Source organism: Ciconia boyciana, chromosome 2, assembly GCF_034638445.1.
Source record: "Ciconia boyciana chromosome 2, ASM3463844v1, whole genome shotgun sequence".
Classification (NCBI taxonomy): domain Eukaryota; kingdom Metazoa; phylum Chordata; class Aves; order Ciconiiformes; family Ciconiidae; genus Ciconia; species Ciconia boyciana.
This window is the reverse complement of record NC_132935.1, coordinates 23,421,627-23,482,574: the sequence shown is the minus strand read 5'-3', so window position 1 is coordinate 23,482,574 and position 60,948 is coordinate 23,421,627. Positions and strand designations below refer to the sequence as shown.

The following is a 60,948-nucleotide window of genomic DNA, read 5'->3' as shown; positions in this document are numbered from 1 at the left end:
GGAACATCCACTGCTGTGAACTCTCAGGGCTTCAAATAATGTTGAAACATAGATCTTTCTTCAGGCCCCCTCAAACTGTAAGTGCTCACAAAAACACATGCATGCTGGTTTTACAAGGGTTGTGTTCCCTTTTCGCTTCCCAAAGCACCCTAAACCAAAGACAGGCTGCTGCAGATCACACAAGCCGTAGTCCTCACTTCACACCTTCTGGCCCAGAGTTTGGCAAGCTAATTCGGAATGCCGGATAAATGGGACTGGCATTTTCCATGGATTCAGTCTACATGCGGGATGCACTCATTAATTCATTTGGACAACACATGAGTGAAGGTTACTTCTTTCACACGCAACTAATACTGGAGAATGCATCTACAAAATTGAGAGGTGATGTGAAATAGTATGTGCTGTCTGCCATCCTTCCTGTATGGAACTATTGCTAATTGATCGCTTGAAAGTGTCTGACTTGCTGTGCTATTTGATACCGGATAGGTCATTTTGTCTTCAAAAGGTTGATGAAGGCAGTTATGATTGCACACGCGAATGGCAGCAAAGCAGAAAATTCCAACCCGAGGCGCAGCACACCACTGCTGTCCTGCTGATCTGAGGTCTGTGGATGCTCCTATCGCAACTCCAGCTATGGATCACTTTTAAAGTACATGCAGAGGCAGAGAAAGAGAGGGATGGTTAATAATTTAAAACAATACCAATCATCAGTGGTAGTCAGGTAAAAGAATAACCTTAGTTCACTCTGTAAATGTTTATACAATAGTCTTATCTCCAGATACGTCCTCTGCAGCTGTAGGCCAGTTCTTATTCTTCCAGATTTTGTGAACTGTGGGAAGAATTACATCTCCGCTGGCCTGGGGTCATATTGCAGGTTGTGTTTTCAAACACGTGTTGTACAGTATTAACACGTGAAACGAGCCTGGCCTCAAAGCCCCAAAACTACTGAGCAAAAACAAACTGAGAGATTAGGTTCTGGGCCAAAAATATCTTATAAAACTAAAAAGAGAGTTTCAGCCACTTGCAACTGCTTGCGCAACATTAAGAAGATGGAACTGTAGAAGGTATCCAAGTTCACCTTCAGTAAGTGCCAGCTTCTGTAGGTCCGGGCTGCTTTGGGTCTGGGTGCCTGCACTGAGGCGGTAGGTTGGAAGTTCAGCAGGGTTCCTCTAGCGTCACCCGGTCCTGCCCGCGCAGAGGTGGTGGTGGAGCACCCCGGGAGCGGCTGGGGCAGCGGGAATGGTCGTTCCCGTCTGACAGAGTTGATTAGTGGATTAGTGCATGAGTTGATTTGTTGATCGGTGCATGTCCACTGACCTTCCTGCAGCAGTCCCCAGCAGTCTGGCCAGGCTTGTCCTGCTGAAAAATAACCCTCAAAGCACTCAAGATGGAACATGGCTTTCAATATAGATGAGGTGGTGGATATGGGAGAGAGGGCCAGAACCTCTCCAGGTAAAGCAGAAAATTATCTCGAAGAAGGTAGGCACAGGCTCTCCTTTGAAGGGTGAGACTTGTGCACAGGACGTCTAATGAAGATTAGGGAGAAAGAGACAGGGAGCATTTCCATCAACTGGAAGAATTGGTGCAAAATTTGCCAGTGATGCTTATGACAGCTAAAAGCACTAGGTATTGAAATCTGTTTGTGTCTGTGGCTGGGCCTCTTTTGCTTTCTCATTTTCCCACACACATCTGTGCTCGGTATTTTGATTAATATAATGGGAATATATCATCAACTGGATTTCTGTGATCATTTGAGACAAAGGTGTGTGCCTGAAGACATTTATTGAGTGTAATTAGCCACTCATAATAATTTTAGTACAACTGATTAGCAATGTTATTTTCAATTTATTTTTATTTTATTTTAATATGCTCTGCACTTCACACCTGGCAAAGCAAATGGAAAAATTAAGTCTAGGATTTTTTCTCTCAGTTATTGTACATGCTAGCTAGTGTTCAACAAAAAATTATTCATACTCAGATACTTATTCATGACTTCTAATTAGTACTTAGCTAATCATCATCTGCAAAGCAGACTTATTTTACTCAGTTTATTTTAAATTAAGGCTACTGGGGATTAGCATCTACAAGGTCACTTGACAAAACGCCAACCTTGCCTGTCAGGCAAAGGTGACTCTAACGAGCTCACAAATTCCCAGCGCTGTGCACTGCCTACATGGGTACCTCTCCAACAGGATCACAGGGCAGACTTTAGCTAAAGACAGATTAATGCCAATTTAGTCAGCGTAATGCCTCCTGTTGCTAAAGCTTTTCTGTTGCAGCACCGCTTGTAAAGTCCCTAAGAAATCCCACGTATGTGTACTAGCTTTGCATACAGCAACTTTGACCAAGGGATATAGTTTTGCAGCAGCAAATTTCAGAACTCCTGCATCTAGGCGAAAAGATAAACATTCAACATTTCTCTCAAGAGCTGATCTTTTTTTTGTTTTAATTTTTATATATATAAATATACCATAAAGCGTACCATTTCCTCATTTCAGTACAGATTTTTTGAACTTTACTAAAATAAATGAAATATAAATGCTACAATTTTATGTTTAAAACAAGTTTTGATGACAGCCTTCCCCTAAGGGCAGGCCCAGAAACTCCGTTAGCTACGTGGAGAGAGACAAAAACACCCCCAAAACTTCATACTACGCAAGAGCATTCAGAACAGTGGATGTGTCTCAGCTGGAGCTGCGTGTCTGTGAGTTCCTCACATGAATGCCCACTCTCCTTAGTAGAAACTGCTGTATTACTAGCCTGAAAATTTCACATTCAACATGTATCTCCCTTAAAATCATTGTCAAGACCCAGTTTTCCATATCTGTGTCTGCCTTTGCTGATCCCAAACGGCAAGAGTTATCGTCAGTTGTGGATTTGGGGATCAGGATTGCAAATTGCTGAATTTTCAGATAAAGCCATGTGAAATCAACCACTGTAAACCTAGGAAAAACTGTCCGTCTTTGTTTTTTCCCTTCTCCTTCACAACCTGGAAAATGTTCACAGCATTGAAACAATGAGGCGTAGGAGCAGGGGTGCGGACGACACACCCCGCACCCGTTTTGCACTTTCGTACTTCTTCCTGATCCTGTCTTCGACCTTAACTGGTGCCTCCTGGACAGGAGAGGAGGCTCCAGGTGAATCCTACCCCACCCATCACAACCCCTTTGGTTCAACCTCTACTACACTTTCAGGTCCTGCGGGTGAATACTCAGCTACTGAAGCAGCAATCTAAAAATCTGTCGGGTGTCTTGCTGCCAAGGGTTTTGTTGTTGGTTTCCTCCTTCTCAAAGCATACTTTCCAAAACAGACACATTAAAACAAAAAACAAAACAAAATCTTTAAAACAATGGTAACACCACAATATCTGTTTAAAACAGTACTGCCCGTGCTCTGGACAAATTGTTAAGAGCAATTCAGCATTCTTATAATTAATCCACAACAAAAGAAGCTATAAGATGCCACAAAAGAAGGCATAATTGGCCATACAGAGGCAACACTACCATGAATGTTGTTTGGCAAGGAAAAAAAAAAAAGCAGATACATAATTCATCCAAAGAATGGGTTCAGAACTGCCCGGCGCTGCTGGGATCACACTGCAGGAGACGGACTATGGATGGATCGCTCTTGGCGCCTCGGATGAACTCTTCCAGAGAGAGCTTTCCTAGAAAAGAAACATGTTTGCTTAGTGCACATGGTGGGTTGCAGCACACCTGCCAAACCTCTGGACAAGCGCGGTGGAAGGAAGATAGGGGAGCCCACAGAAAATCCCTGGGAAAGCAACCCTGCAAGGCAAAGCCCTGCCTGCCCGCACCCCGCTGGCTGTGGATGGTGGTGGCTTTGCCTGGGCGGCCAAAGGAGAAGTGGTGGGTTTGAGGGGTCGCCCCGTGTGGGCAGGACACCCCAGCCACCCAGCACGGGTGCAGAGGTGGCTGCCCTGGCGTCTGGAGGGTGCCTACCATCACGGTTGGTGTCCATCTGGCGGAAGATCTTCTCTGTCCTCTTCTCTGGTGTCGACTCGTCTTCCGGCATCTTCATTACAGAAGAAACCATCTTATAGATTGCCTGTGTGATATGACAGGAGCAAAGAGCTGGTAAGAAACACGTTGTCTTAATGCAGGGGTATGATTATCTCCTGGTGACAGAAATAGGCAGAAAATATCCCGGGAACATTGGCTGGGACCTGCTCTCTGGATACTGAAGGGAGTTGGGTGGCACCAGTACATGCAGCTGTCCTCTTCAGTGGGATGCTCATTTATGAAATACTGTGTTTCTTTATTTAGTCACAGTCGAACACAATCTAGGTTTGGACCGAGGTTACATTTTTCCTTATTAAAACAGTCTTCAGATTAATTTAGCACTTACACAGCATGTTAGGCACTGGCAGCTCCCAGTGCCTGGGGGAACGGTAAGACCACGGAGGTCTTGTCCCGCGCTGTGGTGTGTCTCTGTGCTTCGGCCACCCAGGCTCCGTCCTCACCACCTCCGTCCCCTCACCCTGCCTTTGCTTCCTCCCCATCTCCTTTCTCTCCCCTCTTGGTCAGCATCCTGCCCATGGGGCGGGCAGTGACTCACTCCCTGCGTTTCTGTGTCTCACAGATAATGAAGATTTGACCAGCAAGGAGGTGGCCTTTTCCTTGGGGATTGGTGTGCGTACACAGCTAAAAAACCCCATTCACAATTCGTTCCACAGAGAGCAGATGTTCTGGTCCCACACGGCCCTGGTGCCACCCGTAGCTATTCTCTGCACAGATGAATCCATTAGTCACGTATGGCATTAGCTGCCCCTAAAAGAGAGGTAATGTTAATTTTAAAACAAGGATGAGCACTCATCTCTGAACTGGTTATCCAAACGTTGCCTGCAAATGTGGGCATGCAGTACCAGTAAGCAAGTGCTTTGTGTGTCAGATACCTCTACGGTGCCACGCAGCTGGGAGAGCCGCAGCAGCGATGGCTGCAGGGTGGTGGCTGCGGGGAGCCCCCCAGCCGCTGGAGAGGCAGCCCAGCCCAGCCCAGGGCAGCGTTGCCCTGCTCTGACCAGCTCCTTCTGCTTCCCGCTGCAGCTCGTTGGCCTCTGGCTGACACTGGGCAGTCACTTTGCCCGCCAGCCCTGCTCTGTAGATGTGGATCGCTTTCTTCCACAGATTCAAATTCTTGTTTCCTCCCCAACACGGTGTCTGCAGCAGTCAGTCGATAACATAGTGCAGACGTGATTGCTTTAGCTATTTGTTCTCCGCTTCCTCCTGCTCTGGGAGGGGAGTCATTGGCACAAGCCCAAGATCGCTCACTGGATCTCCCCTCTCCCCTTTTCCCATTCATGAAGGCGCTCTGCCTAGCACGCTCCCATCATCTGGCCCAGGGTCCCCAAGGGACGGCTCCAGGAACGTGACAGCACAGATTCACCAGCTGGAGGATGCTGCTAAGCAGCACGGACATTTTACACTCAGACTGGGGAGCGCCAGCTTCCTCAGACATCTTGCTGACTTCTCTGTCAGCAGCTCACCTTTCACATCTCCTGGGCTTTAAATAACTGAAAGAGTTACACCCTGAGAAAGGCATTTGTCTGTTTAATTAATTATCCATCGCCTATGCTCTGTGCAGTCAAACATCTGCTCCCTCCGTTATGTCACCCACACCGTGGCCGCAGATTTCCTGGTCTGCCCTCCGGTAAGTCTGTAACGCTGGTTACGGACCCGAGCAGGGGAACAGAGGAGAACATTTCAGCATGAACAGCTGCTGGCTGAATGGAAAAGTGGTGGGCACCCTTTTAATCATCATCATCATCATCATGATTTGCATTGCAGGATTGCCCAAAGGCTCCCAAGAGAATGTGGGTGCCAGAGTATGGGCAGAGCCTCAGTACAGGCAGGGATGCTGTCCACACAACCATGATCATCTGATAACCAGGAGAACAGAAGAAGGGATAAACATGCAAGCACATGAACATAGCGATGAGGGAGCTGGCAGAAAGAGGGAACAGGGGAAGAAAAAAAAGGAGAGGGTGGACAGTAAGAATTTACACCTTCCTCATCCTCATCAGCATGCAAGACTCGCAGGGGTCGGAGAAGAGATGAGGCTTACAAATCTGCCAGTGTTTAAGCATCTTAAGCTGTCTGGCTTTTGTCTGGGGTAGGAAGAGAGGTGGAGGGGTCATTCCCTCGCTCTGGGTGAGAGGATGGCAAAGCAGAGAATCTATATTGAAAGTGTGGGAGGAATGCCCCGGATCGGGAGTGCAGGCGTGTTTACTCTGATCAAAGTAACCATAGTAAGAATATGCAGAGTTTTAGGACAAAAAAAAGCGCACTTCAAGATGACTTCATCCTACAGGGTCCTTTTCACAGCAGCGTGTGAAGGGAATAACTGATGAGATATTCTAGGAAAGCCAGATGGGAATAACATAGTAAACGTTCCTTTCATGCTGAAAATGGTTACTCTGGACAAATTCTTATGTCCTTACTCAGAAGTTCAGTGGGAAGTTTTCCCAAAGTAAAAGCCAGCTAAAGCTGATTAAGGATCTTGAGACTTGTCCCATATTAATTCAGCGCAGCTACACAGAGCTCTTTATTGCGTGTTTGAAAGAGCAGGCTTTCAAAGGAAGCTGGTTTCATGCGATAATTACGTGGAGCTGGGCTGTACTAACCCTGGGCTATAACCTGGGACTGAAAGGCTGCAGGGGCTCCACGCCACGTGGAGTACGACTCCTTGGCCTCACAACACTTGGGCTGAAAGCCATCGGTGGCACTCAGCAAGAGAAGGTTTGGAGGTGGTTATCTATCAGCAGCCACCTGAGTCCAGCCTCCGCAGATGGACTTCTGTCGGGAGGGCTCCTTACAGCTTCCTCATGCCCCTGAATGCCACCAAGAAATTGTGCCTCCAGAGCCCTGTGTGCATCACTGGAGCAAGCACAGGCTCCAGCTTCATCTGAACTGGCTGGTTCCCTGCAGAGCTCCCCGTCGATCTTTCACCTTCATGTGGATGAGCGACGATGGGTGATTTAGGGCAAATCTCACCCCTTGGCCCATTCGCACAGGTTTTTGCTCCCAGCTGCTGGCTGCCACTGTCACACTCGGCCAGAAACCTTGAAGGGGGCTGCACTTTCCTGCTATACTTGGCAAAGTGGCAAAGAGCTCCGTATGGTGATGGCAGCAATGACAGCACAAATTTTGAGGCAATCCTTTTTACTCTGTTGAAATAAATTTTGACAACTAAAAATCTCATGAAGTGAATAATCAGCCTGAAAAAATTGCTTTCCTCTCAGTCCCATGGGGATTTTTGACACTGTCTTTACTGAGAGCTATATCAGCTTCTGCTTCTTCCCATATCAGCTTCTGTTTCTTCCTGGCTTACAAGGGAGCTAGCCCAGCACGTGAAACACAAGCGCTCTGTTTGTATTAAACTGGAGGTGTTATTCTCATCTCTCGGCTCAGTATTCTTAAGATGCCTTATGACTCCACATGGTTAAAAAATGTACCCTTAGAACAAGGTTTCCATCTCATATTTGAACTCTTATTTTAAGAGACTCGCCAAATATGTCCCATTTCAGCAAGGGGAACAAGCACCAATCTTCTAGCTGGTTCGCAGCTATTTTTGAGTGGACTGTGCTATTTAGATTATAGGTAAACATATGGGAGACATGAAAAGCATTTCTAGAGCAGGAGAATCTGAGAGGACCTGTGGTGAGATCTGTAAGAGGGCAGGCTATGAAGCACGTTCTCACAGTACTTTGGAGATGTCCTATGCTGGTCGGTATAGCAGTATCCTGTGGACCTTCTTTCATTAGGCTCTGCAATTGTCAGCCCACCACTGAAGTCCTTCAAGCTCCGTGATCCTCCAAACTGTGCAGGAAGCTCCACGTGGATGGCTTATGTGTGTCTCTAAGCAGGGCTTTTTGGAGACTTGTCTAGGGGGAGGTCATGGGCAGGCATGGTGAGTCTGTGATAGGCTATGCATACATGGGTAACAGCGCTATGGTAAACAGTGCTTAAAGGAATGCAGGTGCTTTGCCCTCTAGTCCATCACTTAGCAGAGAAAACGGGCTTCAAAAAGCTGTTATGGACCCTTCACGTTCATCTCCTTGGCAGCTGGCCACTTACTAGGGCTCTGGTGGGACATGAGCCATCTTAACCAGTAGCTCTGCTGTTTCAGTGCTGCTGCTACCACTGTTACCACAAGCACCTTCTTGCAGTGTTGAGCAAGAGTGCAATGCCTGCATTGCCTGCAGCGGTGTTAGACTAGGCCAGAGCATGAGAAAGGAAATGCAAGTAACCATCAGCATAACAGTGAGAATCACTGCGGAGAGGGGACTTTCAAAGCACAAAGAAAAACAGACTGAAAAAGAAGAAAAGCATGCCTTGCCCCTTTGTTATTTAAGATATAGTAATCCCACAGTAATAGGGGCAGTATTTTTCTGTGAAACTCAGACTTTTAGATTGATGGTGTTTCTTTTAGCGTTCATTTTGATGTATTGTCTCATGCAAAAATCCCGATGAAAACATAATAGATCTTGCTATATCAATATGCAAATATATGCTAGATAAGGGCCTTGTAATAGGTTCCTCTGAGACATATATCAGAGATATAACAGAGTTCTGTTTTTCACTGTCAGAAAGATTGTGACGGCTGTGGGCCTCGAGGAAGACATTTGATACAGAATCCTGTCTTTCCATATTAAAAAATAATAATCTTTTGTAAATGAAAGTGATAGTTGTTAGCTGTTTTTTTGCAAGTCTAATCACTCTACATCAAAGGAACCTCTCAATAAAGCAAGAAAATGTGCCCGTCTACTTCAGTTTCACATATCAGCCAAACACGCTTCCAGAGACTACGCAACAAATCCTGCCCCACCGGGAGGAGCTACGGGTGACCAGTGCAATACAGGGAGATAGCTACGACCATAAAAAACTGGAAGAAGATCTAGGGTGGGACCTACAAGCACATTGCCTCATGGGAAGCTCCATCACAGAACGGGCAGCTTTCCTGACTGTAAAACCACTGACGGTCCATGGTACAGAAACGACTGTTGCTCAGGTTTATTAGGCTGTTTACTTCCATAATCGATTTTTGTGTGGTCCCTCAAAACGTGGGGTGAGAGCTAATGAGAGAAAGCATGGCTCAGCTGAGTTTCAGGTGTGATCTGAAAGGGGGAGAGAGCCAAACCTCCCAAGAAGTGCAGTGGGAGGGCTGGAGCACCAGGCTGAGGGCTGTAGGCAGTCAAAGTGTTGCTCTGGGCTGAATGTAGAAATTAACCAAATGTCGCCCTACACTGATCCCTAAGCTGCAGTTTCATTTGCGGTAGCGTCAAAGGACAATGCTGCGATTTGGTACCAAGACGACTGTGAAGAGGAGGGAGAGCATTTCAGCCTCTAATCATGCTGGTGAGCAGATCTGGGGCGACTGGAAAAAGCTGCCAGTTTTGCTGGTCCTCACTTGGCCCGCTACAGAGCATCCAGCCATGGATGTTTTCATTAAATTTGACATGAACACATTTGTGGCATTGTAGATCTTCTGGTCCGGGGGGTTTGCACTGCCATCCAGCGCTGAGGCCTTCCCGGGCTACCTGAGAGCAGTAAGGGGTCCTGCGGTCCCTGGGACGTCTCCTCCTCCTGAGGAGCAGGCGCTTGCTCGGGTCTGGCTCCTTGTGCTTTGTACTTTGTTAGCTCTTTTGGGATTCTCTTTGTTTTCTCATGAGGAGAAATACAGCTAGGAAAACAATAATCGATAGCCTGTTTACCCTACCCGGGGGAGAGGAAGATTTGTAAGGAACAGAGTATCTTCTAATGCAAATATTCCACAGGGTTTGTCATGGCACGGAGACAGGGAGGTCTCTGTGTCTGAATGCAATCCTGCTCTTTAACTCAGAGACAGGAACACAAAACAGAATAAGTGAAAGACAACACAGCAACCCTACATTTGCAGCTGAGCTGTATCTGGTCTTGCTGAAGCAGTGCAAGTGCTGGTGTTAGTTACTCTTCAGAGGACATGAGAAGAGCCCTGGTAGAAGGACAAGGGCACCATGCGTTCGGCTGACTCCATACACGCAGTTTGCCATCACAGACTGTAATCTGTGTGCATTCCTTTCCCTTGATTTCCAGCACAAATATAAATCTGAACAGTACAGTACATAGTTAGCATTTCAAAATTTCCAGGGAAAGAAAGGATCTTGATAATAGGCTTTTTTTTTTTTTCCTTTTAAACAGTGCTGCATTATACAGGCTCAAGCTGTGTAAATATACCATCATATCAAAAATGCTTTAAAGCTTTCCATAGAGTGATGTGCCTCAAGGCTAAAAACATGTTAGAGGAAGCCAAAGTGAGGTGGGACTCCTACTAACACCACAAGAAAATGCATCCAAAGAAGTTGTGTATGGAATCATTGTCTATCCAGATAAGGTTTATCTATACTGGCAACTTAATATGAAGACAGGTAGTATGATACTAAGTACGCCTACCTTGCTGGATTTAGGCAGACAGACTTCTTTTAAAATATGTGAGCTGGTTCTCCATAACAACATGATTTCAAAGTAGATTTGTTTCTTTTTGTGGAGGGAGCCTGCCTTCCTTAAAAGCATGCTACCTGGTTGATCTAAGTTACCTACTTGGTCCAACTGTTATTAATTGTAATTAATTGACAGTGATTTCCCAGAGGACAGAATCACATTTATCAGAAGGCTGGTTGCTGTGCTCCTGCCCAACAGAACTCCCAAAGGAGAACTTCCCATGCAGCGTGTTGCTCAGGAAAAACTTGCAATGGATATCAAATGCTGTAGTTTGAATTGTGACACGATCTTTGCCAAATCAAATAACATTTTATATTCAAGCAGTTATACAGAGAACCAAGAACACAAACCCCCAAATGCTGCCAGAGTTTTTAATTCAGCGTCTCATTGCAACATTGCTTCATAATTTGCTTGGAAGGAGGGAGGCCAAGGGGTGCCTCTGAGCAGCACGTACCTGCACAATTTCCAGCATCTCTGACTTACTGATGTAGCCGTTCCCGTCGAGGTCGTACATGCTGAATGCCCACTTCAGCTTTTGCTCCAGTTTACCTCTCGATGTTACGCTCAAGGCTATGATGAATTCTCTGAAATCTATTGTTCCGTCTCCATTGGCGTCAAAAGTGCGGAATACATGTTCCGCAAACTTAGAAGCGTCCCCATAAGGGAAAAAGTTCCCATATATTTTTTTAAACTCCTCCATAGATAAATGTCCGCTTGGACAGTCTCTCAAGAAGCCTTTGTACCACTCCTGGATCTCGTGTTCTGTAAAGTCTGTACTTTCTAGCAAATCTTGCATGACTTCAGGGCGTAGTTTGCTGTTTTGCTTTCCCATAGTGGTGTCAAAATATTAACTGCAGAGGAAAACCAAACACATATGAATTATTATTATTATTATTATTATTATTATTATTATTATTAAAAATAACTATTAGCTTGGAGGCTGTAGAAGAACAGTGTGCTGGATTCTGAGTTTTCTGATGATAGTTCACTTTTGGCAATCAATTGAAACTTTGGGCAGTGTGCACTACTACAAGTATACTCTGAAAAAATTAACAAGCCTAATCTACATGTTGATTACATTGCCTTTTCACAGTCTGGAGAACTGTAATTACATTGAATTCATTGCCATCCTACTTTGCCTTTGAAATCACGAGGTAAGCAATGGATGTTGCAAGGTGTAGTTGACCGGTAGCTGTGTGTTGCAGCACACCCTTCATCCTGGTCACCCAACTGTCTCAAGGACCTGACCTGTATGAGATGATACATCTTTTTGTACCTCTGGTGGAAACCAGGTTGCTACAAAGGGCTGTGTTCACTTGGTCTTGCTCCAAAATGGGATCAAGGTGCATCTGCAGTGTATGCTGAAACCAGGAGCTCCAAAGCCCTTCTAGATATAACTTTATAGCCAGAATCAAACAGAGCAACCCAGAAGTTGCCTCTCTTGTTTGGCATGGACCAATTCCCATTTTAGTTCAAAATCTGAAAAGATTTTATCAATGGTGGATTCCCCCACCCCAGACTATTACTGTGTTTTTCAATTCTCCTTGTAGCCTGAAATTGGATGTATTACTAATTATAGTAATCTGGGTGGTCACAGCTCTTTGGAAAAAACCTCTTTAAAAAAAAAGGAGGAGAAAAAAAAGTGCCCAGAAAACAAAATTGGAAATCTGTTTCCCTTAAATTAACCATTAAGAAATATTATTGGATATAGCTTCTGTTAAATCACCTTACTTATATTTTATTTAAGGCAAGTTGCTACATATCACATTGTGCAGCAGATTTACTAACGACTGACACCCTTTGGGTTTTACGTTTTGGAGCCTGAGTGTGTTGGTTCCAAAAGGCAACATCATCAGTTTTACTGGAAGCTTAGCATTATACCTGAATTGTGGGAAGCTATTCTCTATCGACAGAAACTTGACTGAGAATTGGTCATGTGAATGACAGTCACAACTAAAATCTGATGTATGGATAACTTAAGTAGAATTGCAAAATAATTTATACAAGACTCCCACACTGTTGTCAGAATGGAGTCTCTGGGCCATAGAGATGGATTTATGAAAGATGTCTGGAGTGGCTAATGAGCATTCAATAAAACGTCCTTTCTAGACCAAGGTAATACTTTTTAAAAATGAAGAATAATACAGTATTGTTACATGTCAGAAGCAGCTAGTGAGAAATGTACCACCATTTGAAGCTAATTTACTGTCTCTTCTATTTGGCACTGGGAAGAAGAAAATGAGGCTCCCCCGGGTTGATGCTAATTGTTTCCTGTGGTAAGAAGCTCCCCTTCTCCCCAAGGTGAATTTGAACTCCCCAAGGCAGCTAGAGGACTGACTCCTTAATCTCCTGTGTTCTTGGACCAAAATGACCAAAAAGCTTTATTTCTCAAGGGTAAAATGGTGGGATCCATCCTAGATCTATCTGTGTCTCCACAGGACCCACTGGTGGCTGTCTGGTACCTAGGTGTCTAGTCTAAGCTCGTTGCCTACACAGCCGATGGGGAATAGGCTCCCCTGTTCACAGAGAGGAGGCTGAAAGGGGTGAGCAGTCCTGCCCGATGGGAGCCTCTCCATCTCCTGACCATTTCACGGGCCTGGGTGACTACCTTGATCCAAAGGATGTCTTTTCCCCCAAAGTGTCTCCAAAACACTTGGAAAGTGGAAGATGCCACCTCTGTTGCCTTTCCTCCTTCCATCCTGATCAAAACACACTGTACAGTTTTTAAGTAATCCAAGCTCTTAATACCCTGAAAATAGCAAAAAAGTCCCTGCTTTATAGGTCCGGTCCAACAGCTGCCGAGGCAGCTGAAGGTTGCTTTGCCTTCAGTGGGTGTTGGACGGGGTCCATGATAAACAACCTGGGAATTAGCTGAGTGAACGCATTACATTAGGGCAGCCAGATGGGCTTATGTCAGGCAAAACAACATGAGCAGGGTCTGTCAGCAGGATGGAAAAGCAACTGGACAAGTGAAGCGGCCAGGCTTAGTTTAGAGCGGCACCCGTTTAATAAAAACCAAACCAGTAAAATCCCCAGAGTAGGTAGCAGCTACCAACACCCATGGTCAGCAGCTATTCCGCAGCCCCAGGGGCTGCACGCTTTTCAGACCATTAGCGTAGAAAGGGAAGATCTCTGACTAATGTGCAAGCCAGCTGTGATAGGAGTGAGCTGGCATTAGCCATGTAATCCCTTGCTGCTTTTTAATATCTCAAACATTTGAAAACACAAAACTCCGCTTGCACACTTCAAGTCCGGAGTCTTTTGAAAAATAAAATAGTGAGGTAACATGCAGGCAGTGGCCTTCGAGAGGCAGCCGATAAGAACGCGCTTCAGTCCAAAAAATGAAGCCTTTATAGCTGCACATGGCTGCAGGTGCAACATATTTTTACCGAATAATAAAAAATACAGAATAGCAGAACGCACTGCATTGCACTGGTAGGGGCAAAACATGACAATCAGAAAAATCTATGTTCTCCAGGCACAGAGGGAGAGCTAACCATATGTGACTTGGAGTAAGGGGTTGAAATTCACAGCTGCTGTGATGCCAGGCAACGCAGCCAAAACCGGTAGGATTATTTCTGAGTCCACTTGTGATGAATTTGTATCATGTTCTTTGCCCTCCAGATTGTTCCTTATTAATAGGTGGTGTTCTAGGAACTGTAACGATGGGATTTATTGTGCCTATTCTATCAACAACAGAGCAAAATGCTTTTGTAGTCCAAGTACAGAAAATCCTTGAAGACACTTGAAGATCCTTATAATCACTTCATACACTGCTGCCTGCCTCTTCAGGATAGATTAGATTATGGACAGAGTACAGTGAGCTAAGAGAATGCCAGCTAACAATGACAGCAATAGATGCACAGAATTAAGTAAAATTGGATCTGATTTTAGGCATTCTTTCACACTTTAAGACCTCTGTAGATCTTTCAAATTTCTAATAAATGATTAAATGCTAAAAATACAGCAAGTACATAGTGAATGGCAATCACAGTGGCAAAGTAAAATATTGACAATACTGCAAAATGGATGTTGTAGCTATACAAAAAAAGACAAATTAAGTGTTTAATGATTATGTTTAATTACATTTCTACAATTTCTTCCTCTGATACAATGGTGTAGAGATAGTATATATGAATGACTTCCTATATGGGACAACATGACATACAAAAATATTAAGGTCTTAATTCTGAAGACAATATTGTTTGGTAGAAGAATGTGATGTGTTTATGGCTTGAAGGGTTGATACCATCTCAGCCAACAACTACAGAAGATCAGAAAGGAAAGCATCACTGCTGTGTGGTTGCTATGGAAAGAATCTCTGTTCACTGATTATTGTAGGAAATGTCATAGGCGCTGCTCCATAAAGTAAATACTTAGAGCTTGCTCTAATCAGGTCTCGGTGCGGAGTTTTTAAGACGAGACTGAAGACAGAGCTTTTTGATAGACAACAGGCTGTGACAATTCAGCATCTAAGAGAATAAATAAGTGAAGTAATGACTGACACCATGCCAGCTGACTTTCCCTGCAGTGCAGTATATTGTGTGCAAACAGGACACCGATGCTGTCGTTATGAAGTACCTATACAGAAGTACCTATGAAGTACCTATACAGAAGGCTGTATAGCCTTCTCCTCAAACAGGGAGAACTGACTGGACAAGAAAGGCAATGACCATTTACTCTATCACATGTCTCTTGTCAGCAGATTGCTGCTGCTCATGTACAGTTGTTACCTCGATCTGGAACCTCAGGGTAAGGCAAACATACTGCCTGCTGAAGCAACAGCCTTGCAGGAGCTGGGAAGCTGCAGCAGCCAGGAGCATGCAGCTAACCCATTGCTGTGTGAATGCAATGGACGCATCTAAACACATTTCCTTAAAAGAAGTGAAATTTATTTTTTCTGTCGGGGGTTTGCTATAATAAGCAAGTGCTAGCAACACATTTCGAACAATGCTCTTGTTCTTCAAACTTGACAACCATCATATAAAGACAACCCTTTTTTTTTTTTTTTTTGGTTGAGCTCAAAGACAGCAAGACATAATAATTTTGATTTAGGTTTAAACCTGGAGGAAAGACCACTGCTGAGAAAAAGTAAAATGAGAAAGGGGCACTTGTCCAGGGGGAAGTGTTGCTCTAAAAATGGAGAATTTAGAATATTGGGTACTTCATAGCTAACAGGGTACAAAGCACCTGAAAGGTGTAAAGAATCAGTTTGGAGGCAAGTCCTGCCTGATATATTTCCAGTGGGGATAGCAAGACAAATCACATCATAGGCTTGGCTACAGAGACCAACTGTGTAAAAATGAAGGCAGAAAACTTTTCAGAAAGAAGCAATGAAGGCTCCATTTTGTGATTTCAGAGCTATCCCCCAATTTAAAATTAGAAAGCACTAGATAACAAAACATGAGCTTTAGGGAGCAATCTTTCAGTGGCAGAGAGATAACACTGGACAATGCAGGAAGCCTTTTACACAGCCGGTTTATACAGTCCTAAAGCCACAGGATGCACGCAGAGGTAATTCTGGGGCATGGATGGAGAAAGTTTTGGTGACACACCACTAAAGTGAGCAGGACACTTCTCCAGCATAGCTGAGAGACAGCTGGATGATGGATATACCAGTACCAGCTTACTTGACTAGTAATACAGCTCTGTAATATTACAGAAAACAGGGATGAACCACCTCATTATTGTTTGTCTTCAGAAACTGTTTCTTGGTTTCTTACACACATGGTCTGACCTGTTTCCAAGAAATAATCCACTTACTTATGGGGGCAATGCTGTCTTTAACATTTCTAACACATAATTTGATAATTTCCCTGAGAATAGCGATCATGGGATTTCAATCTCTGCTGAGCAGCTGAAGAAGTTCCTGACTACTGCTGGAATGAGCCAAAGGCTGAGCAGGGCAACAGCATTGCTCTGAACCAGCGCTGCTACCTGACAGTCGTGAGAAAGCAGCACTCCAGGATGAGTCAGTCCCCTGTGGCAATGCCTAATGGCTTGCCTGCAGTATGAGTGCTTTCTGCAGCCCCTGTGGTTCTCCACTCACCGTCACCGCTGTCGTTTTTCCTCCAGAGTACCTGCTGATCGTTACAAAAACCTGGACATGTGACAAGTGGACTCATATACACCATCTACCTCTTAAGCTGTCTACACATCTGGATGTGGCAGGGATCTTACCTTCTTTCATGTCCTACCCACCAACAGTCATCAGCTGTCACTTCATACAAGCCTCCATGGTACAGCGTCTAGGGCTCCTGCAAGCTAAATTCTCCTGCCATCACTTTCTGCCCCTCCTTCCAGTTGAATTTCTGCCTGTCACTGTACAAGTCCACTCCATCGCAAGCTCAAAGAAGGGGTGCTGCTCTGTTCTGGTTGACCAAACCTTGCAGCATGGCATCCCTGTACCCTGCAATAAGGGGGGGATGTCAGGAGGAGACTACAGTGCATCTTGGGGCATGGGACTTGGCTGGGGATGTGTCCCCAGGGCTTCCAGGCCACAGTTTTGCCCTGTTCTCAACAGTCTTCACAGTAAGAGCTACTCTCTTCCTTCTCCGCCAGCTGCTATCATTGCTTGGTAGAGCTTCAGATACCAAAAGCCAGTTCACCAATTACAGCACGTGGCAGTCTCTGCAAATCCTGCTGTAATTTGTGATCCAAAGTACACGTTTCCAGGTGCATCTCTGGTTCCTCTTTGTCTGTGCCCTTGCAGAATGGGGGAAGGTATGTGCATTTACAAAAGTCAAGGCCTTGGTGAACACTTTCTGGTATAAAAGCCAAGTTTCCTTCATAAGGTCAGTTATTCCTTCAGGCTGTAATACTGCTAACTGCTGTACAAGCTATGTAATGAAATGGTTCAAAGCAGCAGCTATGTCAAATGACACATTTTCTTCCCATCTGTGTATACTGTTTCCCTGTGGCTGGAACACCAGCGTTGCCATGGCCCGATCACGAACGCAAACCCAACAGTAAACGTGGGCAACGCACTTTTTGTCATCGTGTAGCTCTCCAGTGGGACTCAGGTGAGCAAGGCAGGAACATGTGCTGGGTGAGCTCTGCCGTGCCCCAGCACAGGGAAACCCTGCAATCGTTCCCTGAGCTCCCGACGAGCAGGTGGGGCAGAGCGCTCGTCTTTCGCACTGCTCTCATTTTGCCTTCTGATGGTCACAACCTCAGAGCCACCTCCAGCCCTGCTCTCCACCTTCCAGTTGGAAATTTCAGTGCCAGTGCAGGATCCCACTCGTGGGACATAGTGCTTTTTGTTAGAGCTGCAGCAGCGCTGGAACGAATAACTTTCTCGGGTTTTAGTCTCTTGCCATGAAGCGCAAGCACTACCTGGTCAGAAGATTTTTCTTCTTCGTTCTACAGAAAACTACCCTGCAGGCTCTTGGAAGCAGCCACTTTGTTTCCTTCTGGCCATTTCTAGTTTGTTTTCACACGTTCATTTGAGTAACCAGTGTGACAATGCTTGCCAAGAAAGGTTTTTGTTTAATTTTTTTAAAAACAGGATCTTGGAACATATTTTTGAAAGAAAACCAAACTTATTAAAAATCACAGAGGGACTTAGCAAAAAAATAAATACATGCAGAGTAAAATTCTGAGCCTTGCCATTCTCAATTTATGTGCTTATATTGGCAAACAGCAAAAAAATGGATAAAATTCATAAGCAAGATTCATTTAAAAAATCTGACACTCTCTTATGAATATTCACAAGGAACAGCAGTAAACAGATTTGCAGTGCAGTGTAACAAGTACCCAAGTCCTGAAACATATACTACAGAGTAAAACTTCTGGCTAAAACTATAGCAGACATTGAAGAACAGGAAGGAAAAATAATGCAGAAATGAAGAGGAAAAAAAAACAGAGGAAAAGGTGTGGATGGGATCATCATTCAGTATTTATGCTTTATTTGTCAATAGAAGGAACAGGGGACACATGTGCCATCCAGTTACCCATTGGTACTTCATAACGTGTTCATCACAATAAATTTCACTCATTTTGTATTAGGCTTTTAGTCTGATTCCAGGATCCTGACGTTTTCAGTGGTACAAGTTACTGTTTTGTTTTGTGTCACCGTCCTGCTCCTCCAGTCCCCTTACTGGGGATCCTTCCCCTACAAAAGGTGCCCCTAATTGCTCCTTTGACAGTGTGTTCCATGCTTTCCTGCTACAGCCCCCAGGAGAAACTCAAGACAAGAAATAAAAGTAAAACCTTTCTAGCTCTGTGCTTTACTTGAGGTGGGCAGTCCAAGCAGGAGCAGCTGCACAGAGTTCATGTGTTTCAAACCTGGAGATGCTTATGGGTATCGAACATCAAAAGCCCAGGCTCTTATCCCTTCAGATTTACCCTGGCAGAGAAGTGCTACAGCTGCTCCACGTTGTCTCCTGTTTCTCCTTATCGTAATTCGTTTGTGCATTTTAGCAATGAGGGCTGGCAGGGGGGTGGAGGCGGAAGAAGCAGCAGAAAGGCAGTGCCCCTGTCAATAAATGCTAGTACATCACTACCAAGGTCTTCAGCATCAGTGGGTTAGCTAGATAACAGCCTAGTGCTTATCACATTACTCTCAGCAAGGCCCACAGTCTTGGCTGGAATTGTTTTGGGACCAGTAAGCGGTGTTTCGGCCTCGAGCAGCGAAAGGGATGATGCTCTTGCATCCCCTCACCTCTGCATCAGCTTCAGCATCGTCACTGGGGCTTCCAGAGGAGGTCTCTGTTTCCAAAGCATTTCCTGTCAGGCTGGGTTTGTGGTACGGGAAAAATGACTAGCCATGAGTATTCTAATATTGGGAGCTGGGGGAAAAGAGCACATTATGTGGATTTGCACAGCAGGGCATATTGTGCAGTGACTCCTCTCGTGTTCATAGTCGGTCACTCTTTCCATCTTAAAGCCTTGCATTTAGGACCCAGAGCTTGTCTGTGAAACTGCTCCTAACTGAAATGTGGTGTACATCTATCCATCGAAGAGGAGTGTCTGTATTTGCTTCTGTAATGGACTCTGTTCGTTCCACCTCCACCCACCAGATTTTGATTGCCTGGGGGCATTACCAGGTCTGTTCTTAAGATACTGGGGATGAGCTACTTGCTGCTGCATTGAGAGCACAGCCATTACACAGGGGAGGTGGAGGTCACTCACCTTAGCACAAAATCTCTGCCACTTCAGACAGAGTGCACATAAGCATCTTCAGGTAGGTTTTCTGCTCAATTAAGGTATAACCTCTGCCTCCACGTAGGGGTAAACAGGCAGTGAAGATGGCTGGAAAAGGGACTACTGGAGCTACACATAAAGCAATCAATGTTCCCAACTCCTACAGTGACCCTCGGAGGTGTAAGCGGGTGGAAATGGGGGCCCTGTTCTCCCCTGTGCACACAGAGGGGAGTCTGGACCTCCAGCCTTGCTCAGCGCCCTGGGCTTTGTCCGGGGTGCTTTGGGAGGTGACGCAGAGGACCACCACCCTACGAGCAGTGTGAAAAATAATGCTGTAAATGTTGGTCAGTCATTCCCCAGGGCTGACCAGCAAAGGCTTCACCCACCCAGAACAGCTTGAAAATAACATTTTCCCTGCTTCGTGAGAAATAAGGAAACAAAAAAGAAAACAGAAACCAGACAAGAGGGGGAAAACTCACACAGATTTAGTTAAGCCCTCGTCCCAGACTCCCAAAGAGTCTCACTATTTCATTTCATTTCTTCCTCATTCTTTAAGAGCTTACAACAATAAAAATCATGCCAATATTCACGTGTTTTTTTGGTTCATAATCATTAATTTGTGAAGAGTTGAGGAGCAACAGTTTACCATAGGCTTTGTAAGAAAAAAACAGTGATTTGTTCATTAATCCTGGGTAGAACCACCTAAGGTCTTTAAAATAACTAACTCTTTGTCTTGGCAGACTTCAGATAACTCTCTTGGGAATTAGATACATATTTATATATTTGATTTCTTCAAACTCTATGGAAATAGTATTTTTGCAAAAGTATGTTTGTCTTTGCCTAATTTTGTATGATAAAGGGCAAGAGAGACTTTGCTAACACAGTACATTAGGACATCCACCCTTGGGAGGCTGCTTTTCCAGATTTTACTGCATTCAACTGTTTCACTAAGCACAGGACATTTGCAGTATTTATAAACACGGGTGTTAAGCTAACAGCAGGGGAGCTGGCAAAATCTCTCAGCACGTTCCGGCTGGAGGTGACTTTATCTAGCGGCGTCCTTTCAAAAGGCGACCATATATCAAGATCCGAATGACGGACATTTTCTGCAGTTATTGTGTCTCCTATTATGAGAGCAACTCCGGAGCCTGAAGTTTCTTTGTTTAACAATCCCTTTCTGTACCACATTTCCTAAAATGCTCAAGGTCACATTTTTCAAGTGCTCAGCACCCACAATTAAACTCGGGCTTCTCAAAAGAAACACATCTTCCATTTGGGCACCTGTGTAATAGGCAGCTTTTCAAAAAGCATCTGTACCCAGTAAACTGAGATCTCCCAGAAAATCACACCACTTATTTTGGTACCTAATGAGGGCCTGAGTGCTTTAGAAAAGCCAGCCTTCCTACGTGTCTGTGTCACTGCAATTTGTCTTTATCCTGATACTCACATCTCCAGCTACATCAAACGCGGTTCGTTCTCCTCTCCTCTGAAGTGCTTCTCTCCTTTGTGTAAGGCACTCTCACTGGTAGTAACATAATCTTCCCCAATGCACCAAGTGCACCAGTCATCAAACTCATCTAGTAGCAACTTCATCGGGTTTCTAATCTGTCCTACATCTCGTTTGGTCCTTTTATGTAACCATATATGCAATACCTTGGTGGAAGGTGTAGTGGAAACTAAAGCAGAAAGCTACTGTTGCACAAAGTAACATGAGAAGCTGATGTGAATTCATGATCTTGATTTTTTTATTTTTGTAAATAAATAGCATGTGACTCCCAAAGAGTGACATTTGTGCTTACTCTACCCTTAAAAAAACTGTTAACAGATGGTCTCCTATCCCACAGCGGAGACTTGGTGTTGACAGATGAAATGAAAGCATGATATTGGAAAAAATGGAGCCATTAACTGGCAAACTAGATATTTTTAAAGATGTTCTTATGATGGGGAAAGGAATGATGGTGGAGGTTCCTACCTGGAGAGTAACTGTGAGTTTTTGTTCCATATTGAAGAAATTTAGTGGAACTTTCTCCAGGAAAGTAGGCAACAGGAGAGTGGGAGTGCGAGGTTCTGGCAGCCAGGACCAGAATCTTGCTAAGGAGATGGAAACAAGATGCACTAAGATAATGTCAGAGTTTACAAGTTCATAAATATGAAGGTTCACGCCAGGGATGATGTGTCCAGCACGTAGCACTGTCAAGTGTGCCCAAACACAAGGGACCTAATGTAAGAAGTGATATGAATGACTAAAGGGATTTTGTGGGAGTTGCAGGAATTTTTTAAAGCGGTTTTCAAATAAGTTTCTAAACTGCAGATGAAGTGTTAATTTTCTCTTTGTGCATGTCTTATTTCTCAGAATTTTTACATCCTTGAACTTGCAAGATGAGTCTGTGAATTACTGGCCCTGGAAGAACAGCACTGGGTGAATGTTTTTTCAGTAGAACCCATTTCCATCAGATAATGCAGCTTAGCTGAAATCAAAATGTTTTGTGGAAATGTGTCACATTCAGGAAAACAAATTCTGGGAAAATGTCAGAATTTATCATTTCAACTCTATCTTTTCCTTTTAATAAAGCAAAAAGTTTCAGTGTGACTTTATCTTCTTATTAATTTTGTTTTGGTGTTTATATTAGATGTTAATTTTAGCATTACAGGGGTTTTGTCATTATTGAGAAAACAACTGATTGCCAATGAAGTGAAATAACTCACTGTTTCCAGATCATTTTTAACTTCCATCCCACCAGGAAATTTTGATGTTTTGTTCCAATTTGCAGTGAAAATAAATATAAATGTCAAAATTTCCTTTGGAATGGGAATTTCAAATTCTAACCAGCTCTAATCAACAACAAAGCCATCTGCTTTGTATTAATGACTTAGGGCAGTATGTAGCACTGCAGAACAGGGTGATATTCTACTGTTCAGCATTGCTCATGGAAGTCAATGACATATGGCAAGTTTCTTGCTCCTAGTTGTCTAGGATAGCCACTTTTATTTTATTCTTCATGCTGTCTTGCCAAAATCATGGAATTCATCATTGAAACCTAAGATTTTCCTGCGAATGTATGAGAAAACATCCTCCCAGTGACATATGGCACAGCCTACAGCCCCTACATCTGAAAGGAACTTGTAATTCCCAAATTACAGTGCGGAAAACTACTTCCATTTTACAAAGGTTTTAAATTGATAATTTAAAAAAAAAAAAATTGTTCCATGATAAATGGCTATTTTTGAACATTAATAGGAAGAAAAATCTATTTGTTTTCAAAAGATACCTTCATCCAGATGAGTCATAATTTGAATTCTATTTCAGACGTCATACTGACATGAAGGACTTTAGCACCAACAAAATAAAATAACATTTTAATTCTGGTTTAAGACAATGTCTTTGTTATTTTTCCTAAAAGCTCTTCTCTGTCTTCACAGATATATTCTTCATGCTACAGGTAAGGTACAGGAAAACCACATAATTGCCCCCAGGCTGCTCCAGCAATCCAGTCTGCTTGCTAAGCTTAGCCATGGACCCCAGTTCAGACACTTTGCTGTGCCCCCTGAAAAGTTTCCTGTGGACAAGAATGCAGTCACCTTTGGTGATGACGGTATCTCCTCTTTTTCCTAACAATTTGATGATTACTCAAGCCACCTCAGGGTACCTGCTTCTCCCCACTCTATGTGGGCAGCTGACCTGGGAGGACTGGATCTCGGGGTGTACAACCGGCGTTTAATGTGGAGATACTACTCTCTGTTGCCTCTGAGCATCATTTGTGTACTAACCTGATGGGAAACTTAGCTTGGATATGATCTATAAGGTTACTGGAAGAAGATTTTGATTTGTATTCATTTTGAAAGTCAGAATGACATCCAGTCCTGACAGCCCGCCGTGAAAAACACAGACCCGTGTCTTACCCAACTGCTATTTCATGCATAACACAGTGTGCTGCCTGATTTTAGAAATTACTCAACAGGAATGAATTTGGGAGTCTGAACAACATGGTAAAGGTCGGTAAGCAAACTCCCTTAAGAGGCATAGAAAAACATTTTACAAATTAAGTGCAAAAATAATTTGCTGTGCTTCTCTGTCCATCTCTCACACACACATATAAACAAATGCTTGTAGAATCTTTATGTTCTTACTATTACTTGTTATCAATAAGCAAAACCCTAGTAGTTCTCAATATTAAGTGTAGGTAGGAGCCAGTCATATAAACAATACTGTTTTACAAAGGAACCTTTGTAATGGCATCTATCATATGGTCATAATACAGACTGTAGTAAAAAAAAAATTGTTTGCAAGAAGTCAACAAAAATTATTTGTATGTTCATAGCATTACAGAAACTGCAGTGAGGAATGCTGTTTAAAAACTAGGACTGAATCTAGACTGAAAAATCTGAATTACTGGTTTGAAAACTTTTCTGCCATCACTGAAAATTGTCTGTAAATTCGACTAAGATGAACTCCTCCACAAATGAATGGGTTAACAGCATTTCTGCCTTCACTATTAACATCCTCCGAGAAAGTAAACAAAGTTCATCAGATAACTGTTTTCAGACAAACAAACAATTTTTTTCTCATGTGAACAACAAACAATTTGTATTATTGTTGTAGAAAAGTAGAAGTGGCAGAACCAGAAAACTTCTTTCCAAAGTTTTAATTTAGGAAAACCAGATTTCATCCAACATGGAATTAAATGCCACTTTTCACCACTTCCTAGTGACTGTAAATAAGCAGAAATGCTGATCCTATTACATTTTTAGGCCAGTTTACATTTCCCTCTTTGCTGTTCTCAAGATGTCAGCTTCTCTGAGATTTCTTGTATGTGACTTTTAGCACCTGTCCTCATTTTTCTCTTCCTAGGACTTTTATTTATTATGTTATTGTATAAAACTTTGTTCTTTCTTTGATGTTTTATTTCTCTTTTTCCCTTATCTCTTAGTTTTCACTACTATTTCTTAGCTTCCTAGAACGAATACCATCTTTCTTACTTTTTCTATTATCTTTGAAAAAGTCCATGTCATATAATTTATCTTAATTTTTTCTCTATTTCCTCTGTATTTCTGTTCCTACTATTAGCGTTTCCAAGCATTGGTGTTTCCCACACCATACACTGTGTCGAAACAGTATCCTAACATTGAAATATATTATGATCGAAGCAGCAGAGTTTGGAAACCTTGGAAATAGACCATCTATGGCTTAATCTCTGTGTCTCTTTCTCTAATTAAATCACCCAAAAGAAATAGGTAGGGAAGACTTATTCTGTACCTAATTCCTAGCAAATTATTACCATTTCATCCACCATACTTTCACCTTGCTGCTTTTGTCTTAATGGTAGAATACCAGTGCTGCTGTTATTAAGAGCAGTTTCTGAACTCTGAACAGCATCATCACCAATGTTTGATCAGAATTTCAGATTTTGATGATCTGATTCCTTTTCCTGGGAAGCTACTTTTCAGATATGGAAAGGAGTGGAAACGTATGAGAGTGTGTGAGATGCTGACTCTAATCAGAATTTTTTGCCTGTGGCTAATGGAAGATTCACCAGTTACATGATGGTAAATATTTCAGATCCATTCAGCAACATATGCTTTTATGTAATCATAATCTCACCGATAGAGATCTCTATCTCTGGCATTATTTGTTCCAGTTTCTTGTCTTGCTCTGCGTGCCCTGTATGCCCCGTTCTTTCTACAGTAACCTTAACCTCTGCATTCTCAGTATCCTGCCTTATGAAAATAAAGGCCTTGTACTTGAAATGTCTCCCTCTCACTGCTTGCTACCTATAGCTTTTAAGATGTCCTTAAAATATCTTCAGCTGACAATTCTCTCTTCCACATCATCTTCACCAATAAGTCCAGTCCCAACCCACTCCCTGGACACTCCACACTTCCTCTCACTTCATGCATCAAATATTTCCTAATTCTTTCCTCTGCTACCAATGTTATGAAAACCAGTGAAGCTCCACTGCTTAGAAACAGGATGAACACTGAAGAATCAGCCCACTGTTTGTAAAGTGCCATATAAAATCACCATACAAATCACTTATTCAATAATAAAAGCACATCCTGTTCCACCAAACATGTCTCATATCTTAATGTTCTAATGACTTCACTGGAAAGTCACTTAAATCAGTGAGCAACACAGGGATCCTCCTGTGAATTGCCAAAGGAATCCTCCAAGAAAGATTAAGAAATTGAGAACTATGCAAATATATATAAAAAACTGATTTTCTACTTGCTTGTTCTTTATTAAAAGAAGGATGTTCCCCAGGAGGCTTACTGCTTTTTAATGAATGTTCTAGGAAAGGGAGCTATTCATGAAGAAACAGTATATATTTAATTGCAAGGTGCTCTAAAAATCTATCACTCAGATTAAAATAAGGATGTTTTCACATTAGTCTCCACAGAATGATAAAACAGTCACTTATCAACAGTTTACCACCCAGTGCTGGTAAGATTCATTTGATCTCAATCTAAATGAAGGATGTAGCTATCATCATATCATGAACACAGTTCAAACCCACACATCGTTCATTCATTTGTGATCAGATGGGAACTGGTTTCAGTGATCTCATACTGATTTGTGAAACCTCCTATCAATATATCTTGTCATTCCTCTGATTTTTAAATGGTTGGCAGTGCAGTTGACTTTGGAGTTGGTTTTCAGGCACTCAAAAAAAAAAAAAAAAGGAAAAACCACACATAACAACTTTGGGAGAAAGCCAGAATTTTCTTGGAAGTTTCCTTGATGAAGGAGTAGGAGTGGGATAGAGCAATATCCTTGATTTTGGCAGCAAACCTTTCTTCTGACAACTTCATTAAAAAGCCATTCCACTTTATGAGTTATCAGCAAAGAGCTGGCATTTCTGAGCGTGACTGATGGTCCTCCCTGTGCTGACAAAATTAGAAACATCAATAATTCTTAGATTAATTGCTTAGAAGATTTCCAAGAGGCAAACATTTCCTTATTTTTAGACCCTTGTTTTCTGCTGTTGTCAAAGCAGTAGAGGCCAAAGTTCAACAACATGTACTTCACTTAAATGATGGGATCCCTGTACTCTGATTTTTATTTGTGCACAGAAACAAGTGTGCATCACTGCTATGTGGGCAGGGGGTGTCCTGTGGTGACCCCCCCAATTCCCGGTCCCTGAATAAATCCTGATTTATCTCACAGAGACCTGGAAGCAGTCTTCTTGCCCATGTATCTATATATGCCTCCAAAGGAGCAAAGGACATGGACATACTAGGGCCTCTAACAGGGACTACCAGGGACCAGGAATGTAAGTGCATGGAGGACAATCCCCATGATGCTAGCTCAGCCATAATGAAGTTTGGCATGTGGCTAGCAAGCGGTAAAAAGACCTGTATGGCCAAGAGGTGAGGATCCATGCTGGCAGCGACATGGTCTGCTGGAGTCCTGGCACAACAGTTGTTGTAGCCACCTCAAGCACGGAGCTGAAAGTTGGGGAGCTGCTGTGAAATAATGCAAGTCTCATTGGTTAGATTTTCCCTGTTGCTCATGTAGGAAAAAAAAGGTCTTTCCTAACAAGTTTTGTGTACCCTTATCCACCCACTGCTTAGATATGCATCTGGCAATCCAACAGTGGGTTTGCTTTCTGACTGGAGGTCTATATTTGCGCTCGTGGAAGGCCCCACGTGCTGCCCCATAGCAGGGTACCAACAGGTAGTCCTCAATGGCACCAAAGCTCGAGTGTCTTCACCCTCTTTTACACATGAAATGGACAGAAAAGGATAAATACTGCAGAACTGCATGAGAGTGGTTAAAAACCACTGCTAAGAAGCCATATTTGTAAAGAAAGGTCTTCACAAATCTTTTATTTGACCACCTAACGAGGTAAAAATAAATGGACTCTCACAGGTACCTTAGTGGGTCAGAAAAAGCAGTGAGCCCCAAGCTAAACACAGGAGAGAAACAGGTTGCCTGTAAATTAATCATTGTTAATGCACTAGAAACATGACAGAAAAGGGTAATTAGCACGTTTGGAGCAGAGAGGGATATTAGCGGAGGGGGAGGTGGTCATTAACCTCTGTGGAGCAGATAATAAGCAGTTAGCACCTGAAAAGCAGTGGATTAGCAAAAGTGTGGTGAGAGGTGTATTGCAGTGGGGCACAAACTGTGCCAAACCTGAGACCATTATTAGACACCTGAGACCTGTATTAGACACCTCAGGCTCATTTTAAAGATTATGAATAGGCCTTCTCTTCAGGAACAGGACTGTGAGGGCAGCATTAGAGTGGCCATTTTACAAAAGAACATTCTCCTAATCATGATTACATGTCTCCGTACTTCTGAGTTGTCCGTGTGAGCTCATTCTGACTTGCAGACCTTATGCAGTCTCATCTTCTTCATTTTAAAGGAGGCAGATGATGCCTTAGAAGATCTGTATCATATCTGGTGACAAACATGTCTGGAACCCACAGATTTTGAAGACCCGGGGGGGCTTTGGCAAGGCCTGATTTCCCCTGATGCTTCTTGGTTCTTGGGACAATTGACTTCTGCCGATGAACTGGGAGAGGTTGAAGGCTACTTGAAACCAAGTGGGAGACCTCAGGAAAAAACCTATTTCCAGGTGTGACCTCATTCCAGCCCAGGCTGTAATTCTTTAATGGTTTCTCCATGTAGATTCCAGCCTGTAACGCTCACTAGTATACATCAAAGGTGCGTTCTGCTTTTTCACAGTATATAAACTAATCTAATTAAAATATTATCTTTCCTACAAATCTCTTATACTCTTAAACCATCATGGTAACAAAACCTGTTTCACACTATATGGGCGGGTATATCCATGCATACATGTATTCACTTGTCTAATTCTTGTTTGGTGACAATAAAGAATGAAGAAATGGAGAAGGCAACTCCTGAATGCTATAACAGGTCTAAACACAGACACCTCACAGACAAGCAGATGCTCAGTTTTGCCAGCATCTTATCAGCTAAGTGGTTCGAGTTGTTCATCTAAGCACACATGCAGGGGATTATTTTCTTTCTTCCCCAAGGTAGAAGGCAGAACTGGACTGCCTAGGCTAAACATGTGGCAACAGCTTGGGGACATACCTCCAAATGCCCTCTGCACCAGGCAGCATGTGAGGCCTTACACCGAGCAGAGCGTGGGCTGTCCAGCTCCCCTTGGAATCACGAGCATGGACATCCTAGTATTTTACACATTTCACCTAGAATCTAATTTTACTATTTATTAAATAAAAACCAGCCCTTTTAGGCACAGCTTTAAAGTGGGTCCAAAGTATACAAGGATGCTCAGGAAAGATTAAGCAGCTCAGGTTTATCATTAAATTATTTGTTCTTCAGAATATGTGTGAGATTCTCAAAGAAAGTAGCCTCTGTATGTAGTAGCTGGACTGGAGAAAAGGTGAAAGAAGTTACATTTTGGAGAACAAAAAGTCCTACATTCAACAGGGGTTTGATACAATGCCTAGCTAGGATGATTCTGTCTCTCATTTCTGAGTCTTTCTACATATATATTCTGAATTACTAACTTGCTAATGGTCACAGAGGTGAATGAACAGTTTGTTTAAATTTGTCTAATCTTACTGTATTACATATACACACATCATACACAAAGCACAGACTGTTTTTTCCAATACTGTTGCCAGATCTAACACACAAATTTAAGCAAAGCAAATAACTGATACAAAGAGGGACAAAAATATAATCATTGAACTCAACAGTATGTTGCTTCCTAAAAAATGCAACACATGAACTTTGAAAGTAGTCTCAAACAAAAAAGCATTATTCTGTTGACTTTTTTTTCTGCAGAAGTCTCTCAGCAGATTACCACTCTTGTCTCCATTGAATGGCCACTTGGGAAATCATATTTTTCATCTGTGAGTTCTGCAGCTCTTATACATTCCAAACCCATTCATTTACAAAGCTAGCTGATAACAAAAGCAAAGTTAATTAACATTTTACTGAAAAATGTCTAGAATATCTCATTCATAGAGAGAGGTATGGCTCCTCGATGAGATGGTCTTCTACAAACACATTGAGACCCTACTGAAAGGTGCATTGTAATCACCATGGAAGAAGGTTGTCTGGATGCATCTTATTAATTCTGGGAAAGACACATAGATTGGATTGTTCGAAATCGGAAGCTCTCCAGATGGTTCTTGAGATATTCACAGACCCATACGCAGGTAAATGGGCAAATTGCACTTGATGGGACAGCAATGCGTGTAAGTCCCCTTGCACGCTCACACATAGAAACACTCAAACTATTCGGCGGGGAGAGTTGCGGTGCAATGCAGGGGAGGTTCCACCAATTTGCAAGTAAAGACTCTCTCTACATTTGAGGAAGCACTGACTAAAAGGCTCAGGGGTGCACAGCTTTTGAATTATAAGTAAATTCCCCCTTTCCAAAACGATCTTCCTCATTCACAAACAGATCCCTCTCTTGAGTTTCTGCAAGTAGATTCCAAGGGGTGTCACAAAAATGAAGCGTAAAGGAAAGGCACATTTCACTGCATTAATATATATGCTCTAATTATAGGAAAATAGGTGCAAGCTAGAAGGGTTGAGAGATGAAAGCACAGATCACCCAAATTTCAACTTTTCCAACTATTTGACTTTGAAAAGTCACCTTTATCTTTTCATGTAATATATGTATATGTACATGTATGAACCATATATATACACAATATATATGTATATATATGTGTGTGCATCTGTGTATATATATAACATTAGCTTAAATAATATGGAAAAATGGATACACCTTCAAGAGGAGAAACAAGAAACCCCCTGATCAGGTTACCAGATAGGTTAGTACAAACCAGGGTGGGGAGCAGGCTGCAGAGGTGGGATGACAGACTGAACTGTGAATGCCTTGAGGAGAGAACCAAATGGGTCCTTCAGATCTGCTAGACGGGACAGATCCGCGGTCAGCCATCAGAGCTGCTTTGCACAGAACTGGCTGCACCTTCACGTGACCTTGGCGCTGCAGGTCTGTTGAGCTGCTGCAGTGAGAGATGCGATCAGACATGCACGGAGTGTGAAGCAGATGTTGAAAGCTGGGCACTTGCTTGTTTTCCATGACTGCGAACTAAAAATGTGCCTTAAGTCAGGGGTTGCACTAAAAATGTGCTGCCCACTGAATGGGCCCTCTCCTACTTCCTCTCCTGCTCCAGGGAGGTTATGTTTCTGCTCTGTGTAGGTAACAGATTATTTCTGTCCTACACCAACTCAGCCAGCCTAGATAGCATGGTATTAAGCTTTCACCAAGTTATTTAGGATGAGTCTATAGCATTATACTACTGTTGTAGAAAGAATCAGCTCCTAAAACCCAAAGCTCAAGCCCTCTATCAGCTGAACTCACTGCCACCAGGGAAATGACACTACCTCTGAGAAACAGGTGGGTGGGAAAAAGTGTAGGAAAACGAAAGTTTTGGATAGTGGATAGTGCACTGTAGGCACGAAATAATGAGAGGGGACACATTTAATTACAAAGACTGCATAGACAAAAACAGCTTTCACAGCAACAAAATGGATTGCAACTTAGCAAAATAATTGCATGGCCAAAAATAAAGGCAAAAACATGACAGCCAACCTTCACATGGTCAAAGGAGAAGGTACTGTTGGGCAGCCAGCCTGCTCCCCGCCGTGGCTGAGAGGCACGCCCATCGTTGGTCAGCTATTCCCCTGCCCACCCAGAGGCAGCTGTGCGGTGGAGATGCTGTAAGCACTACGTAGTAGCAGGGATTGTGAGAAGCTGCTGTCCACTGACCACATCTCTCATTGTGGGACTTTCTGCAGCCATTGACCCTGACCGAAACTCCTTCTTTTGGCATCTCTGTTTCCATTTGGGGTTTCAGTGAGAGTCCCATGCTGGATCTCCCTCCATAGCTTGTGCTCTGCTTTTGAGGGAGAGACAGCACTGTCCTTTGCCCTGGTTTGCAAAATCTTTAAATCAGTGTTCATCAGCATAATTGCTGCTGAGCTTATGGTCAGCTTAATACATGAATAACTTCAAGTTAGCAGCAGTACTAGCTAGAGAAAACTCCAACACCAAAAGGAGCTGAGCAACAACAGCAAAACCATGGCATCTTGTAACTCATCAAAAAGGTGATACCTAGCAGCTCCAAGTCAAGAAGATACTAAAGAGGGAGTTAAACAGCATTGGACTAGAGCAACTGTCTTTAGAAGGGAATGGGAGAGCAGCCTGGATATGCAGATCTGAATTCACATCTCGGGAGCCACTCCTCTAGGGCATGCACCTTCCCAACACTTCAGTCCATCAAGGAAGTCTTTGGTGAAGAGCTCAGGCACAGTGCAACAAGACACAGATCCAAATAAGTTTAGACACTGAAAGTAAGAGCGAGATGAGAAGTAGGGTCCCTCCATCCAAATGTGCTCAATCTAAACAGCCAAAAGTCCCTGCTCAGCAGCCATTTGTCCCTGGAAGCGTGCAGACATCAGAGGTTGCCTGCTTACCACATTTCTCAGCATAAACCAAGTTACATACCAGTCTCAGTAGGACTCAGCACCTACCTCATACTTGATCTTTCTTATGATCCAGAAATTAGTTGTTCCTTTGGCCTGAGAGTCTAGTGGGGAGACGTGCACAGGGAGATGCCAAGGCTCTCGTCACGTGCTGGGTTCACCACCATTTAGAGACAAAATGTTAAACTTAGGCAACCCTGTATTTTGTTTTCCTTGTCCAGAAAGCTTTAATGAACAGATCTTCTATACTGTGACACGTGCTAACGTTGTCTAACTAAAGAGGAACAGACCAAGAACAGTCCATAAGAGACCTAGGGGACTGCATGCATTGCAGTTCTCTTGACTGAGCAATCTCCTGGGTAATTATTGTCTCTCTTCACAACCCAGAAGTGCCACAATATGGTGGAGAAGCAGCTTCTTGCAAGGTCTTGTGTTTTAATAAATCCCAGAGGTTTCTCCGCACAGTGGGGTTGCTGAGGGTGTACCTGCAGTCACAACACCTGGGCAGCTTACCAGGGGCTCCTGCAGGGCCCGTGCAGGACTCTGCTGGTGATGTACAGATACACAGAAAGAGGGTCCCTGGCTCAACAGCATTTCTTTGGGTGGAAACCGGAGGGTTTGAAGGACTTGCTTAGTCCTTTGGGGCTGTCGGTGGCCAGGACAAGAACTGGAGGCTCCTGGTCTATTTTCTACAGCATAGTTTTCACCTACGTCCGACTGATGCTAATACCAGTCTAATATTCAGTCTTTAAGATGTAAAGAAACTGGTTTCCTCACCCCTACTTAGAAGTTGTAGATGAAGTACACGCTGGCATATATTAATTAACTTCTGCTATTTTTCTCTAGGAAAATGATAAACAATAAAAATGGATTTTTTTTTTTACTGAAGACTCCTAAAATGTCAGCTGTACCTTAGTGAATGGAATAAGAAGAATATAATTAAACATCTGCTCTTTCACTCCTACTAATGACTGTAAAATAGCCAGAAAATTCTGAAGGTTGTGGCCATGGTAACAGACACTAGCTTAGGAAAAAGGAAATAGCTGCAGTTATAATTCAACATAAAGACTGCTCATCTCCTTCCTAGAGCTGGAAGTTTACAATCAAAGCCTTGACGTGTGTTCTGGTCCCTTTATTATGATTTCTTCCTATGTATGTGGCACATTTATTGTGAGAAACTACCATTTATAAGAACACGGTGTGGCTCAAGTGCTATATTCACCCTTATTTGAAGGAAGAAAAACTGCTCTTTTTGGCAATGGGCTGGAGCAATTGCTGGTAAATGCTTTTGTGGAAAATGACAATGTAGCATGATGGAAGTGGGCCAGATCTTCCCCTAACACGCAGCTGTCTCCCTCCCTTAGATCAGTGAAGAAATAGCTGCTTACACCAGAGTGAAGCCCGGCAGCTACCAGCAGCCTTTCTGGAGGATCCCGAAGAAACGAGCCTGGAGACCCCTCGGCTCAGCCGAGGGAGAACTGATGGAAGCTCTGGGACTCCCCCAAAACACCTGCCCTCATCAAACCCTGCTCACTGCTCCACTGCCTCCAGTGTCTCCTCTACCATTGTCCTGCCCCGGGGCCGTGGCTTGGATAGCCACTCCACCTTACGTCCCACCAGGCACTGCAGCTCCTCAAGCACATACAGGTGGTGAAGAAGAAGATCGTTAGTCAGACCAAGCCCAACAAAATAAGAACCACAACAGAGAGGGGCTGAGACAGAGGTGGAGGAGGATAATATGTGTGTGCTGTGCATCAGCTTCAGGAGCTGATAATCAGCTTCAGGAGCTGTGCAGGATGACTGAAACTGCTTATACCAAGGCCAGCGTTGAAGGAAAGGGCTCCTCTGAGTGCAGTGTTTTATGCACCTGTGTGACAACTCATTCAAACAGGAGTTTGTAAGCGATGTGTGTATTGGCCAAAGAGTCCAGGCAAAAAGTGTTTTTCCACCTGACTGCCTAATATCAGCCATGGTTCATAAAAAAATTGCAAACACTCCCCTTTGAAATGAACACATGGTGAAATGCCTAGAAGACCTGAAAATATGCAAGCAAAGGAAGGCCCAGGGAGATGGTCCTGGTGAACCCTACCGAAACCACCAACTGGTATTTTTGAAGGTTTCCTGAAAACCTTGTCTGGGGTTCACATCTAGAGCTGGGGTGAACCCCAGCTTCAGGCTGGAGGCCAGCTGTGAAGCTGGTGCAAGTAAATGGGTTACAGCAGCTTTCTGTACAGGCAACAGTTATGGACAGGGCAGGAGCGCCTGACAATGTTACATGTTCTGTGTGATTTCCCCTTGAACTGCAGCACACTGTGAGCGCTCAAACAGCACAAACAGAACTGATCTATTTGGATTTTGGTAATATAGAAGCAATGTGTATTCCATGCTAACAAGATGCCCCCATCAGCTAACTGCAGATGCTTTTAGCACACCATTTGGAGCATTGTACATTTGGGCCTTCATAAAGGAAGGCAACATAACCAACACAAGTATTTCTTTTTATCCCGATCAATTATTTAAAATGATGTTAAACTAGTACGTACCGAGCACATTGCTAGAGCCTGCAGTGTAAATACTGCATTTTCAAATATGAAGACAATCAAATGCTCGGGAAAGTTTGGTGTAGCTTGCAAACTCCCCTAGCATGGCCAAGAGAAATAAAGCAACTGCCACCAACATGACATGGGTTTCATGCCTGTGGTTTCTAACAATGCCATCCTTGCAGCGTCGCCAGATGAAAAATTTAATTCAGTTAAGTTGCATAAGAAACTCTGGTCCCACTAGCAACGCAAGGCAGCTCAATCATGAGTGAAAATCAATGACCTGTTAAGACTTGTGATGCCTTGGGGGGCAGGGGACACAAAACACCTGACTGCCTCTTTGCACAGCTGCCCCATGCACACACAGCCCCCTCTTTCCCTAGGTTTTGGGCACACCGTGGTAGAGCCGTTCCTGTCACTGAGGCTGCAAAGATGGACAAGTTCAGTGGTTCCTCTGCTGAGGTCCAAGCTGCCATCCAGCTTGAAACGCCCAGCTCTTGAGGTTTCCTTACCGGCTGCAATATCTATCCCTAAATTACTGCCACAGGAGGCCTGCGGGTACTGAGCAATCCCCAGACACCATCTGACCTTGTGCAATGCCCAGCACATGCAGCCATCCCTCACCTCGAAACACGTACAAAGCCCTGAAGTGTCTGCCCAGCACCACCATGCTGCAGGCTGCTGCCTCCCTCCTCCTTCTGGTGCAGCTCCTTGCTGCTGAGCTGCAATAGCCTGTGGGAATCAGCGTCTCCCGTGCCACCTGTACTCAGAAGCTGCCCCTGTTTCCAGACCAGTAAGAGGTCCAGGGGCTGGGCTGGTGGTGCTCGCAGCTATCTGAAACTCATGGGGAGAGGAGGGTGGTCAGGAACCTCTGCAGAAGTGGGGAGGCAGGGGGCAAGGGCAGGCAGGTCTTCTCCTGATGCGGGACAGCACTCCTCCTTGTTTTGCTCGAAGGGCTTCTCCAAGCCCTGCTCTGTATGACCTTTCACGTGAGCTGCGAAGAGTGACAGCAGATGCTGGTACCCAGAGGGAGGGTAGATTTAGTGCTGCTCTATTTCCTTCCCCAGAAGATTTGCTTTTGGAGGAGCAGAGCAGCTACCTGAGGGAGGGCTTTCTTGCCTGCTCCTCTGAAGCAGTGGAAACTGAATGGAGTGGTGTGCCATGAAACCTCACTTCACTGGAGCTTTTATCTTTTAAAATTAGGTTAGCAAATTTATTGCTTAATCTCAGAGTGCATTATCTGTACACATGATGGACTGGAATATGAACTAATTCTGTCAATAAAGTGACTGTCTGCATCTCCATTGCCAGATACAAGGAATTCAATCTTCCCTTTGAGATGCTAAGCAGCTGCAGGCTGGTACAGTCCCCTCCCTGTGCTTTTGGTTCAGGTGCTTCCTACTCCAAGTTTTCTCAGCAACAGACGATGCTCTGGGAGGGGAGGAGAGGAGAGGGGGAGAAATCTGGCTCCAGGCACCCGGCTGCACACTGTGACTGCACCAGCCGAGGCAGTGGCTTGGGGTCTGCAGCTCCCAGGGACATCTCCGACTGATACCACAAGCTCTGTGTGCACTGGAGCCCCAGCCGCCTGGCTCTGCTCGTCTTCAGCCTGCGTCCTGTATGGACAGAAGAGGCAGAGGCCAGCAAAATTGTTCCCTCTGCTGGGTTCAGGTCAGCAGGGAGCTTCCTTGGTGGAAGGGATCCTCCCCTGGAAATTCACAGCCAGAGCCTGAACAGAGCAAGGGGGCTGGACTGGGTCAGAGCATGTGTGCAGGTACACACTAAATGCTTTGAATCTAGAAACAACCTTTACCAAGTTACATTACTTGACAGCAGCTCAGGAGGCCATCATTTTAGTATCAAACTCTCCACATTACTTATCTACAGAAAGCAGGGAGCATCTAACTCCAGATTCAGAAACCTAAATTTAGCTGTCTCCGTGCAAGCTATGGAAATCTATTCACTACCATTGCTGGAGTGCAGAGAGTGACTGAGCAAACCCCAAATTCATGGGCTGATTTTAGGCAGAAACAGAAATATTGGAGGCTAGTTTCACGAAACTGCTTGAGGAGAACACAGTCTCAGTTTGCTCAACATCCAATGTCAAATTGAATTATATAATTTGTTGTTGTTGTGGAGTTCCTTCATTTTAGCAAAAAGAGCTGGAAAATACAACCTCGTGCCAAATTAAAGCCTTTTCTGCCCGATTGCTCAGTTCAGCAGACAAATCCTCACATCAATTATTCTTAGAGCTGCAGCCAGGATAACCGTCCACCAAATGAGTAAGATGAAGTCTGGAGTGTCATGAGAGTATCTGGTCCTTGGCTTTAGATCATCTCAGATGTAGGCACAAGGTGAAGGCTTGTCAGCCAGCCCTCAACATGCAAAGGTGACAGCTTATTCTTCAGATCAGAGAATGCTCTAATGTTAATTAAAAAAGCAAAATTATAATGCAGGGAACAAGCTTAGCTAGACTGATTTGATATTTCTGAAGGCTTTTTCCTCTTTTTTTTTAAGGGAGAATCATTCAGTTCTCATTTATACAACACGTTCAGAAGAACTAGCTGATAACATTGAGAGATATCCAAAACCTGAACTGTTCAAGGGAAGGAGGGCAAGGGCTGCTCTTCCTGTCATCAAAAGGGCAGCCAAATATTCAGTAATTTCTCCTCTATTGCTTTATTTGAGCCTAAAAGAGAAGTAGCTCTGTTCTTTGGTTTGTGGGATGTCACCACCAACTCCTCCAAAAGTCTCTAGACCCTTTGGGACAAAGAAGAAAGGAAGACAGTCAGATCTTTGTGGGGAATCACAGGGAGATGTTGAGGGAGAAGTCTTGCAGTCTTAATTGAAGAACTAGCAGGAATGCTGTTTTAGGACTACAAGATATTTATAGTCTCACCCATTTTGAATGTAAAGGATACAAATATCATTTTTGCTATTCCTCTGCAGGCTAAGATCTGAGCAATACAGGCCAGAGCACAAAAGAATTTTCACCCCATTCCAAATTCCCATTAAAAAATTTACTAAGCCTGAGTAATGAGTTTAGTCATTTGAATCATGAATTTGGCTTCGTAACCCGCTGGGAGACTGAAGTAGAGCAAAACATGTCTGCTAACACCCCGACTTGAGCACTACAGTTGGCAAGTCCTGCTGAAGAGAGATCTCTGACTGAAGTTGTAGAAATGTTAGAGGTTAGAACTGAAGTTTCTTGGCAGAACTGACCTTATATGGAAACCCCACAGAAAGTCTGCCTGCATTGGCTTTCAAACCAGCACATAAGCTTTCATTTCTAATAGATAGATATATGTGTACAGAAAGGTTAATTCAAAACCACTTAGGTAAAATCAAAGTAAATCATTCCTGCTGGGGGCGGTGCTGGACAGAGTCAGACAGATGTTTTCTCTTTAAGGATCATGGGTTGAAATGAAAGGGGAAATCTCAGGTGGAAGGTGGTTACAACAGAGTTCTTCAAAGATGAGTCTCAGCATGGATCTTGTTCAACATTTTCGTTAATAACCATGATGCATAATCTCAAAGCAGTGCAGTGACACCAAGGTGGGAGGCACTGTCAGCTGGACAGCCAGGCTACCACACAAGAAGAATGGGATGATTTTAGCACTGGAATAGTGCAATGGGATGAAATCCTGTATTACAAAGTGCAGTTTCTGAGGGACCAGTACGAAGAATTGATGCTTTTAACTAGAAATGATGGAGCAGGAGGAAGAGCTGAAGATCTTATATAGCCATAAGACAACTGAAAAACACCAATACGATGTGACCTGCAGGGGACAAATGATGCTTCCTAACAAACCTGCTGAGACTGATCTGGTGAGTCCAGGTAGGGGGAAGTGGCAATGCTAAAAACACAGCAGGTTGCAGAAGAGTTTGGAGATACGAGGGTTCACCTGGATTACTGTAGTAGGTGGCCAGGAAAGCATGCTCAGGAAAAGGGATTTTGGCCTGCAGTGGCTGCAGAGCAGGGCCATTAAGCCAAATAAGGGAATGGAAAGCCTGTGCTCTCAGAGGAGACCAGAGGCACTCGGCTGTTTAGCCTAGCTAAAGAAAGGCCAAGAGGGGATATGGTTGTAGTCTATAAATACATCAGAGGGGGTAAACACTAGGGAAGAAGAAAAGCTATTTAAACTGAAGGACAATGCTGGCACAAGAACAAATGGGTATAAACTAGCCATGAATACATTTTGGCTGGGAATGAGAGGCAAATCTCTAACCACTGGAGCAGCGAAGCCTGTGGAACAGCCTTCTCCGAAGATCACAAGACAAATGGCCTAGCTCACGTGAAAACGGAGTTTGAAAAATCCACGAACAGGGTCTATAGGACGTAGATACCTGCAGTGGACTAGATGAGTCAGGAGGTCCCCCCCTGTCCTGCCTTCCTCTGGAAGAGAAACGGCATCCTAAAAACCATGCGTGGTTCTTACAGCGGACAGTCTTTCTGGCACAAAGGATCACCAAGAGGAGAGCCAAAGGCAGTAACGTTAAGTAAACGTGTTTACAATATCTCTGCCTTCCTCTGCAGTATGTAATCTCCTGCTGCCGCACATCAGTAACGCGGAGCGGCAGGCATGTGAGCAGAGGGTTATACTAGCAGACGAGCCGGGGCCAGGACGCAGCAGACCGGTCAGGAGAGCCGGCCAGCTCTGTCAATTCAACCATCAGAAAGCACTGGCAGCAGCAATATGATTATTGCAAAAAATTTAATTGAAATTAAGATTTACAAGTAACCTCAATAAAATTCGCAGCTGGTTGGGCTTAACCTTGGAGTCAAGAGGATTAGCAGAGCATGTTGTCCAAATCTGTGAAATAGTAAGTTTTCCATTTTCTTCAAAAGTGAATCATGTGCCCAGTTTCTATTCAGTATTGATGGAGCAATTCACGCTTTCTACAAAGTTTTTCTTCCTTAATATGATCCCTTTGTCTCCTATAGGGAACACAATAACTTATTAATACCACGTAGTTTTTTCAGCTGAAGACCTCTGACCACGTTACAAAGATTACTGGGCGACAGCTGCGTTTCAGTGTTGACTGAACCGAGGCACAGGAGGAGGGAGGAAAGGGTTTTCTAAAACACCTGTATGGCTCCTCATGTCACCTGGGCCTGTGCTCCTGGAACATCTGGGGTCAGTTTTCAAGGTTCCTGGATTGGCAGGGACTCACAGGGGGACTGGCACAGGACAGTCTCATCAGGCGCTCTCTGACCCTACCAGGGCACAGAGCCTGTTGGCACTTCCACCTCCTGAGGCCATCCTCCTGCTCCAGGGCATGCCCAGGACCATCTTGGTTGTGGCAGAGGGGACCCATGCTCGCCCCAGGCCACCCCATGACAGACACGGAGGAACCCCTGCCCATCACCTTCACGCAGCAGTGCCCTGAACGCAGGGGGCTGCTCCCACAGCCACGGTGCGCGGGTGCTGCTTCATCGCTCAAGCTGTGCGCTCCCGCATCCCTGCACTCGCAGTCCCGCATCCCCAGCGTTACGTGACTTATCGCACTGCTGCTGGGCCTCCTTCTTTCCTTGCTAGCCTCAGCACACCCATTCCTCCACTGGCAGAAAATGGCCCTCAGGTATTCATGGCTGGAAAGTACTTCATATAACAAAATAACATAATATTCACCATTTGATGTGTCTTCTCTATGTTTCAAATAATTCAAATGACAGTTTTAAGGAGGGCTGTCCCTGCAGTAAGTAACACAGACTCTTCGGATGCTGCAGGGTACAGGCAATGTTTGATTCTGCTGTTTAACTATCAGGTGCTTATATGCAAAAAGTCAAGAAGTTACCCTGTATGAAAGTTGTCAACTGCCCACTTAATGGGGAAGATCACAGCTGGAGGGGAGCTGCTGCCCTAGGACATCACCTTGGGCTGAATTTTCTCTTCTCCTCCTCCGAAAATTTTCTGCCCAGCATTTGAAATAGCAACGAAGTATGACATAGTTGTGAATGACACCAAGGCACTTCACTTTGTAAAACAAAAACTAGCCATGCACGGGTCTGCAAGTGGAGAGGAACACCACCACCGTCCTCTGCTATCTCATGAGCTTCCAGAGGGCAGCACCGAGCGCAGTGAAGCTGGTTCAAGATGAAACAGGGTGATCAACGGCCGATCGTCTGAACTCTCTGCCCACATTTTGGCTATCATCTCATACGTTTCCTCAGGCTAGGAAAAAATAGCCGAGAACAGATCCCACAATACCTAACAAATTCATCTAATGCCAATTTCTCTTGGGGGCTGTGTAATATAGTTAACCACCGTTCCCATTAGAAACACCAAACCTAATTAGTTTATGTAACTGCATTAGATGGAGAAGGTGCATGTTGCTGATAGTTGCTTAGTGGGAACGCAGCGTAGATCTTCCTTTTGTCCACTTCTAATTAAAATGATCTTCTTTGTATATTAGATTCAGCAGCTTATAATGAAATGCAATAAAGATTCCTGGAGTAAATCACATTTTTCTTAATATGTTTAAACAATTTTATGGAGTCTTTTATTGATTGGAGGAGGAGCAGTTTCAGGAATAATGTGCTTAAGCAGACATGACAAACGGTCCAATTACCCAGCACTTCTCAAGACTAATGCCTGAAGTAACGAGCATGTCACACAATGGGGCCGCTTCCATTTGTGCCAGACGCCTGCGAGGCAGCGATCATGAGTCTTTGCAACTGGTGGGGTGGGGGATTTCAGAAATGACTGGGAGAAAAGCCTGTCACTGTATTGTCTGCGTGAACAAATTTAGCACTCTGAAATCTTGATCAAAATTACCCACCAGCAGAATTAGATAACCAACTTTAAGTAGTAAGGAATAGGGAGTTATGTCCAGTTGAGCAGTGGCAATTTGGACAACACTGATTCTTCAGTGGAAAGATTGAAGCAAAACGCAAAATATGATGCAGAACAATGAATGCAAACGCTGATGAAACACGCAAATGGTTGAATAGGCTTTTATTACGAGATGAAACAACTGTGCTTTAAAATAGGAGCACATTTTGGTTAAAAAATGAACAAAGTCAAGGAATTGTACATTAGAGCCAGATGCTTAGTGGAACTAGAAATTTAAGAAAGTTTTTGCTTTTATCTGATGATGCTTGGAAGAAGAACTTGTGTTCAGTTTTGTGAAAGAAATATTTCCTGTTGTTGAGCTTTCCTTTAGGAAGACATGTTTCTGTTCCACTAGTGAGAGCAGTTGTGTAGCCATAAATGCATGGCAGACTGTGCAGGGCAGGTCTTTAATTATACCTATCCTTCCGTGAGTTCACTGGGAGACAATTGCTCAAGGCTAATAAGGATTAAAACATATTCAATGACTCTGAAAAAATGCCTTAATGCTAGTCTTCCTAAATCCCTGTATTACTTGGAGCAGTATGAACACAGCAACTTCTGTTTGCAAGTGAAAGGGAAAAACTTTACACTTCCATGCAGTCATGCCCATGTCCTGCTTTACTAACCAAAACCTGGGGTCCTGCTTTACCAAACCCCACAGTTCAAAACAGCCCAGCCAATACCCTCGTGCTCTGCAGGGCTTTGATGTAAAGCTGCAAATGATACCGACACTACCATGCGATGGCTTCCATGAAAGGACCTGCCAAGACATCATAGTCGTGGCCACGTTCATCTGACTGGGACGGCCACTGACATTAAGTGATTCGCCTGGGGTTACAAGTGAGTCCGTGGAGGGGTTTAAATGAGGACCGCAGCCTGAAGAGTCCCAGCGTGACAGATTTTGCCTGCTACCAAGTGACATAGCCTACCTCTGCTTGGCATCTGATAAATGAACTGCATTTCCAGCATGCAGCAAGGTCGAAGTTGAGTCCCGTCCCACCAGCCGTGTGGCCGGCAATGTCCCCAGGGACAGGAGGCTGCTGCCCCAGAACAGAGGCACAGGCAGCCAGATCTCACTGGGAAATCCAGGGAAAGTGGAAAACACTCCATGCTTAACAGAGGAAGTAATAAAAACAATCAAACGTGCTTGAAAAGCCGCAGGCAAGGAGATAGGTAAATGCTCCCCTGGCTCTCTCGAACCCCACTGACATTATACTCCAAGGCCAAAAATGTAACGGTTGAATTCAACAAAAACAGAAGCACTAGGAGAAAACTGCACCCAGAAATCTCCTTTGCTTTTTACCGCTTTCAACCCTGAAGTTTTATGAAGAGAGCACCTAGACATCACTTCCTTCTTGCAGAGCACAATATGAAGTACTTGACAGTGCTGCACGGCAGAGGCAGGGCTGCGTGCGGGGCGGCGGCAGCCGGGGAGCCCCGGTGCCATTAGGCAGCGAGCGCACAGGGCTCACTCCAGGCAGGGGAGGGTTTAGAAAACAGACATTGGGCACAACACAGCATTAGAAAAGTGGCTCATGTCGGTCTCTCATTGAGAGGGTTAATAAAATAACAATAACAATAACAATAACAATAATAATAATAATAATAATAATAATAATAATATAATATGCCAATTGTATAACAATTTACTCATTCTGGAGACATAGCGGAGCAGAAGGGGTGTAGCACTAGATATCCATCGCTGCAGTTTCCACATCTTAAAAATAAATGGATTGTAAGCCAGAGAAGGTTTAAAACTGAATCAGGCAGTATGCAGTGTGTGTACTAAGGAACAACACTAAATCAGCATCAAAACCACACACGAGGGAAAGAAACCTCTGTAGAGAGTCAGGTCAGCACGGTACATGATAATGTCCCTCTATGCAGACAGTTGTTTCTCTATAGGCTAAAGGTTTTTCTTTATCCTTCCTTCTAGCCATGTTCCTCATTTCCTTCGCTCTGGTCCTACTAAAAACCCACTGCTTTGTTCGGCAGACTGGAGCGGCCAGCCTTTTTGTCATGCTTCAGCGGGCTGGTTTCCTGCTGGTGGCCGCGGCGAGAGCTTGCAACTCATGAGCTTTCCCCAGCCCTGGGCTTCAGCAAAAATGCTTTTCTAGTTTTAAGGGTGTTTTTCCAAGGATCCCCACCCAGTTATGCATGATGACATTTAGCACATCACCTGTGACTAGGAAGCAAACGCATCTGGGTGCATTCCCCAGCACAGGGACCAACTGGCACAGAAATTCCCTCCTCCATGCTATTGAGCTTTTGCATCCTCCTGAAGAGTAACCGTGTGCCATCTGCCCCGTGGGACGGGCTCAGTGGCACAGGCTAAGTCCCGGACTGGGAGACACGGGCTAAGACACATGAATTGGCTGGGAGCCACACTGGGATAGGGACCACTCTGGACAGAGTGGTTTTGATCACTGAGCTCCAGTGCTGGGGATGCTCCCTATTTAACGCGGTACGGACACAGCCAGCAGCCGTAGTACAGACACAGCCATTACCTCAGGAAACTGGATAACTTGTCACCTACTTGAATGTTAATGCTAAAATAAGAAATGTCAAGGCTTGGGAGAAGCAAGCTGTTACCTACTGGGAAAGGGGCATTGAGAGGGGATCATGAACTAAGCTCAGGGTCCAAATCATTTGGGACACGCTCTGCAAGCAGCCTTGGGCTCTGTGATGGGCTTGATGGGGCTCTGGAGGGGTTTCAGGGCACTGCAGACCAAGCAGCCAGATGGGCATGCCAAGGGGGGCACCACTGGTGAGCACAGGAAAAAGCCCAGTGGGAAGGGCCAGGGGAGGTGGGAATGGTGGGGTGGGCAGCGGCAGCCCCAGCTGGGGCGGAGGGCGCTGGGGGACGGCATCTGCCTGATGCTGGTGCTCTCCAGTGGTACAAGCAGGCAGGAGCCTGGGCATCTCCATCACAGCTCTGCACGCAGGCTTCTGCCTGATTTTGGTAGCCCTCTGCTGACAGCGACACAGAGCCCAGAGCCTTGCTCCCACGCTGCATATATGTGGGTCCTGCTCTCCACCGCAACGGACACTGCTCTTCATATATGTGCCAGTGGCACCCCTGAATGCCAGCCTCAGTGGGGCTCAGCCCTTGTACCCCTGAATGCCAGCCTCAGTAGGCTTGACCCTTGCACCCCAAATGCCAACCCCAGTGGGCTCAGCCTCTGCCCGCACTAAGCAAGCCTGTGGCTAGGGTTATTCCAGACCCCAAACCAGAGAGGGGGCTGTGGCACGGCTGGTCCAGCCCCCCAGCACCCTGTATTTAGCAGCAGCATCTGTCCAAGCAGCGGGTGACTCATCTGGGTCTGGCCACCTCCTCGCGGTGCCTTTCACTATGACTCTGGGGATTTCCACAGAGAGGCGGGCGCTGCTGCCTCCGGTGGGGCAGAGCTGGGGGGTCCTGCCTGCTGAAGCCCCCGCACGCAGTGGGGGGCAGCTCCTCTCCATCCCCCTGCCAGGGCCGCAGGAGCGCTGGCTGGTCTCCGGCAAGGGCAGCGAGGATGGGATGCTCCTCTCCCCCTGCTCAGCGCTTGGGCAGCTGGCCAGCCACAGCGAAGGTGAATCGCTGGGACACGGTGACAGCAAGCTGCTGCTGTGAGCATTTCATTTTTAATTCCTCTCAGGGCTTCTTTCCCACCGGCCCCCCCACCCCCTGGGGCAAGGCTGCTGGCCCCTGTTTCTGGAGCTCAAGGTGTTTGGATGCATGCCTGACCGTGAGGGATGAGAGAGGGGTGTCCCCGGCCAGCCCTGGCGGGTGCTGCAGGGAGCCCCTCTGGAGCAGCTGCTTTCCCAGGTCACCTTTCAGGGATGGGACACCTGAGGCACCCCGAGGGCTGGGGCTGCGTCCTGGCTCAGTGGGATCTGCCTATATCACCGGTCCTGTGGCCAGGCTTCCTCGGGCTTATTGTCCCAAAGGCTTCCCCTCCTTCTCCTTCAAAGCAGCATCCACCAGCAAGAGATGCTTCTGGTCAAGTTGGGCTACAAAGATGCTGGGCAGCAGGAGGTGCCGCCTCCCAGGGCACCTTCCCACCGGACTGGCCACGAGCACGTCCTCTGTGTAGCTGGAAGCCATTCAGATGTGTTCAGGCTTCCCCTTTGAAAGAAGAATAATAAATGTTTCTCTACAAGGGCAGCTGCAAGCTGTGCAAACCCGAAGCTTGCCCCTGAGAAGCACCACTGAGGGCTGTCAGGAAGGAATTGCCAGGCTCACCGCTGAGGAGGCAAAATTGCCTGAAATACTGGAAATTGTCACCTGCCTGGTAGTTGCCATTAGCATCCAAGGGCAGCTTGGAGCCCCTCAGTGCAGACGCGGGAGAGCGTGCAGCTGTCCTGCTCGGCTGCAGATCCCCTCCTCTCCCCGCTCAAGCCATTCCTCTGCTTGAAAATGTTATTTTGGGAAAGAAATGAATAATGGGAACAGCACTGGAAAAGCATGGGGAATTCAGCAAACAAAAGAAAAGCTGCTATTTTCGAAAATGCCTCAAACTGGTAACCGTGGCTTGTTTTAACCCCTTCTCTCCCAGCTGTCTCTCCACCGCCCTGCCTGGAGTGCCGTCCGCAAGCACGGTGGGAGCCACGCGCAGGAAAGGTGTGTCTTCTGCAGGCTCCCGGTACAGGAGCAACCCCATGGTGAACTAATAACTGACACACGGTAAACGAATAGTGAAATACTCTTCAATTTCTAACCAGACACTTTGAATTAAGTGAGGTAGGTGTTTCTGCAAGGGTCCCAGTGTCTAATAAAAGGAGTAAAAATCAGGAAAGCAGTCACCCTACGAGTGCTTCTGTCATCTTTTGTCACCTCTGAAACAGTTGTATTTTTCTAATTGGGGCATCACAAGCATTACGTGGACATGGTGAGTTGGGGGGATCTAACCTTGCACAGCAGCTTGCTGCCCATGGTTCACGGAGAAAAGGCCATCACTGCTGCAAGAAAAGAATCTCCTAAGTCTGCAGATCCAGGTAAACATTTACCATTATAAACTTATCTTCACAAATTCACCGAGACCCGCACAGAGCTGGCAAGGAGCATGTTATACTGCTGTTTCATCAGCTCTCATTTACCCTTGCCACTAGTGTGACCAGGTCTGCAAGGTCTCTTTGCAGCCCTGGTCAGCATTGGCATGGCTCTCCTGCCTGCGGCAGCCTGCACCAAGGGAAGGCACAGGTGGCATCTGGGCCACCACTGCAGGTGGCTCCGCAGGTCCTCCTGACAAAAGGGACCAGCCGCCTTCCCACGTGGGCTAAAACCTAGCAGACAAGAGGCAAAATAGGAAATAAAAGTGGTGGAACCGCTGCCCTGATGATGCTGGAGGAACAACGACTAAGGTCTGAGCTCATGTTTTCAGTTCCTAAAGCGACACTGCTCTGCCTGAGCATGCTGTGCACATCGGCTGGGACTCCCATGGATGCCACAGAGCCAGCAGCAGGGATGGGGGCTGCTCTCTCACAGGCAATCTCATTTCTGCATTTTTCAGAAAAGAGTCCTTTTTGTTTCAGGAAGAAGACTCCAAACACTGCTCCCTGGATTTTTCCCCTTCCAGGAGAAGTCCGAGAAAATAAAAATCTATATTTTGTTCAGAAAGAGAAGAGTTCCTCTTTCCACTGCCCATGACCTTCCCAAGTCACAGCACTTCTGCCTTTCACTGAACTCTGCTTCTCAGCTTTTACCTTAGTGGGGACGAGTGAGACTTCCTTGGCAGGAGTCACTCAGCTCCTTCGTCAGGCTCTGTCAGCTGAGGTAAAGCAAAATGTAGATAGTCTTTCTGCAGAAGTGCCCACTACCCAGCGGCTCTTCAATAACTCTGTGACTGAATAGTCCCACACAGACCTCAGAGCTGTAAGTGGTTTAACATCATGTGTCATCAAACATTACATGCTTTGCAACTCACGGTGGGGATTTGATGAAGGAAACCCTCCAATGTGCAAGGAAGAACTGCAAATTCTGATAATGTTCTCAGTTTTTAGCAGTAAAATAATTGAAAGTGAAGGGTGAAGTGAAATAATTGAAAGTGAAATCTGCGTGCTATGTCAAACCAACAATAGTGTTCAAGCAAGAGGAAACCGTGGTTAGACTGAAAGATGTATCCTTGGCTAGCCGTAATTTTGCACTCTTCTTGTTCACATCAGCCTGTGAAATATGTGTACAAAAATGCAGGCTACTCTTCAGATGAGACTGTTTTAGTAGGGTCAGAACGACTTTATATGAAAAACCTCACGCAAGATAAACAGCTATGAATAGGACACTTGACAGACAGGTCCAGAGGACAACAGACAGTGTTTCTGCTGCGATATAATTGCTCTAATTGGACCTGGGCTTGCTAAAATGGTAAAGTTAAAGAGGACTGTGCAATCATGCTGCCATTCTGCACAAAAGAATAGTGTTGTGATAGGAAGCATATAGCAGTTGTGGAAATAATCAACGGCTTTGTGTTCGCTTCCCCCTGGCATCTTGGATTTGCCATTAGGAACATGCACACAACATGAGCAGAATATTTTCTTTAGAGTTAAAGGTTCTCGGGGCTGAATTGCTTCATGGCTGAAGTCTCTTCGAGTATTATTCAGCTGAAGTTAGGCACTTCAAATGAGCCGGATCCATTGTGTTTTTGCAGTCCTGGAGGAGATGCAGAAAGGCTGTGTGAGGCATAGTCAGGGAATCTGGCCACTCTAGGAGCGAGGGAATTTGGTGAGGAAAAAAGCTAACTTTGACCTTCTTCAGCTTTAACTTGTCTTCTCTGGAGCAAAAGTTGTAAACTACCTGATCTGCTCATCTAATAAAACCTCCATACACGTAATCTTAGGCCTCTCCAAAACCTGATCTCTTCTATGAAATGCGAATAAACATTGAAGCTTTTAAAGACAAAATCTTTGTTCTCCAGTAGCATGTACTGTGCAAGGGTTGACTGTGCAGTGTTTCTCCAGCCCTATTTTGAACCCAGCAGAGAGAGCAGCCCTTTAGCCACCATTACATCAGACGGCAGCAAAATGACAGAGCATCAGCATTTTGTTTTCCTGACTCCCTCAGGCAGCTCTGTTTCACATGAGGTTTGGCTGGCCCATACCACGGACAACCTGCGACATTGGGCAATGCTACCAAAGGTCCCCATCACAAACGCAGCGATGACCACAGAACAGCCAAGAAGTGGCAAGCCTGCCCCTGGCCTCATCCCGCTATCACCTGGTCACTTAGTCTTGCTCAGAGCCCTCCTTTCCCCATGCGGCACCACTTGCCCTGGGGTCCATCCTGCCCCTGCGGCAGGCAGCCCGCTCCAGAGCCCCCATTCTCTCAACGGTGAAATTCAGCACACTGCTAAGAGGCTTTGTGACAAAGCGGCAGGTATAAACCTATCTCAAAGCCTTTCAGCCCCAGTGTGCACCTGCTTCCGTGCACAAAGACGGCTGAAACACTGTCTCCTGCCCTTCTGGAGTTTCTAAGTAAATGTGCAAAAATACTGATGTGATGCTCAGGAGCTGCTCATGCCCACCTGCCGACCAGCACTCGCACAGGGCACGTGGATAAGCGAGGCCACGTATCCATACAGAGCCACCCTGGCTTATTGCACAAAGTAACAAAAATCGCTTCTCAGGTCGTCTGCAGTGACGCCCTGAGAGCTCCTGCCCTTTGCTCACATTGCAAATACCAGATCCAGGTTGCAGGACTTGCATCATCCAAAATGTGAGTGATGGAGCAGACGTCCTCCCCTGCGCCCAGGCAAAGCGCCAGGGCTGGGTGTAGGTGGGTGCAGGAAGGTGGCCCTTTGCAGGTATAGGAAAAGGTCCTGTTCCTCACAGCACCCTGGGGACGACAGTGTCCCTGAGTCACTAGGGACCATGTCACCAGCCAGCCCATTTATCCGTGCAGTCCTGAGTTCATAGGTCCACACTTCTCCTTTCCCTGCCCTGTCCTGACACTTCCTCTGGAGGAGCACTGGGGCTCAGCAGGACTGTGAGATGTGCGGGGACATGGAAGCATCCAACATGCCCTGCACTCAGTTTCTGCCTTCTCCCAGTGCTGCCTTTGCTTTGTGCATCATGAGCTCTGCTCCACATATGTGCTTGTCCAATGCCCCAGCAAGGTGGTAGGAAAAATTGACCATGGATGATGCTCTCCAAAGGAGTGTTTCAGACAAAATCGGACAGGATTTATCAACACAAGTCCAACTAAAAAGAGACGATGTGCTCATTTCCAGCTAATATGTCTGTGATAAGCCAAAGATTGTAATAAGAATAATAAAAACCTGTAAGGATTGACATCAGTGAGATTTACGCAGCTAAAACTTTGCACAACACTGTGAACATGTACAGCAAAAAGTCTTGAATTACAAAAGAAGAGAAAGAGAGCTACACTGAGACCTATCCTCTGCTCTGTCCTGTGAGAGGAGGCATTGCTGGGAATTCTGGGCACTGGGCAAATTAAAACCAGCGTTTCAGACCAAACTACAAGCTTCTTGGCTTTTCCTCATGTAAATCAGATTCTTACATTATCTCAGTGTCGTTTTGTGGCTGAAAGCAATTCAGCAACTATCAGCACAGCCAGACTGAAATTCAGCAGAACAGGATCTGGGCACTTCAGCTCTTAATGATTAGATGTTTCTGTGGAAATGAATCTTGCAAAAAAATGAAGTTCAGCAGAAAGTTGACAGCGTGTTGAGACCGCAGAAGGGAGAGGAACTTTACAACTCGGCCTTCACATTTTCCACCTATAGGATTTCAACATTTACTAAAGTTGTAGTGAGGGCAGCTTCTTCACAGTGCTCCCTCTGGGAAATATCACATTCAGCAATTCCTGAATTACAGTTTCTAATTATATTTTCATACTGTAATGCTGTCTGAAATGCAAATTTGATGACAGAATAATTCGATCCATGTAAAATAATTACAAAATTACTGTTTCTCAAACCTCAACTCATACTCCCTGCTATTTAAGAAGATAAATTTAACAGCAGCAAAAGTACAGCCAAAACATAGTTATTTTTTTAACTGTTATCTGACTATAACTGTCTGCATAGATTTTGGCTCACCATGGAAGATTATTTCTAAAATATGACTACCAAAAACATTCCAGAGTTAGGATTTTTGTTACTTTTGCTTGGAAGCAACAATCAGGTCAACTTTTATGTTGCAGTCAGAATACCATACGCATGGCATCTGGGTTTAATTGGAAAAGCAACAGTTGATTAAAATGCCAAATCTCTACTGCAGCTCAGTTATCATTTAAACTAGTTGTTGCTAATGTTGGTGCAGGACATTAAATTAGTAATGATTTTTAGCAGGGTGGAAAACAACTTCTGCAATATTTAATTTAAGAGCCTGAAACTCCATACTGCTACATCAGTTCCCACTGTCTGACAATTCCCCCCCTGTACAGGGGATTTTATTCCCTCCCCAAACTATTGCCTTGAGTAGTGGCTAGGACCTTTAAAAAGACAGCAGAAATCTCATTTTGTTTGAAAAAATGCAAGAAGGAGTCAGTGTTCTGCGTTGAAGGTATTTTTAGGCTTTATTATGTTTCTAGCCTAAATTTAGATTGCCATTGCCCATCAACTCAACCAGATCAAGGTAGCACACACTAAAGGCTTGAGTTTGTTATTATTACTAGGCTAGAGGCATCAACAGCTCGCATCTGTTTTTTTAATTCTCCTAGCTGCATCCAGTTGTGTGAGAAGTGACTCCAGGAGATCTCAGTCCTGTTTTTAGCCAAGGTCTCTCCTAAGGTGAAGTGCTCCGATTCCTCAGGAATTGCTGGTCTGCTCCCCCTTCTCCATGGACAAGGAGGCTGTCGGAAGAGATCATCTCCTCCTCATGTGCGTGCAAGGGGGTGACATTTGCAAATGATATGAAGTCTGATGGGAGGTGTGAGGGTCAATCTGGCCTCCCCAGAAGAAGGTGGAGCGTCACCAAGCCCGTGTGCATCTCATTTTTTTTCTCTTTACGTCAGAGGATTTCAAGTCCAAGTAAGCTGGCAGTCTCATGGTTGCGGTGTTGGGCAGAAGATGAATGATGGGCTGCAGACACCTTCCCCCCCTCTGAGCTGTAGGAAGGAACCTACAGGCTGTTCCTTTCTCATGGTGGGTGAAAGCATAGCAGGGCAGAGACGGCGGGATGCTTAGCATTACATTGCCTGGCAACTTCATACACTCCCAAGGTAAAATAGAAGTGTTTCTCAAAAGGGTTTGGTACAGAGCTGACCAGTGAAAATGAGCACATGAAATCACCAAGCAGAGGCACACAGCCCCGGGACAACTCTCACACCCCATCCCCTGCCCTTCTCCGGAGGAGGAACCTCTGCCTTTCCCTCCAGTCGCAGACTCTTGCACTGCTTGCCTGACCTCTTGGCCATCCCCTCCTCCGGGGCTCAAAGGGGCCCGGGCCGATGGGATGCCCGAAGCCCCCAAAGACTCAGCAAGAGGGGACCGAGCTGGCCACTCTGCCAAGCAGGACACAGCCCTGTGCAACCTCAGTGGCACTCACCAGCTCCCCCAGTAACGCTGCCTCTCAGACCTCCTGCCACAACATGGCCAGGACCCTTCTGGTAAAACGTGAAGCAGTTTATCGTCCTTGTCTCTCAGGTCAAGTTAGTGCCTTTTGAAGACTTGCTCAGTATCGCTAAAGCAAGGTATGTCCATTCCAGCTGGAGATGAGGAACCTATTTTTAAGATATTTCTAATGAATAGCTCCTCAGCAAAAGCTGCATCAATTATTTTTCACCTTGCAGGTGTTTTCAAGGCATCAAATGCTACGGGACGCTCAAACCTAAATGAATGGTGTGAAGCCCCAGCCCTCACCAAGCATCACTGCCACACCGACGGCTCAAGTCAAACCCAGCAGGCAACCACAGCTATATGTGGAGCCAAATCCTCCAGATGGGAAGGTGAATGACTTTTCTTGAATGACAGGTGCCACTCAGCTCGAATCTGTCCCCATACCCCATGCCCCAGTCCCTCGCCGGACTTGCCCCACCGATGTAAGCTGGCGAGCAAGCAGACCTCGGAGGGTGGTGGGCCGCCTCCCCCTGCCCTCCCCTCCCACCCCACCGCCCAGACTCTGGGGGGACTCACATGCAGGTGGGGGGGCATGGACCACCGTCAGCCGAAACACGGCTCCCCACACCGGCTGGGGAGCAGCCGTGCCCAGCTCAGCCCGGCTGGCTCGCCTGGGCGAGGACACCGAGAGCTCAGCTCCCTGCAGGAAGGCTGCGCACAGGGTGCTAGCATCTCCCCGGCGAAGCTGCGAGGCTCCTGTAAACCTTTCTTGAACTCACCTACGAGGAGCCAGTCAAGATTCCTCACGCACTGATGCATTGGCATCAGGTGAAGAATTTAATAAAGAAAATTTAAAATATTTCACCCCCCCAAACACTGATATTTTAGAGTTAAATTGGAAAGAACAGATGAGATGATAACGCCAAGTGAAATGGTTTAGAGGTTTCAGATGCATTTATCCTTGTTGCTCTGTTAAGAATGCCAAATGCAGTGAAATCCAGAGCACTAAGCCATAACTTTCCTTACAGAAGTGCTTTCAGTTTTAATCTCTGCCTTGGCTCCCTTTCTGAAACAATAACTTCTGCTGCATGTGGTAACATCAGAATAATTTTTATAGAATTTTTTTATCTTTTATTGCTCTGTGTTTTAAATTGTTTTGTAGCTCCGTGATTGTTTCAGAGTGGCAGCTGCTTTAGAAAATCATTACCATTATCAATAAACCCTTTGAACTTTGGGAGGAAGGGAACAGGAATATATAATTAGAGGAGATAAGAACGATCTAGCATACTTTTCCAGGAAACAACGCACATGATGCTTCAGCTGTAATCTGTTCTTAGAACGAATCTATATGTTCCCACACAAGCAAGCTCAGGCTGTGGCACTAAACTTCAGGAGCCCTGGGATCTCCTTCCCCACAACAGCCCCCTTGGAGTAAGTGCAATATAGAAACAGACCCAAACTCTCTCTTCTTTTTACAAAAAGACCCAAACAGCATTGCATTTTCCAGTTACCGTGGTGCTGTTCACGCTGCTGTTCTTTTTTTAGCTAGTCTAACCGCTCTCAACCCACAACAGAAAAAAAAAAGGCGAAAAACAAGCCGTGCATGTGTGTGTGAGAAAAAGGGTAAAAGCCTGTGTTACAGCGATGTTGCTCTCTTGGCGTATTTCAGATAATTTTTCAGGAAGCTCTTGATCCGTTCCTCTGTAAACACTATATGGTCAAGAGTGCCACATGCCCCAGGAGAGGGACAGAAAGCCTGGGGAGCGTGCGTGGTGCGGGGACTCCGTGTGAACAAAGATGATTTAAAGGCTCGAACTTTGGGAGTTGGATTTCAAGCTGTTCTAGCTGCATCGGCTGCTGGCTTGCCTCTCACTGAACACGCTGGGTACAAACCCGCCTGAATTGGACAGCATTAAAAAACTACAAGTTCCACAGAGGTACAAAGCTGTAGAGATGCCCAAATCAACACAATACCTAGACATCATTTCTTTTAACTCCCGAATGCATTAGCCTAGGATTACTCGTGTCCGTTTATATTCCTAAAGTGTCAAACGAGAACAATATCATTTTATTCTCCTTTCATGGATCATTAATCTAAATTTAACTCCGCTTTGCAGTCTGCACACAGAATTAGTAACTGGAAGCTGCTTTGCATTTATCTGATAGTGCCGGGCTTGTTCATCAAGGCAAACTTCCAGCCAAAACAAACAAGTGAACAAAATATCAGTCACGATAAGCTGCTTTCTATCCTATTTTTTTTAAAGGAAAAAAAAAACCAAACCACCTGACAAGAACGTAAAGCGAATTGTTACCTCACACTGCAGAAATGCAAGTTTTTAATAGTCCATGCTCTGGCAGCCCCTGAGAAACAGCAGCGGCGGCGGCGGCGGGGATAAATCCAGCATCCACTAGGTTCTCACAAGGCTTTGGCTGCGCGGCCGAAACCGCAGGCTCTGCCTCCAGCTGACGTCAAGGCGGCCGTCACATGGCCCGGCGCAAGCCCAGGGAGCACTGGTTGTCCTGGCAACCCCAGCACTGCTCCGAAATTATTTCAATAGGTCATCTGTCATACTGCGCGCCCTGGAACCATCACGGGCACCCGGACAACCCAAACACCCGGGGCTGGCTGGAGCTGGCTGCGCCGGGGGTTGGTCCCATCGTCGACGCTCTCTTAACCCCGTCCTCGTAAGAAAACACACCTCCCTCTTCCTCTTCCTCCTGCATCCCCAGCCTCGAGCGGAAAAAAAGACTTATACGCCTGGGTCGCCCAGGCACAGGGGCGAAAGCGCTGCCCTCCGTGCGCCCCTGGGCACCTCGATGATGCGCAGCTGGGCGCTGCACCGGCTGGCGAAAATCTGGGTCTTTCAAAATGACACGCAGCTGGGGTTTCATTCATAGCCACAGAGACGCGTGCTTGGTCTTCAGCAACTCTGCCTGTGCAGGGCTGTGGGCTGGCTCCCGGAGGTGCCTGGCCGGCTTGGCCTCGTGTGCCCAAGCCTCGGCTACCAGCCCCTCCTGCTCGCCTGCTCCTGCCCGCGACACTTCTCTTGCTGCTCCCGGCAAAGCATCCCGGGCAGGGGGATGAAGCAGTGCCTGCCTCCACCTGGCTCCGGCTCACCTCCGCAGCCTTATCCTGCAGGCAGAGACCTGACACCAGTGTCTCAGATTTCCTTGTAACTCTAGCTAAAATCCACTCTTTCCCCCAAATTTCCTTTTTTCCTCTCTGCACATCACCTTACCAGAGCCTCACAGCACACACACAAGGGGCAAGACACAGGAGAGGCTGGGAGGAGGGAGAGACTTTCACCTGTGAGAAGCAGGGAGGAAAGGCAAAGTGTCAGCCACAAGAAAATACTCCTGTGCTCATCTGAGTCAGGGATGGCTACTGACCTGTGCCCGGGATATGAAATACCAGGAGTCAACCGCAATAGATGGCAGCGGATGTAAAGCCGCATGGGATCTGCAAATACAAACACTGGGCATCCTCAGCTGAAGTTGGCTTTGGCCCCTTTGCAGCAGGTGAAACAGAAAATATTTAAAAAAAAAAAGAAAAAGAAGAAAAGACAGCCCAGGAAAGGGTGTGAAGGGGTGCTGGGGAGGGCTTCCCTCCATCCAAGGCAGCGGGAGGACGGCGGGGGCAGTGGGGACCACTGAGCCCCGTCACCCTCCTTTGCACCCTGCTCCTGAGCACGAGAGCAGGCACTTGGGATACTTATCTCAACAGCAATAACAGCCAGGCTGGTTTCTGTAGCATCTAGTGAGATGCTCTCTCTCTCCAGCACACCTTTCCAACACCGTCACTGTGCCGGGGCTTCCCAGGGGCAGTTCATAGCAGGGGGCAAAGCCCTCTGGCATCGTGAGCTGCCCCCAGGCCTCACTGCAAAGCAGTGAAGAGGGCTCAAAGAGTTATTGCAATAGGATAAGGCTGCCCCCACTGTCTAAAATGCATGCCTTAAAAAGAAAATATTCACAATTAGCTGAGAAACCTGTCACAGTTCAACAGAACAAGAATAATGTGATGAATTTTAAAAACCCCACTGATTACTACGTGTTACATATAATCACACATAGTAATCCACTATAGAAGGCTGAAACTTCATGCCAAAACTCACCAATAAAACTGTACCATAACATACAGACGTATTTTTTCACTTAATGGCAATGTTTGTACAATACAACAGAAAGTTTGGGATTGCAGTTTAAAAAGATACCCATCAACACTGCGTAGTGCATTACTTTCTATTAGTCCGTCAAAAATGTGTGCACCTGGGGGAGATTTTAGTATTTTTGATTCTTTTAAAGGCCCTTTCACAAAAGTGGACAATGCAACACATGCATTTGAATCGTCCAAAACATTTTGATAGCATTTTGCTGATGCTCTCAAGGGCTGGTGGAGGCGGCCGGGCAGGGTCCCTGCAGAGCTCCCCGCAGCACCGCCCGAGGACCCGTGCCCGCTCCACCCACGTAAGCCCAGTCCTCCACACCTACAGACACACGCATGGGTGTGCAGAGCACCTCTGCCCTCCAGCATAAAAATAACCCTTTCACTCTCCTTTACAGGGTATTTCTGCTGCAAGGCAAGAGCCCAGAGGAGCTTTTTAAGCATGCATGGTGTTTATAAGGACGTACTAATTACACGTTGTGAAGGTTATAATTTTCAGCCAGTTGAAAGACAGTAAGTGAAAAAAAAAAATGACCAATGCTCTGAAAAACATATAATAACGGCAGCCTAAAATGTGCTGTTCCCAGTTCCCAGGACTCAGTAGAGGTCCTGCTGTGCCTCCCCACCGATGGTGGCTGGGGATAACTCCTCCACAGGGAGATTTTCTGAATTTCTGACTGAAACTCCTACTTCTCCCCAGGACTTGCTGTAACCCGCAAAGCTTTCCACAGCTAGGGGCAAGGGAGACCTTTACACCACGTAGATGAACACAGAAATAACAGCAACGGCATTCATCCTCGGAGAGCCAAAGCAGCCTGTTAAAAGTGGCAGAAAAGCCTGTATTTCCTGATTTAATTTTTCCACGATAAAACCCCCAACACCAAACCAGTCTCCTCTGTAGTGTCAATCAACCAAGTGAGCGCAAAGCAATGAGACATGGGCACTGACTGGAAAAATACATAAAAGATATTTAAAGGCTGAAGCCTGCTGAGAAACAAATGCATCCACCTGGGACCACAGTACAAAGACTCACACTCCTCCTCCTGCTATGGGGACACGGTGCCTCATGGGGAAAGGTCTTTATCCTGCATTTGGGAGCCCCTCTCTCCCTTCCACCCCTCCACGCCTGGGGCCCGCGGCGGGCACTACCAGGGGACATGGGTTGGCTCCCTCACCCCCAACATGATGGACAGTCTGTCAGAGCTTCACTGAGTGCAGTAATATGTGTTAAACATCATCATATACACATAGATGTCCATAATACCTAAAACCGCCTATAGCATACATGTATTGGGACCCTGCCCCTAATGTACGTGCAGATACAGTGCTACAAGGTGGGACACAATCCAGCTTTTCCTCCCCTGTTTCTTTTGGCTCTGCAGAGCTAACAATAGATAACATTTGTTTGCCCATAAAATGGAAGACACGCAGGGAGCAGAAACTCTATATGGGTTGATCTTTGAACCCACAAAAGACTAGATCTTCCCTGGTGTCAATCAGCAAAGCCACCCCGCTCTCAGAAAGGAGCCACATCCATGTAAGCAGCTGAGAATCCACTCTTGGCTTTGCTCTTACCAAAACAACACTTACAAAAGTGCTTTGCCTTGAAGTCTTCCCTCAAATATCTATGACTTTTTACTGCTTTTTAAAAATAAAAGTAAAAAAAGGCAAGTAGGCATGAATTTAATGTTATATATATATATATAAAAGAAACCACATGTGTTTTGCCACATGTGTTTTGCTGGCCTCTGCAGCTTGCTGTTTGAAAGAGTGGCTAATGTTTCCATTGGCATCCGTAATATAGATAAAAAAGAGACAGAAACAGGGCTCAGCAAAATGTTGTCATGTTGACTTTTGCTCTTGTAGAAAAACAGGGTGGAAGAAACCCCACAGGAAAAGACATTTTAGTTTTGATACAGCTGACATGGCACTACCAGCACAGGGGGGTTTGAAATAAAAACAAGGAAGAAAAGTGGTTCAGCCCACCCCATTCACTGACGGCGGCCCAGTGAAAGAATTATTGTTCGAGTCAAATCAGGTGGAAGACGGTTTCCCAGGAATGCAGCACTGTAAGAAAATCCCGCGCTCTCCATATATCTGTCATGGCTCTTTAGTGCCACTAATTCCTGCTCCCAGGGAGGGTGAACGATTCCCCTTTCAGGAGCAATAATTTTAGGTACCTGTACAGCACCAGTGGCTTTAGGGGTTCCCTCAGCGCCCTTCCAATGCACCGAGAAGAGCCACCAGACCCGAGCGCTGGGATGGTGTGAGCATCGGCCACAAGGGCCCGTTCCCAAACAAAGACCTCTGATGGGTGCTGCTGAGGGGTGGTGGAGAGCTCTTGCACCACAAGTTGCCTTTTTGTGATATATTTTGTAGAAAGGATCACTTGGTCTGCAACGATTTTTCTGGCATTTGAGCCTCAATAATGTCATCATCTATCCTTAGGCAGTATTATGTTGATTTTTCTTCCCCCTGAGACATGCAATAGCTTCTCACATGGTCTTTTAAAGCTTTTACTTGCACCTGCCTAGTCACAGGAGCTGATCACTTTTGGGGCTGGTGCATCCCTCCTGCATCTCCTCCCCTATGCTGATGTTCCCACGTCCTCTCCTCTCTCTGCCCGTTCTCCTGGATTTCCCTTGCAACACAGGGCTGGTTCCTCGCCCTCACTCTGCAGTACTCGTTGGTAAGATGGGAAAAGCATCTTGAACCATGAGCAAGATGAAACTCACTTTCTGCCACCCTGCACGTCTTCCAAGACTACATCTACTCTGGCAGCTAAAAGGAGCCAGGGCCCATTCCCTGGCCCAGAGACTTGGTGTCACAGCACCACTGGATCCTGCAGCACCAAGCCTCTCCCCCAAGAGGGTGGCCTCATGCCTTCCCGCCTGTTGGGAAGGACCTCAAGCCTGTGCTGTCCCCCAAACCACAGCCAGGAGAGCAAGAGGAGTTGAGGTTGGCCATCATGTCAAACATTTGGCCTCTGGGCAATAGCAAGTGTGCTGGATGGGAATTGCCCTTGCAGGGATCTCACTTCACTGGCGCTGAAGCACCAAGAGACAAGCTCAAAAACTTAAGAGAGCAGATGAAAACTAAAATACTCTTAGCTGGAAAAATATCCCTTCGTCTAGCAATCACGATCAGTACCTCCTAAGGGACCAGCCAGAAGACTTTGCTGCTGACTGTGGATGCTTTCCATTGATGCATTTGAGTTGTGTGCACTTATCTGGGGGCCAAACTGAAAGAAAACAGGGAAAAGTCATTTGGATCAAACAAAAATTGATTACTTGGCAACATGCAGGGAAAAAATAGCACTTTGGATCAAAGAAAGCGTTTTGGGCATTTTTAAAACAAGCCAAGGATATTTGGAAACAAAGGTCTTAATCTGCAACGGGATTTCAGCAAAGAGCCGCCTGGGCAAGAGGGGCCACCATCATTGTCCCCACTGGCAGTCACCCTCCCTTGTCCTGGGGGACTGCTGGGCCGGGAAGCACAGCCCACCCTCTCCTCTCAAACTCTGCTATTTGCACGGTTTTACCTAATGTGGCTTATTTAGACTGAATTTGCTGATTGCTTCAAAGGGCTGAAAGCAGCACTTTCTGGAGAATAATTGATTTACTAATTTTTCCCCCAGATCGAAATAATATTTCAGGTAGCAAATTACCCCCTAAGCCCTCTTGGCAGGATCTCTGTGGTCGCACAATAACATTTTCTAGTTGTCTGGCTCTTCTGCATCTCCTCCTTGCTGTGTGGAAGTCACATCTGAGCTGCAGAGATATTAAGATCCTGACCCAAAGTCATCTAAGCACATGGATAACCTTACGCTGGCTGGGATGTTACATGTGTGCTTAAGCATTTGCTGGATGAGAGCCCAAGTGCCTGACAGCATCATGGAAACCAACCATGCACACAGCGATAGCGAGTGCAGAAAAACAAAGAAACAAGATAGAAATATCCTTTTGCTCCCAAATAAATCTTTCTCCAATAGGGAGAAAGGAACAGAAAACTGTAACAGGAATTCAGTCATCTGTATTTTTGTCCCACCTATATTAAAAAGGAACATTTCCAGTTTTTAAAAAAATCTTCACAGCGTTTATCACCCTTGGCAAATTTCAAATGTTTTTCTTTTTTCTTATTTTTCTTTTCCTATGCTTCCATTCCCTCATTTTCCTCCTCTTTTTCTTCTCCTTTCACTTGAGCTTCTGCCATCCACTTCTGTGTAGCTTATCTTATCTCAGTAGCTGCTAGTATTTAATTTGTAATAACAAATCACCAGCCTGCACCCTCACATGGAAATACTATATCACACTCCTGTTAAGTATACCAGTGTGTGAACAGCCTGATTTATTAAAAGATGAATTTCACCACACCTTTGACATGGTGTTTCACTGCCTGCGCTCAGAAACGAGAGCATGACATTATCCTTCCTTTGTGGAGACACCGTGGTCCAGCACTTCCCATGGCTCCGAGGCACTTGGAAGCAGGTCAGCTCTTGGCACTGGAGACCTGTTTTCCTCTGCAAAGGACAGTGGTGTTTTGCAGCCTGCTCCCGGGAGCCCGGCTGGTGCCTGTGTGCACATCCCTGTCCCCAGAACAACCCCACGGCGGGGGGCTTCAGGCTGCACTGGTCACTGCCCGCCCCCTCCTTGCCCAGCCCCAGCTTGCCACCCAGCCTTTATCTGGCCATGGGGGAAAATCTCACCTGGGTTGAATTTGGACAGAATAAACAACTGACTCTGCTTCATTTCCCTGCCAGTCCTGATCAGGACATGTCCGTGTCCCTACCAGTCACCCAGCGCCTCCCC

General features: G+C 45.5%; 1 protein-coding gene across 1 annotated transcript; it reads right to left on the bottom strand.

Annotated features, from left to right (window-relative positions):
• Positions 1–1,875: 1,875 nt before the first annotated feature.
• NCALD (neurocalcin delta) lies at positions 1,876–54,415 on the bottom strand. The gene is made up of 4 exons (XM_072851175.1): positions 54,291–54,415; positions 10,951–11,347; positions 3,960–4,065; positions 1,876–3,664 (listed from the first exon to the last, which is right to left on the bottom strand). Exons 2-4 carry the CDS (start codon positions 11,326–11,328, stop codon positions 3,567–3,569), a joined length of 582 nt encoding a protein of 193 aa, XP_072707276.1. The 5' UTR covers positions 11,329–11,347; positions 54,291–54,415; the 3' UTR covers positions 1,876–3,566.
• Positions 54,416–60,948: the final 6,533 nt, after the last annotated feature.

What these genes read in the sequence shown, in the direction of transcription:
- NCALD (XM_072851175.1), bottom strand. Translation starts at nt 11,328, where the DNA reads ATGGGAAAGCAAAACAGCAAACTACGCCCTGAAGTCATGCAAGATTTG. An exon ending in AGATGCTGGAAATTGTGCAG is followed by an intron (nt 4,066 to 10,950) that starts GTACGTGCTGCT and finishes CATATCACACAG; the next exon opens with GCAATCTATAAGATGGTTTC. An exon ending in GATGGACACCAACCGTGATG is followed by an intron (nt 3,665 to 3,959) that starts GTAGGCACCCTC and finishes TTTCTTTTCTAG; the next exon opens with GAAAGCTCTCTCTGGAAGAG.